The sequence below is a fragment of the Capsicum annuum genome, chromosome 5, assembly GCF_002878395.1.
Source record: "Capsicum annuum cultivar UCD-10X-F1 chromosome 5, UCD10Xv1.1, whole genome shotgun sequence".
In the NCBI taxonomy this organism is placed as follows: Eukaryota; Viridiplantae; Streptophyta; class Magnoliopsida; order Solanales; family Solanaceae; genus Capsicum; species Capsicum annuum.
The window spans coordinates 27,471,346-27,543,434 of NC_061115.1; the positions used below are offsets into that span (position 1 = coordinate 27,471,346).

At 36.0% G+C, this 72,089-nt stretch overlaps 1 pseudogene; it reads left to right on the forward strand.

Moving 5' to 3' along the window:
• Window positions 1-4,394: 4,394 nt before the first annotated feature.
• Window positions 4,395-10,333, forward strand: LOC107871717 (annotated as a pseudogene).
• Window positions 10,334-72,089: the final 61,756 nt, after the last annotated feature.

A 72,089-nucleotide genomic window follows, 5' to 3' on the forward strand; every position in this document is an offset into this window, starting at 1 on the left:
AAAATAAAATCAATTTATAACCCGACCCGACCCACCTAAATAATTAACTTTCCCAATTGATATACACAAAAACAAATGGAAAACAGCATACACACAAACACTTAACCCGCATACACATACAAACACATACTGACACTTGAAATCAGTAGAAGAAGTGGGTTTTCGTAGCAAATCTTGATTTCTCCAACTCAAGTAAGTAAGAATGTGAGATTTGTTGACCTTGTTTTGAGTTAACTTCACTTTATTTTGAATTTTGAAACCTAGTTCTTATGTAGTATGGATAGTGTATGTTATGTAGACTGAAATGAGTAATATCTTGCATAAAGTAGATGAGCATTTTGGAGAAAATTGCACTAGTCTATTTTTTAATTTGCTAAGCTCATCATTTTCTATATTGCAACTTCCTATGAGAGAATCTATAAGCAGATTGATGCTGCCATTTTGAAATATCAAGAAATTAAGGAAAATATCAAAGGTATGTTGACATAGTGAAGCCTTGTGGGGCCTTGTCCGATTCACTATTGTTGTTATATCTTCCTTTCACTGTTCATATTGAAGTCTAGTGAAGCCGTGTGTGGCCTTGTGCGATTCACTAACATTGTTCTTGACATCTTGTTGGTCTTGTTGACATTTTATTTTGAATGTGATTTTATTTTGATACTTGGTTGAAAATGGTTAAGTTTAGGGACTTTAAAGGGAATTTTTTTTGTTTTGAATGTGGTTTGGTAGGTGACTTAGTTGGTTGAAAATGGTTAAGTCTAGGGACTTTGAAGGGAATTTTGTGTTTTGAATGTGGTTTTGTTTTGATACTTAGTTGGTTGAAAATGGTTAAGTGTAGGGACTTTAAAGAGGATTTTTTGTTTTGAATGTGGTCTAGTAAGTAACTTAGTTGGTTGAAAATAGTTAAGTTTAGGGACTTTAAAGGGTATATTTTTGTTTTGAATGTGGTTTGGTAGGTGACTTAGTCATTTGAATATAGTTAAGTTTAAGAACTTTAAAGGGGATTTTTTTGTTTTGAATGTGATTTTGTTTTGATACTTTGTTGATTGAATATGGTTAAGTGCAAAGACTTTAAAGGAGATTTTTTTGTTTTGAATGTGGTTTGGTAGGTGACTTAGTTGGTTGAAAATAGTTAAGTTTAGGGACTTTAAAGGTGATTTTTTTGTTTTGAATTTGGTTTGGTAGGTGACTTAATCACTTGAATATGATTAAGTTTAGGGACTTCAAAGGAGATTTTTTTGTTTTGAATGTGGTTTGGTAGATGACTTAGTTGCTTGAAAATGGTTAAGTTTAGGAACTTTAAAGGGTATTTTTTTGTTTTGAATGTGGTTTGGAAGGTGACTTAGTTGGTTGAAAATGGTTAAGTCTAGGGACTTTGAAGGGGATTTTGTGTTTTGAATGTGGTTTGGTAGGTGACTTAGTTGCTTGAAAATGGTTAAGTTTAGGGACTTTAAAGAGGATTTTTTTGTTTTGAATGTGGTTTGGTAGGTGACTTAGTTGGTTGAAAATGGTTAAGTTTTGGGACTTTAAAGGAGATTTTTTTTTGTTTTGAATGTGGTTTGGAAGGTGACTTAGTCGGTTGAAAATGGTTAAGTCTAGAGACTTTGAAGGAGATTTTGTGTTTTGAATGTGGTTTTGTTTTGATACTTAGTTGGTTGAAAATTGTTAAGAGTAGGGACTTTAAAGGGGATTTTTTTTGTTTTAAATGTGGTTTTGTTTTGATACTTGGTTGAAATGGTTAAGTGTAGGGACTTAAAAGAGGATTTTTTTGTTTTGAATGTGGTTTGGTAAGTGACTTAGTTGCTTGAAAATGGTTAAGTTTAGGGACTTTAAAGGGGATTTTTTTGTTTGGAATGCGGTTTGGTAGGTGACTTAATCACTTGAATATGGTTAAGTTTAGGGACTTCAAAGGGGATTTTTTTTGTTTTGAATGTTGTTTGGTCGGTGACTTAGTTGCTTGAAAATGGTTAAGTTTAGGAACTTTAAAGGGAATTTTTTTGTTTTGAATGTGGTTTGGAAGGTGACTTAGTTGGTTAAAAATGGTTAAGTCTAGGAACTTTGAATGGGATTTTGTGTTTTGAATGTGGTTTTATTTTGATAGTTAGTTGGTTGAAAATGGTTAAGTGTAGGAACTTTAAAGAGGATTGTTTTGAATGTGGTTTTGTTTTGTACTTAGCTGGTTGAAAATGGTTAAGTTTAGGGACTTTAAAGGAAATTTTTTTATTTTGAATGTGGTTTGGTAGGTGACTTAGTTGGTTGAAAATGGTTAAGTTTAGGGACTTTAAAGGGGATTTTGTGTTTTAAACGTGGTTTTGTTTTGATACTTAGTTGGTTGAAAATGGTTAAGTGTAGAGACTTTAAAGAGGATGTTTTTGTTTTGAATGTGGTTTTGTTTTGATACTTAGTTGGTTGAAAATGGTTAAGTGTAGGGACTTAAAAGGAAATTTTTTTGTTTTGAATGTGGTTTGGTTGGTGACTTAGTTGCTTGAAAATGGTTAAGTGTAGGGACTTTAAAGGAGATTTTTTTTATTTTGAATGTGGTTTGGTAGGTGACTTAGTCACTTGAATAAGGTTAAGTCTAGGAACTTTAAACGGGATTTTTTTGTTTTGTATGTGGTTTGTTAGGTGACTTAGTTGCTTAAAAATGGTTAAATTTTTATGACTTGATCTAATTAGTTGAATTTGATTGATTGCGTAGATGGAACCTGATTATTGCTGGATATATCAATGAAACAAGGGTAATAAAATGGGTATTAGGGAGAAATTTGTTGAAGGTGTCAAAAGATTTGTTGAACATGCTAAGACACTTGATATGTGGACACGTTTTCAGGTTATTCGTTGTCCTTGTGTTAGATGTGATGGTCTAAATCTTGTAAGTGAAGAAGATGTAAAGGAACATCTTTATAGAAAGGGGTTTCACGACAACTCTTTCAGATTGCATAATATTCATGGGGATGTTGCGCAAAATAACTTTGTTGTTGGAGAAAGTAGTAGGCCTATAGGACATAATGAATATTAAGATACTAGGATAACAGAAATGGTGCACGATGCTTTTGGGATTCAACACGGGGTTGACTTTAGGGAAAATATTAAAGATGTTCGTAATAGTGAAGTGGACATTTTCTACAAAGAATTGCATGCTGCTAGTCATCATTTGTTTGACGGGTGTTCCACTCTCGTTTGTCTATTGCTGTCATATTATTAAGTATTAAATCTGATCGGAATATTGCTGAAGGAGGAATGGACTCAATGATAAACCTTATTAAAGAGTTAGTTGACCCCATCTTGGAGGTTCATGATTCTTTCTATAAGGCAAAAAGCTTGGTGTCAAAGTTAGGTCTCTCATCGATTAGTATTGATTGTCGTGAAAATGGCTGCATGTTATACTTTAAGGAAGATGCTAAGCTAGAGTTTTGTAAGTTTTGTCAGCACTCTTGATATAAGTGTGGTTCTACTGGACATTAAATTGCTGTTAAGGCGATGCATTATTTACCTCTTATACCAAGGTTGAAGAGGTTGTATGCTTCAAATAGCTCAGCTACTCATATGAGATAGCACAGTGAAAATAGAAGGCGCACTGGTATTATGTGTCATCCATCTGAGGGAGAGGTTTGGAAGCATTTTGATGTGACTTATCCAGATTTTGCAGCTGAGCCACAAAATATTCGATTGGGATTATGCGTGGATGGGTCCTCTTCTTTTTCAGTTGGTGGTGCACCATATTCATGTTGGCCTGTATTTATCACTCCTTATAATCTTTCTCCTGAACTGTTGATGACTAATCCCTGTATATTTCTGAATTGTGTTATTCCTGGCCCGCATAATCCAAAAAGCGAAATAGATGTCTACTTGCACCCTTTGATTAATGAACTTTAAATTTTATGACATGAGGGGGTTGAAACTTGGGACATCTCTCTTAAATAGAATTTCAATCTGCATGCATATCTAATGTGGACTGTTAATGATTTTCCTGCTTATGGAATGTTGTCTGGGTGGATGACAGCTGGAAAGCTGGCTTGTCCATACTGCATGAAAAAAACAAAATCTTTCACGTTGAGACATGGCAGGAAAACTTCATGGTTTGATTGTCATCGTTGTTTCTTGCCACCTGATCATGAATTTAGGAGACTTAAGAATGCATTCAGAAGGAATAGAAGGAACATGATGGTCCACCTCTAAGGCTGTCTGGTCATGAAGTTTGGGAAATAGTTCAGGATTTGCCTAAAGCCAGTGAGGAACGATTGTATAGGCTTGATAGATATGACGTTTCGCATAACTGGACTAAGCCAAATATATTTTGGGAGTTAGAATATTGACCAGACAATTTACTGCCAACTAATATTGATGTCATGCATACTGAGAAGAACTATTTTGACAACTTGTTCAATGCAGTTATGAATGTTACCGGCAAAACAAAGGATAATTCTAAGGACAGACTTGACTTACGAGAATATTGGAACCACAGAGAATTACACTTACAGCAGGGGCCCAACAGTAATGTTCTTAAGCCCAAGGTTAGTTTTACATTCAAGTTGGACCAAAAATGTCAAATATGTAAGTGGGTTCAAAGTTTGTAGATGCCCGATGGATATGCCTCAAATTTAGGAAAGAGGGTTGATATGACACAAGGAATCTTGCATGGAATGAAAAGCCATGATTGTCATGTTTTTATGGAATAATTACTTCTAATTGCTTTTATTGGTTTACCTGAAAACATATGAAAACCAATTGCAGAGATCAGTTTGTTCTTCAAAGACTTATGTGCCACCACATTAAATGAAGAAAATCTGGCGCGAATGGAAAGTAATATTGTTGTTATCACCAACAAGCTGGAGAAGATTTTCCCGCCAGCGTTCTTCGATGTGATAGAACATCTTCCCATTCACTTTTTGCACAAAGCTCGGCTAGGCAGTCCAGTTCAAACTAGGTGGATATATCTATTCAAACGGTAAGCATTTGTAACATATTTAAATTCATACATATCTCTTTTAAATATAGTAAACATCTAACCTTAAGATTGTACAGGGAAATTGGAAAATTGAAAAGGGGTCCCAAAAGCAAACATAGGGTTGAAGGCTCTATAGTTGAGTCATATCTTGTGTGAGAGACTTCTCAATTTTATTCATACTACTTTCATGATGAAGTTTCTTGTTCAAAAAACCGACCGAATCGTCACCAAGACGATGTGAATGAGCCTCATTTGCAACCGATATCAATTTTCAATCAATCTGGTTATAAGGCTAAAAATACCATACCTTGTCAGTTCACTCCCACGGAGCGCAAATCAGCAACTTTGTATGTCATGCTGAATTGCCCGGAAATTAAGCCCTTTCTGAAGTAAGGAGATTAAAATTTTTACATATCTTATTTGTTTACTCATTTCCTTAAAGAAACTAATTGTGTTTACATGTCTTATTTGTTTACTCATTACCCGAAAATTGAGCCCTTTCTGAAGTAAGGAGATCAACATTTTTACATATCTTATTTGTTTTCTCCTGAAAGTCAGGATGACCCAATACCACAGCATGTACAGGAGGAGTTATGGACAAAAGCTGCGGGTCCTGCAAATAGAGGCCATTTCTACGGATACCACACAAAATTTTTTGGGGATAATATTAGGTGTTCGTTCGGTGCTGCATACTCTAGCTCTTCAGTTGATAGAAAAATCATTGAAAGACTATAAAATACGATTTCTCAGCTCTCTGAAGAGCTTGCTGAACAAAGAGAAAGGTTTGCTGAACAGAGAGAGAGAGGCAAAAGAAGACGAAGAAGGCAACAACATCACAATCAAGATGCTGCAGCAACAGTTCAGCTCTTTCATTTAGATTGTATGTGTTATTCATCCGTGTCCTGGTGATGCAGTTCGGGCTAGGCCCCCTGGATGATTTCAGCACGGATGGTGATATGAAAGACGAGGATGAATTCTATGATGATGACTTTTAGTTTTTTTTTTTTTAATTTTTGTATGTGTTCTACTTTGAATTTAGACATTTTATTGTTTGAAACTATTGTTCTAGTTTTTTTATACTAACTTTTGTTGGACATTTTGTATGTGCTGTACATTTTTGAAAGTATTTACATTTGGTTTATGGAAAAGTATTTACTTTACCGACCACACATTTTGATCGGTTTTGTGGTCGAAAGTTGTGAAAAACCGACCACATGTGGTCGATTTTTCTTTTTTTTAGTAGAGAATTATCCCCAAAAATAATGGAAACTATTTGCAATTTTTATTTTTCTATAAAAAGGAGCAAATAGATGATCATTGTAATGATGAAAAATAACTGCTGACTTTTTTAAAAAAAGTAATTCAAAATACAAATAACTCAACATTTATTAAAATTTTAAATTAATAAAAATAATAGTAACTAATAACTAGTTTTAATTAATTTGTCCTAAAATTAACAAATGACATTGTTACAGGCTGACATTTGGCAACTTTTAAAGCAAGACTTTCTTGCTATTTAGTATATATAGATATAGATATATAGATATGGTTAAGAGATTTGTTAGATTAATTTAATTTAGATCTTTGAATTTTAAATATTATAAGTGTCACTCATATGCAATTGAGCAAATGGGGAAAAGGTATAGTCTCAAAATTTGTGGAAGATGAGATTTTTCTTATCAAAATCATTGAATGTTTTTTGCCTAATTTATTCTTTAACTATGATTAAGATGCTTGTTAAATTAATTTATCCTAGACCCTTAAATCTAACTAGTATCACTCATTTAGATATGCACTTAAAGAAAATGAAAGAGAAGATTTAACCGAGAGGAGACAACTCCTTTTTAGTATAAATTTACCTCCTCAACTTCATGTGATTCTTGCCACATAAAAACATACACACAATAACACACTAGTAGAAGTAGTACTAAGTAGTACTACATTTAATTTATTTTCTCGATTTCCACTTTCAATGGAGAAAATACTCCGTTTACTATGTGTTATATGTGTTATTATTACTAGTATATTGTTATTGGATAGTCACTCAATCAATGTGGAAGGAAGACATCACATTTCCAAGAAAACAAATAGCAAAATAGTTAGTTATGCTCCTATAACTATCGAAGGTTGTGTTAACGAACCATTACCATCACCATTACTATCACTAGCTGCTTCTCCTAGTAATGTTGCCCCATCGGAGAACCCCGATTTGAGTCCTGATTATATTTTTGATGTGATGGAGTATGGAGCCGTTGGGGATGGTTCCACAGACGATATGGATGCATTCATAGAGACTTGGAAAGACGCGTGTAAAGTCGAATCCGCTGTGCTCTTGGTTCCTGCAGACCGTACTTTTGTGATAACTACAACTATTTTCTCCGGTCCTTGCAAACCTGGACTCAAATTTTAAGTAAGAACATATTATTACAGTATTTTCTTTGTTTCAATTTATGCGACAGACCAAACTGGAGGAAAATATTTTGTTCTACATTATGTTTAATTTTAATATTAATATTATTATTATTTATTTATTTATTTATTTATTTATTTTCTTACAAATAGGTAGATGGGGTGCTGATGCCACCAAAAGGACCAGAAAGTTGGTCTAGAGAAGATGATAAAAAGTAGTAGATTTATTTTTACAGACTTGATTTTACTGGGACTGGGACTATAGAAGGGTGGGAATTCCCCTGCAAATCTCATAGCGTAATTTTTTTTAGGACATTTTTTGATTTGTTTTAAACTTAAACAAGAAATATAATATACTACTACTCAGTTTAAAAAAGGACTTGCTTTTCTTTTTAGTCCTTTTAAAACAGAATGACCTTTTCCTTTTCTAGTAACAATTTAATTTCAACTTTTTTCATGACATGTTTAAGATCACATTTAACAAAACTGTAGTAGTAGTATATTTTTAAGTATAGATTGTAGAGTATATGATTCTCGTAAATGTATGTTTGCGTTGTTATCAGTACAATTCTAATTTGTCAAATTTCTGGGACCTAGTGGCTCTACTTTATCAGGACCATGTGACAGCCCTACTGTAAGTCAGCTACACTTCCTCTCTTTCCAAAAGTATTTCCGAGTTCGATAAAATGCAGCACCTTTAATTCGATATTTATATATGTATTAAAAAATTTAGATAATATGTATAGATAATTTATTGACTCATTAACTATCTTTTTAAAAAGAGGAATTCATCGGCGGGCTCTTAAAGATGACACCAACTTTCACTTAGACATCTTAAATGAGTTGAAAGTTAAAATGACCCATAAGGACCCCACATGAGTTATGTTGTTTAAAATTAACAAAGGCCTAGTTGAAGTGTCTAAATGAGAGTTTGTGTCAACTTTAAGGGCCTTCGATGAATTCCGCCTTTTTAATATCTACAATTCGTGAATTCAAAATTCTTGATTATTAATTTCTATTTTCCTGACTTAACTTTTTTTTTGTTTGAATATATTCTTTTGCAGATGATAGGGTTTATCCAGAGTTCGAATTTAGTTGTAAAAGTTTTAAGAGTACAAAACAGTCCAATGTTCCACATGATATTTGATGAATGTGAAGGAGTATTGATAGATCAACTGTCAATTTCTTCACCAAAGCTTAGCCCTAACACTGATGGAATTCACATTGAGAACACCAAATCTGTGGGAATCTACAACTCAGTCATAGCCACTGGTAAGTAACTTGATTTTGATGCCGTTATTTAATTTGTTTACACATGTATTTACTTTATTATAATTTCATATGTATGGTGTCTGGAAATTAATTTTGATAAATTCTAACGCCTGAAATTTCATATGGCAAAAGATTCGGCACATTATGCTAAAAATTATGTCATTTTTGTCGGAATTTAGTTGTTTTCGTCTGAATTTTATGCACATGTGATCGAAGTTCTAACAAAATTGATTGAAGTTAAGTAATGATTGAATTTTGTTTATATATGGCTGAACTTCAGTTAAAAATAATTGTAGTACAACCAATTTTACTTGAACTTCAGCTGAATTATATGAACTTAACTTATATTTAATGTAAGACGTATCTGAAGATGGTTACAAGTTAACCTAACTTCAGATATCCTGAAGATGGGTACAAAAATTTTTACCTAAGAAAATGTAATGTATGTTTCATCAGGGGATGATTGCATATCAATTGGACCTGGTAGTTCAAACATTAATATTGAAGGAGTCATATGTGGGCCTAGTCACGAGATCAGGTACATTTTTGTTTTTATTTTTACTTTAGTGATGTTTAGAGTCTTTAAGAATATCAATGTATGCTCGGATTCTCTAAGTGTATTTTTAATAATTTGATGTAGGTGCGATAATATTTTGAAGAATCCAAGCTACTTAGTTCATTATTGATCTCACATACAATTTTATATGTAATAAACTTATATAGCAAATACATAAAACAACGAAAAGCTGAATCCTTATTTTCCTAATTAGTGTATTAAGGACAAGATCTGTCTTTTTGTCTTTTAGTAATCCTCTTAATTAATCATGTATTCCCCAATATTTTGCGTATATTCCACATATGTTGCAAATGAACTTTTAAGTAAAAGATTATGTTGAAATAAAATAATTTATGATTACTTTTACAAAGTGAAAAAAGGTAGATTTTCTATGATTTTTACAAATAACTTTTGAGGCCAAATTAGTCATTTTAACTGATAAATTTATCGACATTTTTTTAGTAAACACAACGACGCTTATTATCAATTTCAATACTTCTATTACTCAAACAGCTAACTACTTCTATTTTTAAAATTGTATTTTCCAATGCTAGTTAATATCAAATACCGATATACACTTGCCCTATTTTTCTGCAGCATTGGGATCCTAGGGATGCACCATAGCTAGGCATGTGTGTCAAACATAATGGTCCATAACACCATTATTCGAGACTTAGACAATGGAGTTCAAATCAAGACATGGCGAGGAGGGTTAGGATCAGTAACAGGATTGTCATTTGATACAATTCAAATGGAAAATGTGCTCAATTGCATCATCATAGATCAATACTACTACTATAAAAAGGCTGTCAGAACGAGACGTTCACCATTTCTTTACGTGACATCTCTTATCGAAACATCAAGGGCACCTACGACATTAGGAGAATGCTCATACACTTTACCTCTAGTGACACCATTGCCTGCATAAATATTACTTTGTCTAAAGTTGAACTTCTACCACATGAAGGCGATCTCGTGGCTGATCCTTTCTGCTGGAACACGTATGGAATTCAACAAACGATAATGGTACCTCCAATTGATTGCCTCTACAAGATGGAATGCCACAAGAAACTGGAAACACTATTGATCATTCCTGCAGTATGATCGATCGATCAATTGATGAGTTCACTTTTTTACTAGCAAAGTGAAATGTCTACCAATAAAAGGATTTCATTGAAGAGCTTTTCTATTCATTATTTCCATTACAATTACCAAAAATTAACAATTAAAAACAATGTAGCGCGTAGTGCGGACACATCTTTTATATTTTTCCAATAATAAAGGTAAATAAGTTTAAGTGTAAGCTTATTTACCTTAATTCAAGTCATTGTGAAGATTAAACATTCACACCAATAACATAAATTTTGAACTACAGAAGCCACTCTCAATATAAAAAAAAAAGATAAAATGTAAGAAAACTAACAAATGTGCTTGCATAAACAGTCAGAGAGATAGTTAAGCTTTATCGTAAAGATCGAGATATGTGCCATTATCCCTAAAGATTGTTACAAACTCAAGATCACCATTGTTTTATATGGACAAACCCTACAGAGTGAACATGAAAATGAAGAGAGAAAATGGAAAGTCAATTGCTTCTAGAGAGTTCATCTATTACAACTTTCTCTCATATTAACTACTATGTAAAAATATTTGAGGTATTATATATTTTATTTATTGAAGCCAGGTAAATAATTGTGGGCCACTCTCTACGCTGGGCTAGTGTCTTTATTGGGCCTAACACCCCCCACCAGGCTTGAGGGTGAGTAAACACCAAGCTTGGAAAAGAAATGCTTACAAAGATGAATAGTGAGGGGCTTCGTCATAATGTTTGTAAGCTTCTGCGAGCTAGGAATGTAATGAAGGGAGACAAGGCCAGTAACTAGGCAATCACGAACATAATGGAAGTCAACATCAATGTGTTTGGTGCATTCGTGGAACATTAGGTTCTTAGCAATGTGAAGAGCAACCTAGCTGTCACAATGAAGAGGAACCGAGTTAGAAACATGTAAGATAAGATCACCAAGTAGGCAAATCAACCATGCATTATCAACCACTACTTTGTAGAGGGCACAAAATTCGGCCTCAAAGGACAAAGAAATTGTAGGCTGTTTTTTCCTCTTCTAGTAAATAGGACACCACCAAGATTTTCTGGAAGAAGAAAACAAAACCCAATCAGAATCAAAGTAAGTTGTAACGCCCCAGAGTACACCCTAGACACCACATGGTGCTTACGGTACCATGAGACCACAAAATAATCCATGAGCTAGTACCTGCTGTGAGTACTAAATAAAACTGATAAACAACATATGTAGATTTTCAACTAAAATGCCATAAGGTTTTAATAACTAAAAACAATAATGAAATATGGTTTAAAACATCTGTAAACATACTGATAAAGCAACTAAAAACTGAGTAGACTGTCTGTACTAGTCTGAAAGCCTCTAAACTGTCTAATTGTGGAGTTGATGGGACAAGCCCCCAACTAACTCCTACCGACTAAATAATTGAACTACTGACATAACTGAATAGAAGGTAACTTATCCTCGAAGGAAGGGGACTCACAACGGTTGCTGCTGCTGATGCACTGGAAAGTCTAAGTACGATCGGCGATTTGAGTGTCTGAACCTATGATATATGACATTATAGCGCAAGAAAATGAGTATGCACTCAGTAGTTTTGAATGTACTGGTATGCTAAATGAGGTTAGGCTGATATGCACAGGTTCATGTTCATGAGTAATATCTGACTAAATGTATAGCATGAGGTACTAAGTAATGATGCATGAAAACTGTAAAGACTAAGAATGAATGACCATACATACAACAAGTACTGAAGTAAGCTGTAAACAGAGATACTGAAATCTGATAGTTAAATAACTGTTAAACTATATGCTATGGTCAAGCAAGACTGAACTAAATTCTGAACTGAGTACTAAAAATGAAATTACGGGAGCTTTCATCTAACCGACATGCCCCAATATATACTGATTGGGGTCCAAACCGTGACCCTAATTTGAAGGGTGTTAGTACCGTGCCACGGTTTACTAACAAAGGATGGGTCAACCCTAATCTGGCAGGAAGACTCATGATATATATATATGTTAACCCTAAACTAGGATGAAACATAACAACCTATGCTGGCTAACTTAGGGACTGCTACTAAGGGTCACACCTAAGCTGGCAGGAATACCCCCATCCCTGGGTTCACTCGGTGCTGAATCATGCTTACACCTAATATATACTGATTGGGGTCCAACCCGTGACCCTAATTTGAAGGGTATTAGTACCGTGCCACGATTTACTAACAAAGGTTGGGTCAACCCTAATCTGGCAGGAAGACTCATGATATATATATATATATGTTAACCCTAAACTAGGATAAAATATAACAACCTATGCTGGCTAACTTAGGGACTGCTACTAAGGGTCACACCTAAGCTGGCAGGAATGTCCCCATCCCTGGGTTCGCTCGGTGCTGCATCATGCTCCTAATTAAAATGACACTGATCACTAGATTGGGCTAAGCTTGACTGAACTCTCATTGACCATGTTAACTAACTAAGTGTTGCTGCTCATGATACAACTAGGACATTTTTATAACTACTAAAAACTATTTAAATAGCTAAATTTGGCATATTATAACACCCAGGACTCGATATCATTGGCAATAGAACCATACCATAAATTTAAAGGCATAGCAAATAGTCACAATTCAACTCTCACTCATCTGGACATTTTATCAAACACTTGAAAGGCATAACCTTGTACATAGGAATGAACAACATGCTAACATATCATGACTTCAACATTCAATTCAGAATTTAGGGGATTCAACATGATACTTACATCAAACAACATACGTATTAGTTTATTTCACATGAAATGCATATATTCATAACTTGACACTCAAATTAGAACACATACATGAACATATTACAATCTAAATCATGCAAACTCATAACTTAAGCTTTGAAAAGGATTCTTGGACTCCAAGGGTTGGAAGGGACCCTTGGATAAACACTTAACATACCCCAATTGATGAATTCTTGAAAGTTATTGAGGGATTTCTTGAGAATTGCATTTGAAGCTTAAAGGACTAGGGTTTGTGTTTTTAAGAGAGAATGTTTTTGATTTGAGTGAAATATGAATTTAGGGCCAAAAATGCTATTTTAGGACTCAAATCCCGTGTTAAGGTGAAGGAAAAAGACTGAAATACCCTCCTGGGCTCAAAATTTAAAAGTTTGAAAATGAGCCCAGTGACGCGATGTCCAATGCATCGCTTCACCCACCGATATGATGGCAATCGCACTACGTTGCTGAGGTCAATATGGTACCCAATGTGATGCGACCTAATCGCGTTGGGTCACTAGTTTGGCCATCCAAACTTGCTTCAAACGTCGTTCGAAAAATCCAAAACTTACCCAAAATGAACTATAGAAAACCCTAATCATGAATTAACTTAAAAACCAACTTTTTGAGGCCAGGAACATTGATAGAAAAATCATTAAAGTTTAGAGGCTAAAAGAAGATAAAAAATGAGACTATGTCTTCAACACTTAGCTAAATTTTGAGGTCCTAGTCCTCTTATGTACACTTTATGAGCTAACTTAGACTAAGAAGCATACAGGGTATTACATAAGCACATAATAAAAAATCACGCTCCTTTCATTTAGAAGATATTTAAGCACATGAATACTAACAAGCATATGAGGAGTTCGAGAAAGTTGTAGGAACTGACTTAAATACTGCACTGCAAAGGCTATATCAGGATGAGTGTGTTGTAAGAACTTGATCTTACCAATGAGCCTCCGATAACTACTTGGATCTGGTAAGAGTCACCCATGTCAAGGGTGAGCTTAATAGAAACATCCAAGGGAGTAACAACGGGAGAAAAATGATCAACATAAATTTATTTAAGAGATTAGAAGTGAACTTATGTTGGTTCACAATGTAGCCTTGCATATGATAAGAGACCTCAAGACCAAGGAAATAGTGAATGAAACCCCAATCTTGGTTCTTAAACTGACAGTACAAATAAGATTTAAGGGACTACATTTTAGCAACATGATCACCAACAAATAAGATATCATCCACATAGACCACAAGGATAATAAGAGAACCAGCTAAAGATTTGGTAAAAAGAGAGTAGTCATTTTTACTAAAAATGTAGCCTTTGTATTGCCTAGAAGCCTGCCTAATGTTATAGAGGGACTTTCTCAAATGGCAAACCAGAGGGGTTGAAGAATAACTGGAAGAAGAGCTGACATCAAGTCCAAGAAGGACATTCATACAAACTTCCTCATGTAAATCACCTTGGAGGAAATCATTATTCATATCCAATTAAAACACTATCCAACTTTTTTAACAGTAAGAGTCAAAAGACATTTCAAAGTTATGAGCTTGACAACTGGAGAAAAGGTTTCAGTGAAGTCAATACCCTCTTTTTGAGTGTCACTTCTAATGACCAACCAAGACTTATACCTCTCCACAGGACCATCAGCTTTGTATGGTCTTATAGACCCATTGTTATGTGATGGATTTTTTGTTGGAAGGAAGAGGGACATGTCCCAAGTGTGGTTAGAAGTAAGAGCATTAAATTTTTTTGCATGGCCTTCTACCAAGAAGGATGGGAAACTACTTGCTGGTAATGAAGAGGCTCATGCAACTGATGCACAATAGTAGGTACCTTAAAAGAGTGGACTAAATAGAACACATAATCCAAAAGATAAGCGGGGGTAAAGGTGGTTCTAGAAGATTTCTTAGGTGCCACTAGTAGATTAGAAGGAACTGAATAAGAATAAGAGAAAGGCAAAAAAATACTAGGATACTAGAGGGAGAAGAAGGTAAATATACAAAGAGACAAGTAGGGGTAGGAAAAAGATCGGGAGTAGAGAAGGCATAGGGAAATACATGTTCATGAAAGACAACATCCCTGGAAAAGAAAATAGTAAAAAGTAGAAAGAGAAAGAAGTTTGTAACCTTTTTTCCCATAAGGGTAACCAAGGAAAACACAAGAAATTGATCTGGACTGGAATTTTTCCCTGCCAACCTTAAGAGAAGTAGCAAAACAAAGACACCCAAAAGATTTAAGATAATCATAAGAAGGTATGATGCCATGTAACTTCTCATAAGGGGAAATATTTGACAAAATAGTAGAAGGTACCTGATTAATATATATGGCAGTAAGAATACAATCACCCCAATATTTTAAAAGGGAGATGTGATTGGAAAAAAAGGGCTCTAGCAACCTCTAATAGGTATTTGTGTTTTCTATCCACTACTCTATTTTGTTAAGGAGTATGAGGAATGATTGTTTGATGAAGAATGCCATGCTCATTAAAGAAGGAAAAAGATGCAACACTACCTAGTTCAAAGGCATTATCAGACCTAAAGGTTTGAACAATGGTGTGAAAATGTGTCTTGACCATTGTCGTAAAGGCCTTGAGTATAGGTAGGGCATTGTTCTTGCATAAAATAAGATGTGTCTACGTTACCCTTGTAAAATCATCTACAAGGGTTAAAAAGTACCTGAACCCATTATAGGTTTGGGTATTATATAGAAGCAAATGTCAATATGGACTAATTATAAAGGTACTGTAGAGTGAATAACAGAAGTAGGGAATGAAGATTTTATTGTCTTGCCATAGGGCATGTAGAAGAAATAAAGGATTGTTTAGTAGAGATTTTATCAGAAAGAAAATGAATTAAATACAACTTCTGAAAAGGCATGTGGCCCAACATTTGGTGCCAAACAAATCTATCTTATTAACAACATCAGACTTAGTACATGTAGGAATTGAAAGGAAAGTATCATTTGAAGAAATAAGAGAAGTGTTAAAAGGTAAAGTGGAATTAAGAACTAAAAAATAGTGTGTTATTGGATCCAATTGGGGTCTTGAAGAAGAGATCAATATTTGGATGAAAATGCCTCTTCAGTGAAGGGCCTTGTAGGTAACAATGAGTTTTATTAAACAATGCATGACAACCCAATTGAGAAATTAATTAATCAATAGAAATGAGTTTAAAATGAAATGATGGTGCTGAAAGGACACGAGAAAGAAAAATATCAGATCTCAAAGTTAAAGAGCCAATGGAAAACACTTTTATTTTGTATCCAATTGGTAGAGTCGCATAAAAAAGTTTAGAAAGAGGAGAAATATTATGTAATAGGTGTTTGTGAGGATTCATATGATTAGTGGCTTCTAAATCCAATATCCAAGATTGAATACCTACATGTGTATGATCAGAAATATGATGACTCAATGAATTTGTAGCATAAGTGGTAAACAAACCTGCAAAGTGTGCAAATCCAGCAAAATTTGAAGTATAGAAATCAGCTAAGTAAACAGTAAGTGTAGATGTTGATATTGTTCCTTACTAAACCCATAAGTGTACACATCAGTAGGATGAGCAGGGGATAGAGAAATAGATGTAGGATTTTCAGAACAAAAAGTGTTAGCCTGGACACAATTAGCAGGGTTTTTGTTTTTGGTGAACTTGAAGTCTAAAAGAAACCATGCAACCTGTAACATTTTTCCACAACATGCCCAGGTCTTCTGCAATAGGTGCAAAAGAGAGAAGGTTGGGGTTTCTTTGAATTAGGATCAATGTTAACTCTTTAAGAATAACCCCTGCTAATCTAGGAATGACCACCACTCCTATTGGTTTAGGAGAAACCCCTGTTAATGCTGGAGTTATACTGAGTTGAACTCTTATGATTAGTAGGTGAAGCTGAGAAGTTAGCTGAATCACCAGAGAAATTAATGGTAAAGGAGTGGTTTTCCCTTTGGCTTTCTTCTTGTATCAATAGTGAATAGACTTTATTGACTGATGAAAGAGGGGACATCATTAATAGAGTACTTTTTATCATAGAAAATAAGTCATTGAACGAGTTGTTGGTCTTCTATGAACTTAGGAAACACACCATATATACAAGTGAGACCAATATAAGCACAATGTAATTCATCCCAAAGACTCTTAAATTTGGTATCGTAGGTGGCAATACTAGAGGAACCCTAAATAGTAGAGTTGATTTTCCTTTGAATCCGAATATATTTATATCTATTTGACTGACCAAACCTAATATTTAGATCTTCCCAAATTTCTTTAGCAGTTTTGAGGCACATGATACTAATAGCAATATCACGAGACACAAAATTGAGAATCCATGCCTTAACCATATCATTACACCTTTCCTCATAAGGAAAATAGGGTGAACCAAAGTTAGGAGCTGGGGTTCTGCCATCTAAGATACTCAGTTTGTTCTTACCTGAGAGTGAAATCAACATACTGCTTCTACAGATGTAAAACCACTACCAGAAAATGGTATAGCCATAATTTGACTTCCATGGCTATCAGAAGGGTAGACATAAAAGGGATTAGAGAAATTTACTTAAAAGAGGGTAAACCCTCTGATGATTTTAAAGTCATTAACACAACTTTAATCTAGATTTAGAAATTCTACAATAATTGAAAAAATACCAGAACAAATAGAAATGCTACACCACAGATCAAAACACAAAATTGATAGCACATACAAAATTAGGATTATGAGCTCTAGATTCACAAATTAGGTCGATCTATTGCAACCAATAAATACAATCTTTTTGGCCTCCTTATAGAGCCTGAAGGAGTAAAGGCCTTGAAATGAAAAATAAAAAACTGAGCTGTAAACAAAGATGAAGGAATCACAACCACTTTTATGAAATCAACTGGATAACTCCATGGATGGGGGGTACCACCGGAAGGAAGTTGAGAAGCTAAGGTTTCAATTGCACTGCTCTGATACCATGTTAACATACATAAACTCGAGATCGCTATTATTTTCTATGGACAAACCCTAGAGAGTGAACATGAAAGTGAAGAGAGAAAATGAAAAGTTAATTGCTTCTAGAGATTTCATCTGTTACAGCTGTCTCTCCTATTAACTGCTATGTAAAAAACATCCGACTTAGTATATATAGTACATATTAGAGCCATGTATATAATAGTGGGCCACTCTCTATGCTGGGATAGTGTCCTTATTAGGCCTAACAAAGCCATGTCAAAACTCCTCATCATATGCTAATAAAATAAATTATTTAATTATAATAACATAAAACACAAAAAAAGAAAAATATAGGAATATTGTTAATATGATTATATGATACTAAGTACTATGTGTGATATTTATAGTATTTCTATGTCAATCATACTAAATAAAAACTAATTGTATCGAAAAGAGGAGAGAAATCTAAACTATTTAATACATCTGCAAATTGTTTGTTTAGTTGTACTGACAATCAAAATCATTATCTCTTTAAATATAACAAATATTATAATCAATCGTTACTATCAGTCATAAACTGACTTTCATAAAGGTCAATCACACACATATGACACTTTAATTTTAAAATGACATCACCATCAAAATTACCTCAATATTCATTGTCGTGAAGACTTTCTTGATCATTCTTGCTAGAGAATGATAGTTGAGACAAAGAAATAATGCTAAAATTAAGAAAACGTGACCAAATACATAACAATGTAAAGAAAACTTGAGAAAAAAATAGCTTGTCTTTATATACTTGTTTCTTGTTATTTGCTAGTTAATTCACAAGTCAAAATAATAGAAAATAGAAACGATAACTTTGAATGAGAGTCACTCAAAGATATCTTCAAGATTAATATTGAATTAAAGTCTTTTCTTTATAGTCAAGTGGCACTAAAGGACCCCTTGAGAGATAAGAAAAATATTTACTTCAGGTTGAAAAGCACCATTCATGACATTCTTGCTTTGGTTACAATCAAAGGTGACCTTATTTCAATTTAACATGCTGAACAAAATTTCTTTCACAACAAAGGGAAGGGAGGCAAGAATTTTTTTCTATTCGGCCTCCTCCAACTCCAGTTATCCCTTCTCTTAGAAATTCTAACTTTGTATGAAAGCTCAAGAAAATGATTTATATTATGATTTTTGGCAAGCTAAAGTTGGAACAAGGCTTGATTTAAAAGGTGGAAACAACATGTATAAGCCAAATTAAGAGTAGAATGATTCAAAATATAAATTTACGTAGGTAAAATACAATACTATACAATATCACAAACTTTCAAATTAGAATTAGGCGTATTGAACATCAGTTATAACTATTATTAAGAGTAGAAATTAAAGATGCGTGAGTTAAAATAGAAACTAAAGAGGCTTGAATTATGGGTAATTTCTCTTTTTAAATACATTAAATAAAGTCGAGGAAAATACTTGAATATTAGATAATATTATCATTTTATAACTAAAAGTGTCGAAGGTCAAAAAGGGAGAAAAATAAATTTATTAAATTTGGGTTTATATAGGCAAGATAAGAGGTATACCACAAGATATCACAAACTTACAAATTAAAGTTTGAAGGTTATGGAAATAAAAATCATGGGGGTTATGAATATTATAAAGAATAGAAATTAAAGAAGCGAGTTATGAATACATTAAATTAAAAAAAGAGGAAAGTACTTAAAATATTAAGAGATACCATCATTTAATAATTAGAAGAAAAGAAAAAAAAATATAATTTTCTTAATCATAAGAAGCATAATAATAGTGGTGAAAATGGGACCACTAGTCCAAATGTTAAAGAGTAAAAGAAGTTTATCATCAATTTAGGATAGTTAGATTTGTAGGTAGGTCAAAAGCACGCATTACAACTTAACTTCGAGTTATTAGCGAAGGTTTGCATGATAACAATGATACAATGTAAATAATGTAATCTACAAACAAAGTAAAGCATAAACAAATCTAGAATGGTAGTGTGGAGCGAGGCTTTATATACATGAGCCAGCCTTGATCAGAATCGATATGAACTTAACACGAGCACTATGAACAAAGAAAATAAATAAAACTTAAGAACAAATCTAATGAAATTTTATTGCACATGGATAGAAATGAGTAAAATTCAATGATCATACAATGGGGAGGGGTACTTACTTATAGTGTCTAACATCTATTTAAATAAATTGAAAGTGCCACTTAAACACTACAGTACCTCAAGCTTCAATTGTCGACTAACCATTGGGGATTCTAGACAAATATCATATGTCTGAGGTGGACCTGCTGAGGTTCGCCAGTACACCTGAGGGCTCTGACACATTGGTTTCCTATTTCTCCTTTCATGCATGGTTACAATTATTAGTAGTCTCGTGCCATTTTTCTCTTGCTTGAGATGATGTTCTTTTATCTCAATTTTGTTTTGAGATGAGGCCATTATGGTACTATTCTTACTTTACCCAATCCAAAATAATCCACTCTTGCTAAATTATTTTCCCTATACAGAGTCCCTTCACTTTTCAAGCAAAACACCAAGTATCATCGAGAAGTAGAATAATCTAGACCTAATTATCTCAAAAGCACCGCAGGGATTCTTTCATAAGCTTTATCAAATATTTTATCCTTACGAGATACGTGTTATTCCTTTAAGTCATGCGATAACTCTCTATCTTTTATAAATCCTACCCCTCAATACTCATTCCAATTTTCTTCACCTGACTCTCTCTTGTCTCTCATATCCTTCTCTGCAAATACTTTAGTTCATGGATCCCTCATCTTGGTGATGTCGGCCCCCAACTTTTCTGTTATAAAAGTAAATGCCATTGTATCCCTTATCGAGAAGACTAGTGCTAATATCAATGTTGCAGTTTTCACTCAGGAAACTGTTAGGAAAGTCGCCATTCCCCCATGGTCACATTCAAAGTTCCTTATATGAACATCATTAACCTTCTTTTTTTTCTATTGACATGAACTTCTTTAGTCAGTTAACGAGTTCCATAGATGAGACCAAGTCCCTAGTAGATTCTACCCTAAATCATAGTTTTAAGAATGTTTGCAAACACTATTAATTTGAGCATTATTTAGCCACATCACGAAAGTACTTTATTTTTATTTCATGTCTTTGATGGATAGGATCTTTCAAAAAGTTAAGGATGACTGCGGTTTGTCAAATAGCATCAAGGTTCTTTCTCCTTTTCTTTTGAAAAATATTTCCAGCTTCAATCCTGGTTACCTAGGTTCTACACCTACCCTTTCTCTATGGGCCTTGATGGTGGCCCCATTATTCAATTTGTCCTTTTTTTTGTAAGATTTATGGTATTTTCCTAGGTCGGGTTTCCCCTACGATTTGGAGGGTCATTGCTTGTGTCTATGTTATCACCCGCATCCTAGGATTAGACTTTACCCCAGACATTTTTTCACTTTGTACACTCTTCGAGTAATCAGTGAAAAGATGCTTACCATTCAATGTCGAGTTAACAAGGACATCATTTTAGATCTGGATAATTCAACATGTCATTGACAACACAAGTATATGTTTTTTTATTCCAATTTTATTTTTGGTGAGCCCAACCTTTTGAAGGAATGAAACTATCATCATAAGCTCCCTTACCCCCTTATATATGATTTTATGTCATCATTTTCTTTCTTTTAACTTTTGTTTTTTATAAACAAAACTTAGGTCTTGTCCTTGTAGATATTTGCCCTTGGGTCTGGATGATCCAAGAATTTGTGCATTCAGATGAATCTATTTGGGAGCATATATCAACCAAGATCATTGATCTGTAATGATCATGGTACAATCATTCCATCACTTTTCATACCCATGGTATCTCTATTGATACTTATACTGCTTTTCCTTCTTAGAGATCAAATATGGTGTTGCCTTAATCCACTAGCATAACTTTTTTCTAACACCGAGGGTTTCAAACTTATTCTTGTTCAACAACTTAAAGAATATAAAATGTCTTCAGAGCTAGTCCCTTAGTTGAAAGTATAAAGAAAAATAGCAGGGGCTTTTTCAGCTTTGGGTAAAAGACCAGGGACAAGTGGACCTACCTCTCCGACTGAGGGGCATTGGTTTATGCTTTTGAAACTGAGGCCAATTCCCTAGAGATCCAGTCCTTTGGGGTTGATCAAACTTTTTCTCTAGTAGATACCCTTGCAATAGATTTGCAGCCTATAGGAAAAAATACTGACAACGTTTCTAGAAGTCCTTCCCGTGAGCTACTAACCTGTCTATGTTCCAACTTGAAGGCTCATGCTCTTTCATCCATCAAATACTGGCAAAACATATACCCTCACATTATCAAATAAATCCCTATGAAATATGTGGTGAGTTTGACATAACAGAATAATGAAGATCTTCTTAGGGGTACTTTTTGGGCCTTATCGAGGGAAAGTCAATCCAGGTTACCATAAGCTCTGCTCTTCTTCTTTATTTTCCTTTATTAAGGCTAAATTATTTTTTATTATTCCAAGGATACCTCTACATATGTGAGGGCCTTTTTTTGAGAGAAGAGCGAGCCAAAAAAAGATAACCCTAAGAAAAGGTTGTCATTTTGGAGGAGGAAATATGCAATTTAAAGGATCATTTTGTCATCGACAAGGAATCCTTAAGATGATATAAGGAAACCCAGTCCCAGTTAAGGTCTCAAGGATGTGAGACTTTTGGTAGGATTAATAGATACGAGGTCTGATCAGGACCATCAAGAGTTTTCATATTTGAAAACCCTTTTAAAAAAGAGAGCTGGTGAAGCTGCAATCGCTTGAGCTGGAGTAGAACATATTTCAGTGCATGCTTGCTCTCTTAGGTCCCTTAATAATGTTTTTTATGAGAAACAAGAATAAGTTAGAGCTTTTTGGTAGGTACTAAAGATATATAGATTTGGATGTTCAAAAGTCCTTATATTCTTATTTGAGTGTGCAACTTGCTGATGTTTCATAAAATCACGATAGTTGAGACGCTTATAATGGTGAATATTTGCAAGTACAAAGGTATATCTTTGTGGATATAATGGTTTTTGAGTGTTTGTAGGTCAAACATGTCTTAAAGAGTGGAGTGCTGAATTTTGGATTAAAAAGGGCATCAGACGATCATTATCATTATCGTGGGATCTGATCATAGTCTTGCTTGGGCCTCGTAGAAAGAATTAGAGAAGTGTAATACCCCAAAAATCCAAACCAATGTTAGATCCATATTTCAATCTCTTGAGAAATGAATTATAGTTATTTGGTAGCTTTATGAGTAAGATTGATGTATATTAAGGCCTCAAGTGACTCCCAACTATTAGATGAATCAAAATATCTATTACCGATTGAGTTTTTGAGAGGAATGTTGCTATAATCAACTTCAAACAAGATTATTTTTTTCTACTAAGAATTTTCCAACTCAATATCCACCAATTGTAGGAAATTGAATCATCTTTTCCAACGGTCCCAATTTCACCCAAATCCGATACTCGGGTGAGAGGTTATGACACTTTTAGAGAAAGATAGTAGCCCAACGCAATAAGGCCGCATCGCGGTGATGGCCAAAATCACGTTCTTATTTTTTTAGTGGAGCACCGCGATAACTCCACATCATTCCAAGGGTTAAATTCACATTCAGTGGGGCACCGCGATGGCACCGCATCGTGCCAAGGTGCCAAATCAAGGTTGTCCACTTCCACTGACGCAATGCGATAGCACCGCATCGTGCCATTGAAAAAATGGGGATTGTCATTTTCTAGTGGTGCAACATGATAGCACCGCATCGCGTCGTAGCCAAAAATTGGGATTTTCAGTTCCAGTTCTGAGTTTTAATTCCTAAGGATAGTTTGGTCTTTTTCTATAGCCCCCAAATCGTGTAAACAAAGGATTTAACCTATCCTACGCTTATTATGTTGACTTTTCATCAAATTTCTCTCCAAGAAAACCCCAGGGTTCAATATTCAACTCCAAGAAAATCCAAAATTCTCCATTCCTTTTCCAAGATAATTCAAATTCAAGGTTCTCAATCTAAGAAATTTCAAGAATTCTTCAATTGAGTCATGTTAAATGTTCATACATGGGTCCCTTTCAACCATGGAGCCCAAGAATCTAATTTTTTAAATTCAAAGTTATGATCTTTTACAAGTTATTATGATTTTTAACCATGAATACCCATGAATCTTGATTCTATACCATGTTTACATGAAATTATTGTTGTTATTAAACCCCAAATGTTCAAATAGTATTATTCATTGATTTAACAATAATTTAATGATATTAATGGTGAAAAAATTCCATTACTACAAGTTTTAAACCATTTCCATGCTTATCTTACACTATGCATATCGAGTCCTGGGGGTTGTGAATACTTGGAAACTTAGCTATATTCTTAGTCTCAGTATCTTCAGAATAGTTTCAGACAGGTTATGAGTAGTACTAGTTTAGTCAGTTATCATGATTAATTAAACTTAGAACGGTTCAATATTTTATGTTAATTAAGTTATGAGTAGGATTTAGCACCGAGCGAGTGCAGGGATGGCGGTCTCCCTGTCAGTTGGGTGGAGTCGTTAGTAGCAGTCCCTGTACTCCAAAACTATGTAGCCAACGTTAGATTTGAGGGAGTCACACATCATTTCAGGCATTACTACCTCCTCGGGGTCACTTGTTAGTTTAGGCTTGACATCCTTAGTCCTTTAGAACAACATTTTAGTGGATCCACATGGCCAGTGTTAGTACCCGTGGCATGGTAATGACACCCTTCCAACTGGGGTCACAGGTTGTACCCCAATTTAATCACTGGGGCATGTCGGTTAGGTGATAGCTCCCACAGTCTCAGTTTAGTAATCAGTTCAGTAATTCAATTTTAGTTTTCCTTGACCATAGCATATAGATATAAGTCATTCATTTGAATGTATTTAGTATTTTAGTTTACAGATTATATTCAAAACATGTTTTATGCTTAGTCATGCATTCTTTGTATTTACAAATTTCATGCATTCTATTTAGTACTTCATGTTATTCATTCAGTCAGTTATTACTCTTGGACATAAAATCATGCATATTAGCTTACCTATTTAGTATATTAGTACATTCAAAGTACTAATTGCATACTTATTTCTTGCACTTTGATGTTTAATATCATAGGTTCGGACGCTTAGTTCCCAGATCGCGTATAAACATATCAAATTATTAGCTGTAGTAGTGGTGAGTCCTTAGATTTTGAGGACTTGGTTTATTTACCTCAGATTACTTTATCAGTTTTGTATTTTTTCCATTTAATCGAAATTACTTAAGGGTTTGTCCCATCAGCTCCACAGTCTGTTAGTAGAGGCTTTTCAGACTAGTACAGACAGTTAGTTAATCCTCAGTTTTCAGTTATCATTGTCAGATATTTTATTCAGTATTATCAGTATTGTTTTACAGACATTATCAAAACTATGATTTAGAACCTTATGGCATTCCTCAGTTAAATTCCCCAGTTGATCTTTTGTTATTAGTTTTTCTCAGTGCTTACAGCAGGCACCATCTCATGGATTAGCTTGTGGTCTCTCAGGACTGTAAGCACCGTGTGGGGACCAAGGTGTACTCTCGGGGTGTTATAAACTTGGTATCAGAGCCTAAGGTTTTAAAGTGTCCTAGGAAGTTTGAAAGCTGCATCAAGTAGAGTATTGTCCATGGATGTGAAGCCCACCATACTTATGGACAAGAGGCGACGAGATATTTTAAGAAAATTTTCCCTTCTTTCAGTGTTCATGTCATGCGATCAAACATGAGCTCTATTTAAACTCTCTTCCTAATTAATCCATCCTTCCATGTATAGAAAATACCTTCCAGAAAGAACAATAGAAGAAAAAATAGGAATCATCCTGCACTTCCGCCTGTTCAGGAAGATTCTCTGAATGAGCCTATCTCTCATGCTGAATTTAGAGCTGCTTTTACTTCCTTAGCTTATTCAGTAGTTGCTCTAAATAATCTGCAAGCTGTTGTTCCTTTTAGACTTTTGATTTATGCTCAGCTGAGTGAGAGAGGGGAACATAGGAAGAAAAGGAGAAAGAATAAGAGGGCCAGAACAAGTAGTTTTAAGCCTAGGTCAAGGGATAGTAATCGCTCCCAATTCCATAAAAAATTCTCAGCCCCAGATCTACCTTCAACCAGTATTCCAGTGTCTGAGGTTAAGAATGATAGTCGAGGTAAAGCACCAGGCTCTAAGTCACAAGGTAGTGGGAAGGGTGTTCGTACTAGTCTGCTTTGCGAAGAATATGGTAAGAATTATAAGGGCGACAGGCAACAGAGTTAGAGATTTTCAAAAAAGTGGTCAGCAGGGCCGGTCGAACCGTCCTCCAATTTTATCCGGTCAGCCAACTGAACAGAGTGCTGCTTGCAGTGCAACCAGTGGCCAGTGTCAGAATAGGATTTATGCACTTCAATCTAGATAGGATTAGGAAATTATCCAGTTATAGTATCCCAGTAAATCACTTCAGTTGATTTCAGAAATAGAGTAGTTTAGCTTTAGCTTCTCGATGAACCAGCTAGTAAAGGAAGAGGTAGTACCTCAGTGCTTAGGAGTCAAACTTGTTTTTAGATTCCTTCTCAGAATCCTATGATAGCATATGATCTAGAATTAGAAGCATGAAACCAGCAGTTTAGCAGCAGTAGTAGAATTGGGATAGTGTTTTCTAAATTTGAGAAGATTATGTATCCATAGGGCTAGTTGTATGAAAGGTGAATTAGTAGGCTTGAAATAGTATATACACAGATTTAAGCTAAGTATGACAGTGTGGCTGTACGTATATAGCATCCTTGAGTGCTAAGTTTGAAGGGAGCTTGTAATAAAGTAATTGATGCTCTTACCAGCTAAGTTATGGGCTATAGCATATTGACGTCGAATGTTCATGTGTAATAGTAGTTTTTATGGTTTAGGGAGAAATTTAAGTTTAGAGATGTGATATTGTAGGCTATGATAAAAGTATCATGGTTATTAAAGATTTGGGGACATCAATTTTATGTGTTAGAATCTAAGTTTGAATCTTTAAAGGATTGAGCTAATAGAAAGAGGAGTTGAAAATTCTAAGCTAGTCAATTTTAAGTTGTTACATTATTATTGTTAGGTCTATAGAGGGATAAGAGTTGTATCTCAAAATAAAATACTATCAATAAGTTTTACATTATCAAGCATAGTCATTCTGGGTGAGTTTACCAATTATACGTATTATATGCCCCAGGTTCTAGAGTAAAGTGGTGGCAGTTCAGTTTAAAGATATTGTTTAAGTGTCCCCCAGATTTAGAATGATGGCTTTAAGCTAAGGGGAAGCTAATTGAACAAGTAACCAAGTCAGCCTCTCAGATTCTAGTAGTGATGTTAGTGTAATATAGAACATTAGTTGGGGAGAAACTCTATGACCATAGCTCATATTCGTGCACTTTATAAAAAAATCAGGTACTCTCCCAGTCCCTAGTATGAGGAGTTCCAGTTCACTCAGCAGTATGAATCATGTTCCATGAATTAAGAAACTCTAAACTCAGGTCATGCAGTTCATGACTTATGTATTTATGCTTTACAGTATGCTCAGTTTTAATGACTCATGCTACACTCTTAATAATCAACAAAAATTAAGATTTATGTCATGTATGTCCTCAGTTCATATCTCTTGATGAATCTATGATATTGATATTCTATTCCTCAGGCCTCAGTTAAGTGTCAAGTTATGTATAACATTCCTTCATGCTTCAGGACCTTATGTGTTAACCTTTCAATGACCCCTCTTTATGAAATGGTAGCAATGATGAACAATTACTTGGATGGGAGAGAGTAAACATTTCTTATTGAGAAAAGATTATTGTATGCTAATTTTAGCTAAGGCTGTAAGTGTGAAATAAAAGAGAGGATAAGTTTTTGATATGTGTCATGGTTAGCAGAAAACTTTGTATGTATTGTCTTGGGGGCGGTGCCTGAGAGTTTTATGAATAGAGGTATTAGAGATTATAAGAAAGATGCTTTGATGGGTGGTTGTTTATAAGTTCATATATAGTTATGAAGATAGGCTTGAATGTCATGGTGGTGTGTAACTGGATAAATGCATTGTCCATAGTGGATGGATGGGAAAAAGTTGAATGTAGTTGTTGAAGAGGTAATAATAATTATTCATAAGATGAGAAGTTGTGAAAATGCAGGGTTTATTGAATACATGACTCATACTAGTATTACAATAATTGTATGTTAGTTTTGTAGATTCGAGTAGGCTTGAACATAGTGGGAGAATTCAGTCCAGCTCATACTTCAGTAGGTAGAGTTATTAGTTCCCATGTGGATTTTAGTACACTCAAGTGAAACATAATGTTGAATTAGAAGGTATTATTGAGGGAGTATTTGAGAAGTGTGGCTAATCTTGGAAGTTAGTAGTTGTAGTGCATAAGGCTCAATAACTCTATCCTAGCTGATGTTTTGTAGGCCTGTGTTCCATATACAGAATTTTATCCATGTTGTGATTTCTTATTCAGATATCTTATTTAGACTATGCCCAAGAGTATTTACTCCCTAAAGCCATTAAAACTTCATAGAAAGAGTATCAAAGAAATACTCCAATTAAGTATAAGCTTTCAGTATGAGTTAGTTTGTATAGACAACAATTCAGTTTAGCAGTCAGGCAGACAAGCTCCTATGGTTTTCATCTCTCCTATTCATGAGGAAATTTCTTCACGACCATACAAGTCATAAACTCAGTTCAGATCAAGCATTAGTTTCAGATTCCAGATATTCAGTTATGATTAAGTTTGTAAGTGCCCTGTCCATCATCTCAGTCTTTCCTCAATATTTTAGCCAAGTCAGTATCTATCGGGGGACATGATATCCTAAGAGGGGAGATGTTCTATAGTCTCCTGAGCTTTCATGTTCTAAATATTTCATATTTTCTTCACGTAGCAAGATCCATCCAGAAGTAATGTGTACTTGTAAGTTGACTCTCTCGTTCCAATCTCAGCCTTATAACCATTCTCATGTATTCAAGAAAATTAGTTTAGCTCATGATATTCAGTTTATTTATCATGTTTAAGACCAGGTTATTTACTCATGTTCCCATTCATGCATGTTCAACATATGATCTCAGATTCTTCAGTATACTCAGCTTAACTAGCCTCATTCGAGGATGAATGTTCCCAAGATGGAGATATTGTAATACCCCAAAAATCGAAACCAATGTTTGAGCCATGTTTCAAGCTCTTAAGAAATGAATTATAGTTCTTTGGTAGCTTTATGAGTTAGGTTGATTTATATTAAGGCCTCAAATAACTCTCAGCTATTAGATGAATCAAAATATCTCTTACCCATTGAGTTTTAGAGAGAAATATTACTATAGTCGAATTCAAATGAGATTACTTATTTCTCTACTGAGAATTTTCCAGATCAATGCCCATCAAATTGTAGGAAATTGAATTAGCTTTCCAACGATATTGATTTTGCCGAAATACGATACTCGGGTGAGAAGTTATGACACTTTTAGTAAAAGACAATAGCCTAGCACGATAAGGCCGCATTGCGGTGATGGCCAAAATCACATTTGTCCTTTTCCAGTAGATCCCGCGATAATGCCGCATCGTACCAAGGGTCAAATTAACATTTAATGGGGCACCGCAATGGCGTCGCATCGTGCCAATGTGCTAAATTGAGATTGTCCATTTCTAGCTTTCCACCTTCTGAAAGGCTTTTCAAAAGTAAGAGGTAATCTAAGTACCTCTATTTGAGATTATAGATAATGGAACACCGTGCAACCTGACCAACTCTCTGAGATAGATCTTGGCATAGTCCTCGACTGAATAAGTTGGATGGACTTGCAAGAAATGGACTGATTTGGTCATCCTATCTACAATGACCCAAATCGAATCATGCTGCCGATGAGTACGAGGCAAACGTATCACAAAATCTATGTTCACTTCCTCCCACTTCCAAGTAGAAATATTGAACTCCTGCATAGACCCACTTAGCTTCTGATGCTCAATCTTAACCTACTGAGAAGTGGAGAACTTAGCTACAAACTCTGTGATTTCCTTTTTCATCCCACTCCACCAATAGATTTCCCACAGATCGTGGTACATCTTTGTGGCCCTTGGATGAATAGAGTAATGCGCACCATGAACTTATGTTAGAATTCGTAGTCTTAACTCATCAACACATGACACACATAGTCTACCTTGGCAATGAAACACACTATCTCCCCTTTGGGATAAAACCTCTACTTTCTGATCTCTACTGACTCCTTTAGCTTCACTAGACTAGGATCCCTACCCTACTTTTCTTTTACTTAGGTAACCAAAGAAGATTCCAAACCATTCTAAACCTAAACGATACCCTCAGCTAAATCAACCAGACGAACACCTAATCTGGCAAGCTGATGAACTTCCTGAACTAACTTCTTCTTATCATCCTCAACATAAGCTACATTACCCATAGACAATCTACTCAGGGCATCCGCCAATACATTGTCCTTGCTTGGGTGATAAAAAAACACTCATATCATAATCTTTCAATAATTATAACCATCTTCTCTGTCCATATTCAAATTCTTCTGGAAAAACATATATTGCAAACTTTTGTGATCTATGAACACATCAATATGCACCTTATACAAATAATGCCTCCAACTATTTAAGGCAAACACAACAGCTGCTAACTCAAGATCATGGGTAGGGTAATTGTTTACATGGGACTTAAGCTATCTAGAGCCATAGGCCAGAACCTTACCCATCTGCATCAAAACATATCCCAACCTAATTCTAGAAGAATCACAGTACACAACAAACCCATCTGAACCATCTGGGAATGTCAAAACTGGGGCTGTAGTGAGTTGAGTCTTCAACTCCTGAAAACTCTTCTCACAATAATTGGACCACTAAAACTTAACTTTCTTCTGAGTGAATCTAGATATAGGGGATGCAATAGATGAAAATACTTCAACAAACTGTTGGTAATAGCCAGACAAACCTAAGAAACTCCTAATATCTGACAGAGAGATGGGTCTGGTCCAGTTTCTCACCGCCTCGGTCTTTTAAGAATAAACTTTAATGCCATCACCGGAAATAATATGGCCTAGGAAATATACTGATCTTAGCCAAAATTCAAACTTACTAAATTTAGCGAACAACTAATAGGCTCTAAGAGTCTACAATACAATTCTGAGGTGGTCTGCTAATTATTTTCACTACGAGAGTAGAAAAGGATGTCATCAATGAAGACTATGACAAACATATTCAAGTATTGCTTGAACACTTGGTTTATCAAGTCCATGAAGGTTGTTGGGGCATTCGTGAGACCAAAGGACATGACTTGAAACTCGAAGTGACCATACCAAGTTCTGAAGGCTATTTTCAGAATATCACATTCTCTAATTCTGAGATAATGGTAGTCGGATCTGAGGTCTATCTTAGAAAAGTAACTAGCACCCTAAAGTTGGTCGAACAAGTCATCAATTCTAGAAAGTGGATATTTGTTTTTGATTGTGACTTTGTTCAACTGATGGTCGTCAATACATATCCTGAGAGAATCATCTTTCTTAAGCACAAATAGGACTGGTGCGCCTCATGGGGAAATGCTGGGCCTTATAATCCCTTATATAAGAGATCTTTCAACATCACTACCGTTTCTACAAACATCACCTTAAACAAACATCACTACCGGCTCTACAAACACCCTGATGGTTTCTACCATATTTATGACAAAGCGGATCCATATAAGTACTGTTAACACTACCTTGGGACTTAGAGACTAGATCCTTATCTCGATTGTTATTTATCAATTTGGGCATAAGAGCACTGGTTGAAGATAGAGTTGGGACTTTAGATTTCTGACAGAACTGAGGATGGTTACCACCTTCTGACCTTGGCTGATTGAAATTAAAGCTACCCATTCTAGCCCTCTTGTTCTCTCTCTCTCTCTCCTAAGTATTGTGCTCCTCAATCTATTGAGCATGGACCATAATCCTAGACAAGTTCAACTCCTTAATCAACAATGCAGTCCTACACTTCTTGACCATACTGTCAGATACACCAAACACGAACTTACTCATCTTAGACCTGCTATCAGCTACCATATGAGAAGCATACCTAGCTAACCAAGTAAAGAAATTATCTAAGAGGGCAGTAACAAACTCTTTCTATTTTATAGGCCCTACATCTATGCCTCTATCTACCTTCCACTAGTTAAACCATGTATGAGCCACATCCTGCAACTGATAAGCGGCTAATTCAGCAGTCTCACTAGAAGATACTCCCATAATGTCTGTTATCTTCTTCACTATGTCTAAGAATTCTTGTAGATCCTCTTCAGATTTGGAGTGGTTAAGGAGTGTAGGATTGTGATGTTGATTAAGGAAATAAACATATCTAGACTTATGGTCCATTCTCAACAGATTGAAGAGAAGAAACTTAAGAAGAAGGAGAGGGAGAATAAGAGAGCCAGAATAGGTAGTTATAGTTTTTCTCAGCATAGCCAGAAGTATTTAGTTCCAACTCCTTCCTCAGCTAGTGCTTCCGTTTCTAAGTTCAAAAGTGGTAGCAAAGATAGGGCACCAGGCTCCAAATCTTAGAATAGTGTAAGCATTATTTGCACTCTTCTATTTTGCAAAGAAGGTGGTAAGTATCACAAGGGTGTGATTAGCTGGTAGTAATGTGTGTTTCAGATGTAGTGAGTTGGGTCACAAGGTCTGTCCTAAAATCGGTCCACAAAGTCAGCACGGTCATCCTTGAACTCAATTTGGTTGTCTGAATCAGCAGGGTTCCATTTCCAGTGCTGCCAGTGGACAACGCCCAAACTTACTCTATGCAATTCTGTCTTGAAAAGATGAGGAAAGTCCTTCTAAAGTAGCCACTAGTATGTTACAGATCCCTCATTTACATGTTCATGCTTCTTCAGATTCAGGGAGTTCTTTTTTCTTTTGTAACTCTTTACATACCAGTCCACTTTAAGGTCAGATTAGATATTAACAGGATCTTCTCACTCTCTACCCTAGTGGGTAAAATGATCATAGCCTGATGGGTATATGGGAACTGTCCGGTTATGATATCTCAGAAAGACAGGCCTTCAGGTTCTAGTAGTAATACCAGTATATGTAGGAAATTAGTAAGGAAAGATGATTCCCGTCCTATTCCTGTCTCAATATAAAGTTTTATACTTCAACTATCATGATACTTGCGCATGCTTCACATCATAATTCCATGCACCCAGCTTATATTCATGCACTTTTCATAAAATAGTGTCTATTTTAAGTTCCTAGTATGAGGAGTTTCAGCTTACTCAGTGTTATAAATCATGTTCCATGAGTACAGAAACATCAGACTCAGGTGATGCAGCTTATGACTTATGCACTCATGTGTTGTCTTATAGTATGTCCAACCCATATGACTCATGCTCCACTCCTAGTGATTAGCCAAACTCAGATTATGTCATGTATACTCTTAGTTTAGATACCTTGGTTAATCCGCGATGTTGACGTTCCATTCCTAAGTCCTCAATTACAGCGTCATTCGGTAGTCAGTATCTAGTAAAAGACTCAGATAGTCCTACTGAACCATGGGTTTCATCTATCAGTTACTTAACCATCAGAATTCAGTACATTCAGATCAGTCTAAACCTCAGTTATTAGAAAACTAGAATTTAGTCCCAGTTACAGTCATAGTTATAGTTATAGTCTCAATTATCATCTTAGCTACAATCTCAGACCCAGTCCTAATCCAGCCAGATCAGAAACTCAGTTCACTTTCAGGATTACCCAACCATAGCATATGGCCATCAGTTACTCAGTTATTAATATTTTAGTACCTCAGTTACAAAATGTTTCTGAATAATGTCATATACTTGGTATTGCAATTTTAAGTAATACAATTTTCATAAATCCATGCCCAGTCACCTCATGTCACTCAGTCAGTCCTTACCTCCTATGCATAATACTCTACAACCTCAGGCTAGTTATTCAGACTAGGTATAGTTCAGTCTTATATGCCCAACGCTCATCTATCAGTTATTCATTTAATCAAATCAGTTAGTATATTTATACATTCGTGCTCAACACCATGTGAACCTTTTCAGTAGTCTCAGTTGTAGTGCATAAGGTTTAATCACTTTATCTTAGATGATGTTTCATAGTCCTTTCCTCCTAATATAAAAATCCCATCCATGTAGCGATCTACTATTCAGATGCTTTACTCAGTCCAGGAAAAGATTCGCTTTATCCCTACGGTCATTAGAACTCTATAGAAAGAGTGTCATAGAAACACTCCTGTCGAGTATAAGTTTTCAACATGAGTTGGTTTGCAGAGCCAGTAGTTCAGTTTAGTAGTCAGGTGAATAAGTTTATACAAAGTGGTTTCCATCTTTCCATCTAGTCGTACTATCTGAAGTCTCATAAATGTGATCATTCTAAGATGGACTAACCAGGTAGTTATTTTTTCATCCCAGTTCATGCATCATGTCTTAGTTTTAGATCTATGATATTTAGTCATGATTTTGTTCGTAGGTGCCTTGTACATCACCTCAATTTTCCTCATAGCTCAATAAAGTCAGCCCAATATTTTTCAAGGGGGAATAGTGTCCCAAGGGGGAGCTATACTATAATTCCCCAAAACTTTCATGACATAAACATGCCTCTCTCTTCTTGTAATGAATCTAATTTGGGGTAAGGGGTGCTCATGAGTTGGCCCTCAGACTCCGATCTTAGTCATAAGCCACGTATTCAAGGTACTCAGTTAAGATCATGATATTTAGCTCATGAATCACATTCCAAACTCAGTTACATTCTCATGGTTTCGTTCATGCATATTTAGTAATTAATCTCAGGCTCATTAGCATTTTCAGTTTAAGGAAATAGTCTTTCCTAAACTTATTCAGTTTCATGCTCAGATTTCCATCAGAAACTTAGTATCAGGAATTTCCATTACAAACCTGGTATCAATTACCATTGCATATTCAGTCATGCAGTCATGTGTCAGTTCAGTCATGTATTCATGCATCATATATGCATGTTTAGTATAATACATTCCGTTTATCAGTCATGTCAGTCATGTACTCATGTCTCAGTGTCTCATGTTCAGTATGTACTATAGCTTATCATTTCTCCTATTTTAGTAAGTCTCATTCGAGGAAGAATGTTCCCAAGGGGGATATATTGTAATACGCCGCACATCTACCTAGCTTAAAATCATCACAAAAATGTTAAAAATTTGATTTAAAAGATGAATCCACTTTTATACATGTGGAATTTTAAAGATTTTGACTTTTTGTTATATGGAAAATTGAATAAGCTTTCCATCAATACCAAATTTGCCCAATTTTGACACTCGAGCGAAGAGTTAGAGCTATTTTAGTAAGGCAGTGTGCCACCTGAGCTATCAACGCATCACGGAGCAAGCCAAAATGGCAATCGTCAAAATCTAGTGAGCCTCTGCGATTATGGTGCATTGTGTCAAGGCTTAAATTCAGAATTGTCCCTTTGTAGTGTCTCAGCATGATACCACCATGTCGAGGTGAGATTCCAGGTCCTATCCAGTATTGCAACCTGATTTTACCGCGTCACGCCGTTAACCTAGTTCCCAGTTGGCTATTTCTAGTAGCACGACATGATAGCACCGTGTCACGCCATGTGCCCAAATCAAATTTTAAGTGACGAAAATAAAAATCCTCTAAGGGAAATTGGGTCTTTTTCCATGACCCAGATCAGCCTTTAACCACAAAATTATGCCCTACAAACCCTATTATATCACTTTTCCTCGCTTTCTCTAAAGAACAAAAATCATTCTCTCTCAAGAGGCAAAAACCGTTGCTCAAGAAATCAAGGCAAATTCAAAGAATCTTTCCAAGAACTTCAAGAATTTAGATTTCCAGGTATGTTAAGTGTTGATTCATAGGTCCCTTTCACTAATGAAGCTCAAGAATCCCTTTTCAATTCAAAAATTGTATATTTAAGAATGTTTATGATTTATTTGAATTAGAATTCATGATCATGTTATTGTTGGGTTTTGATCCATATTATAGACTATTAATTTCAAGAATTGATCTTAGTGTGTGATGATTTACGTGGTATTCTTGATAAACCCTTCAATTTGCAAGTTGAATTATGTATCCATGATAATTTGATTTATTGATTATTGTATAACCAAAGCATGCTCCCCATGTGTTTGATAAAATGCCTATGTGAAGAAAATAGTGCCGTCATAGCATGTTATTACGAAATCTCCATTCATGTACAAGTTAGTGCATGTAAAGTGTTTGATGAAATATCTTAGTCAATGAATTATAGATATATATAGCCATTTTTGTGCTTTCAAGCTTGTGCCATGATTTAATTTTATGCTATCGAGTCCTGGGGGTATTAAATACCCGACAATTTAGCTGTGCGCTTAGAGCCAGTGTTATGTTTTCATGATACTCTCAGTCAAGCTATGATCAGTAGAATTTAGTAATTCATGTGACTCAGTAAAACTCAGTAAACTCAGTATCAGTCCAGTCCCATTTAGTAATCTCAGAAATCTCAGTGATCTCAATCAGTCATCATGTCTCAGTAGTATTCAGTTTAGACCTTAGTAAACTCAGTCAGCTAGCAGAACTCAGTAGCATTCTATCAGTTAACAGAATTTAGTAGCTTTTCGTCAGTCAACGAAAATCAACTGAACTCAGTTCAATCTAGTTAATCTATAAAATCATTAATATATCAGTCCAACCTAGTATAAACTAGGAAATTAGTTCTGTATCTATTTAGTTGGGAGTAGGATTCAGCCTCGAGTAAACCCATGGATGAAGACACACACTGTCAACTAGTAGAGGGTGTGATCCTTAGTAGCAATCCCTACGTTCCAGAACAACGTAGCTAGCATAGGTTGAGATGTAACCCTATGAGTCTTGGGACTACACATCTTATTTGAGTTTTCCTTACAGGAGGGGTTGATGGAAGAGCTCCCTGTAAGAGAGGGTTTACTCACAACTTTACTTTACCAGTGGCACGGTATTGACACCCTTTCAGCTAGGGTAACAGGTTGGACCCCACCAGTTTAGATTTGGGGCATGTCGGTTAGATAATTACCTCCCATAATTTCAGTTTCAGATTCAGTCTTTAGAATAGAACTCAGTCTAGTTCTATAGGAATCAGGACTGTCAGACACAATCACTTAGCTCAGTATAGAACTCAGCTAGTTCCATCAGAATTTAGGACTATCAGATATAGTTACCCACTTTAGTAAAGAACTTGGATAGTTATACATATTTTAGGACTATCATATACAGTCCTCCAGCTCCGTATAACACTTAGATGAGTTATTTATAATTAGGACTATCAGAAATAGTCTTTCAGTTATCAGTTACTAGTAAACTCAGATATCAGTAAATTCATGTTATCAGTAGACTCGGTAGTCATAACTCAGTATTCAGTCCTATCATTACCTCAGTTACAGTTATATATTCATGCATGTATTCTCACGTTCATGTTATACAGTCAGTTATTATTATTTATGCATATGAACCCTTTGCATTCAGGCTACCTCACTTGCATACTAGTACATTCAACGTACTGACGTATTTATGCTATGGTGTTTTATACCATAGGTTCAGAAGCACGAGCTCTAGATCTTCCTAGCAGTTCAGACGTTCAATAGGTATACTAGGAGTTAGTCCTCATCATTCGAGGATTGCATTATTATTTCATTACCTTATTTTTCTTTTTCAGTAATTCGGAGTTATTTAGGGACATGTCCCATCAACTCTACAGTTTTCAAATAGTTTAGAGGCTTTCAGACTATAGTTTGTTCAGACATATTATTTTAGTTTTGGGTATTTCTCTACCTTATCTAGATATTGTTTTATCAGTTGTGTTATAGTTTTAAACCTTACGGCCTTACAACTTATATTCCACATATTTTCAGTATACTATTCAATGCTCAGTTACAGATATCACTCATGGGTTAGTTTGTGGTCCTTCGGGGTCATAGCACCGTGTAGCATTTTGGGTGCCAGATTTGGGGTTACACCATGAAATAGAGTTATAGTGTTTAGGTCAGAGTCACTTTTGATAGCCTGAGTTTGGGTTAATGGTGCAACAAGTAATTGAAACATGCCAACAATTTGAAGCAAGTTGAATTTGACAAGTGCAAAAATAATTTCCTTATAAGCTTAATCCATAAACTATCCATCATGATCTTAAACTCACAATTTTTTTTTGTATGAAATAGGAACATATGTTACCTTCAAATATTCCGCTTCAAACCTAAATATCAAAAGGTGCAATTTCTCACTCCCGCAAATGCAAGAGACAATATTTCTACACATGTTTGGTATCAAAATCATGGTAAAAACTCATCATTTTATATATCTAGGAAACACACTTCCTAGTTTGAAATTTTCAAACTTCATTCATAGGAGACACACTTTCTAGTTTCAAGCTTTACTCTTAGAAGATGCACCTTCTAGTTGAGTCCTTACATTTGAACCCTAGGAGACACACTTTCTAGTCTAGGTCTTTTAAGTTTCATTCATAGGAAATGCACTTCCTAGTTTGAACCTTTAATCCTAGAAGACACACTTTCTAATCGAGTCTTTCCATTTAAACTTAAGGAGACACACTTTCTTATATGGTATTTCAGGATTTATTTGTTAGGTGGCACACTTCCAATTTAAACCTTTGCTCATAAAAGTCGTACATTCTAGTTGAGTCCAATTATTTAACCTCTAGGATACACACTTCCTAATTTGAACCTTTGCTCCTAGAAATCACACTTTCTAGTTGAGTCCTTTCCTTTAACCCCTTGGCGGCACACTTCCTTGTCTAGCTATTTCAAGTTTCATTTGTTAGGTGACGTAATTCCTAATTTGAACCTTTGCTTCTAAAAGTTGGACTTTCTAGTTGATTCCTTCCATTTAACCCCTAGGAGACACACTTTCTTGTCTAGATATTACAAGTTTCATTTGTTAGGAGACCCACTTCCTATTTGAACCTTTATTCCTAGAAGACATACATTCTAGTCAGAGTCCATCACTTAAATCTTAGGATACACACTTCCTAGTCTTGGTCATTTAATTTTACTCTCAAAAGATACATTTTATGTCAGAGTCTTAAATCACCTTTGCATTGTGCATTGTGCAAATAGTTATGGTTTGAGTGATACTCACAAATTTTTTCCCAATAATAAATTGGGGCAAAATTTTTATTCAAATTATTTGAGACTTCACTTTTTTTTTCTGAACCCTTCTGAAAAATGGGACTTTAAACCTTTCTAGAATATAGGACTTTACTTTTTGTTCAGTATTCTCATGGAAAAGAGGACTTTAATTTTCTAATCAGGATCCTCTTAGAGAAAGGAATTATCAGAATTCTCCTAGAGAATGAAACTTTACTTTCTGTCTAGGACCTCCTATAAAATAAGATTTTACTTTTTAGTTCGGGACAATCTTGGAAAATATGACTTTAATTTTCTGTTCAGGACCTTCCTAGAGAATAAGACTTTATTTTTATTCAGGACACTCCTAGGAAATAAGATATTTCTTTATTCTAACCCTTTAGAGATAACTTTTGTTCTAGTTCACTATTAATTTTGATTTTGGGAACTCATCTGAATAATAAGGTGAAGACTTTTAGTTTGAAGCCCAGGAATCTATTTGAGGAACATGGATCATTTTCATTTCAAGCTTAGGATCCTGCTAAAAACATAGGGCCACTTATCAATTTCAAAGGTATAAGTAGTAGTATCCCTCCTAAAGATTGGGATCAATTTTGAAGTTTATCTCCAATACCAATAGTCTACATGGAGAAAAAGTTTACTTTGAAGTTCAACCTAAAGAAAAGTAGATATATTATCATTTGAGAAAGCATGAAAGATGCAAGTCAAGATTCAAGAGAAGATGCATAGATAGGATTATGTAATTTTATTTTCCTTTGGAACTTTTTGTTTTCAGTTTGATGCAATGATAGGAGCCACGAACCGAAAAGTCAACAAGATCTCACTCGACTTTCCATCGCGGTATGGTCCCTCTTATTTGTTACTCTATTAGACTACATGTGACCTTATTCTCTTATAATTCAGGATATGTAGGATGCCTAAAACTAGGGCTCAATTGTACTCTATTTCCCTTTCCTCCCTTTTAATAATGATCGTGTCAAAATTGTATTGTTATCTATTTTTTTGTCTGGGGACACTTTGTGTTTACTGTCAAATAGGGGCATGACGTAGACACATAATTTTTGACCTCCAAGGCTTCATACTTCATTTTTTTATTTAGTTTTAGTCAGCTTTCTCCTTATATGAAAACCAAAAATCCAAAATAGTGAAAAATTAGATATCACCATCTGGAGAAATTTTATTGGTTAAGAGTACTATTTTATGTTTTGATTTATTTTTATTCTTGTATTACTCACCAAGATTTGGTATGTTGTAGTACTCGCACACACACCCTAATCAAATTACACTTACATCACATGATTCTTTTTCCAAGACAAAGAATTGAATAAACTAATCTTATCCTCTAACTAACTATACCAACATAGACTTATCCACACTTGATAAGTAAATCCCACCTAATATTCCATCAACAACCAAGTTGATCCCACCTAATATCCTCACTCCCCTTTTCATGACTAATTCACATATTTCCTCTTCACCAGTAAGACAATGATGAACAACAACACCAATAAACACAATCCCACCCCACAGGCACACCCTTCCCAGATCAACTCACGTTTTTTCTATCTAATTTTCCACTAACAAGGAGGGAGGAGCAACAACTATATACAACTTAATAACACACAATATCTAGACTAGAAAAAAATCAAGAGGAAGAAGGAGTAGAAGAAAAACAATGACTACACCGTCATTAACCACCATTTGAGCTCCATTTAGAGAAAAACAACAATTCAAATACACTAGCATAATAATGGGTAACAAAAACAACAATAATGAACAACACACAGAAAATGAAGACACTACCAGTAAAATACACACAGTTGTAAAGATAGAGAGAAGGAAGATGGGGAAAAAACACCATGAACGACTTCACTGTGAACCCACATCATCACCATCTTCTCCTCTCTTGGATTAAAGCTAACCACCCCCTCCACTGCCCAAATACCACCCCCTTCAGTGCACTACCTCACAAAAAACTTGAATCACCCCTTCTCCCCATAAAAGCCAGTGAAACTCCGCTATAGCCTTTGACATTAACTTGGTAAATTACCCTATCCAATCGTGATAACATCCTCATCTCTCCTATTTGACTAGAATAAACAGAGAAACAAAACCAAAAGAAGAGGGGTTTGAAAGAGAGAGTTAGTTTTTATTGAGGAATTTGAATCCAAGTTTGGTTTTGTGATTTGGTCAAGGTTTTTGATTGTCCAGGAAACTCATCTCCCCAAAAAAATCAATTTCCAATTGAAATCATCAAGTTGAGGTTTAATTCTACATTTTATTCTCCTAATTATATCATGTATGGGTGTTTATGTGTGTTTTATGCTATGAATTTAGAGTTGGAATACATGTTGATATGGATTTGTTGATTTATTTTGATTGTTTCATTCTTTATCCACAATTCATGTCATCATTCTGAATCGTTAAAGCATATTAAAATTTGTTTAATTAAGTGGATTGGGATGGTATTTGAAATCAATTAAAAATATAAATGAGTTTGTTTAATTTGTTATTTTTATTGATTTGGATTTACTCACCCGATAGTACCATGTTTAGGCCAAAAATTGGATATAAAAACTTAGAATTTGATAGTGGATTATATTTGGATCTGCTAATTAGCGTGCTTATTTTATCATTTTAACTCAATTGTATCAATTTTCTTGAGAATGCCCCAAGAAACTATTTATTTGAAGACTATTCATGATCAAAACCTATGCCACCGGGTAAAGCATATTCTTAGGATAGGATAGACAGTTATAGGTTTAATGTTCTATACTTTTTCTTTCCTATTAGATAGTATAATTGGACTGGACTTTGTTTTTATTTTGAACTCTTTGTTTTTTTGTTTCATTATGTGTTTCTGTGGGTTGATTCATGTATAGTGTAAATTTAGCCAATACGATTCAACAAAGAGATCATGCTCAAACCATAGGATCAAGGTGTGCCTTGCATCTTTCCCTCGGTCAATAGAATTCCTTAACTGAAATCTTTGTCCACTAATCAGTATTTTAAGAGTCAAACATTTTAAAAAGGAATATCTTAAAAGGTGACTTGGCACACAAAATCAATGTCAGTAGAGACTCTGAGATTTAAATGGAAATTCTTCTTAGAAAAACTTCTTTTAGACACTTTCAATAATTGAAAATTATTTAAACTTTGATTAAATTTTCTAGTAAACAAGGGTGTGACTCCATCTACTTTGTATGGACCTTTATATTCGAGACCTAGTTTCCCTTCAGGTTTTGAGTGATCAAAGTGGCTTATTAGCACTAAATCTCTAATATTAAAATAACGGAGTTTAGCACTACAGTGGTAGTATCTCTCTATCCTTTGCTTTTATGCCATAATGCATATAAGGGTAATCTCTAGCTCTCTTCCAACATAACCAATCTCCTTATTAACGCTTTGTTGTTTTCCTCTTTCTTGATTTTCAAGTAGAGACTGACAGGTTTTCCTACCTCGATTGGTATTCATGCCTCCAATTCATGTTCTAATATGAACTTTATAGCCGTGCAATGTGCCCATAACACTCCTGGCAACTCCTCAACCCTAAAAACTTTAACTTTTATTGTATTGTTTGTGGGATTGGCCTGGTTATTTATGCTCGATGATAAGAAAATAAGGTGGTTCACTTTATTTTTAGCTTCACCAAGAACTCTATCATCTTCGATCCAACAAACTGGGGGCCGTTGTGGCATGAAATTTCTTTTGGCATCCTGAACCTGCAAATTATGTGGCTCCATATGAAGTCTATCACTTCCAACTTTCAAGCATAATTTTATGCGTCTGCCTCTACCCACTTGGTGAAGTAGGTCGTTAACATCTATAACAACTTTACCTGGTGTTAAGTTGGTGGCAAAGGTCCTACCATGTCTATTCCTCACACCATAAAAGGCTAAGAATGGCTACTACATGCATTACTTCCACTGGCTGATGGAGCATATGGGTGAATCACTGATATTTATCGTATATCTCAACAAATTTGTTGGCATCATTTTCCATGGCAGTCCAGTAATACAATGTTTGTACAACCTTGTATACCAGTGAACTCACTCCAAAATGGTCTCCATATATTTCTTTGAGGATTTTCCATATTACATACTCAGTGTCACCGACTTAGAAATTTTACTAGTAGCCCTAATAAATCCTTCTTCATAGGCCTTTATCAACTAGGCAATCTCTAGTTGCATTAATTTGGAGCGTCCAAGATACCTTCATGTCCACAGGTCGTCTGTCTTCCTTCAGATACTTGATATACTACTTTCTCTAGTCCCATAAATATTAGTGTTGTTTACTTCCTCTTATTTAAAGGATTTCAATGCTAAACACAAATATTGAACATGGATCTCTTTAAAATATCATCATCCTTGGTGGTCAATCCCAAGAAAGCCAATATGTCCACCTTATTATTTTTTCTTCATGAATTCTGCTTAAAGCTCTATTTCTAAAAATAAGATAAATGGTCTTGCACCTTGTCGATATATCTCATCATTAGTTCATATTTTGTATCAATCGACCCTTTGATTTTCTTCACCACTAGTTAAGAGTTATAGTATACATTAATTAACTGTCGTCCATGCTTTATGCCATAACTAAACCTGTAAGTAGGGCCTCATACCCAACCTCAAAATTAGTAAGTGGAACAAAATTGATTGCATGTCTCAATATTTCCCTCTTGGGGTCACTAAGACTATGTTGAGATGCTCTTCTTCTCATTTTAGTTTGGTGTTTGGAGGATTAAAGAGCCTCCTTATCAACCTGGGGGCTCATCAATAGACTAAAATCACCAATAAAATCTGCCAACAACTGGGACTAATAAAAGTCCTAGGATGGTACTTAATTTTAAACTTACTAAGTTTGATCTCTTATTTGTTATTTGGCCATTTGACCTAATAGCTGAGGCTTGTGTGGAATGTTCTGCATAAGGTGTGATACGCCATAATCTCATGGCACTTTTGATGCTTAAAACTATGAAAATATGCAAGAACTTAGGTTATTTTATTAAATATGATTGGTCTTTGTGTTTATGTTGCAAAATATAGGATTGGAAGTGATTATAATAAGATAACAAGGAAACATCCAAAAAGTGATGTCATTGCCTTGACTACGAGTCATTGGGTCATTATGACTTATTGCTCAAGTCGTCACAAGAACAGTGAGAAGTTCTAAAAAGATGAACAAAGTGGGTGTTGGCTATGACTCATAGAATCTGAAAATGAGTCGTATGGAGGATCATTCTGTGAAAAAATTATCCAAATTCCTGAAGATATATAATTTAGTGCCTGTGGAGACGAGATTGATGACGAGTTGTAGTGTTAGGGTATGACTCATAGTGCTGACCATTTTGGGCATGATAAGAAAAGATCTGAAGGATGAAATTTTGCTGGTGAGATGATGAGTCCAGCCAATAACTATTAGAGAGACATGACAACTCATTACCACTAAGCATAGGAGACCTGAAACAGAGCTGAAAATGAGTCGTTATCAGTCTAGATGGCTCGTTGCCTAAGGCGTCGAAACTGCCGACCTTATTTTCCTAGTATGTTTTGGTTAGGTTTTCTATATTATTTTATGAAACTATAAATACCTCTTTGATGATTTTGTATCATTTTACACACTCGTTACATTCACAACCTTATATTGATTCTAAGCTTCAACTTTTGATCTTGGAATCCATTGTTCTTGGTTTTATGGTTGATTATTAATTTGAGATTCTGGGTTTTGTTCTTAAGTTATTTTAATATTATTCATATGCTTTCTTTACTAAATTTAATGGATATTCTTTCAAACTTGATCAATATCATTGCATGTATTGCAATCTTCTTCAATTTGATTTCTTTCTTAAGGATTACAGATGTTAAGAACTTTTCTGTTTTTGATACTTGCTTCAAAAGAGGGGTAGAGATTAAGTTTTTTTATACTTGCTTCAAAAGAGGGGTAGATATTATGAAAAGAATATCATAATAGTAATTTGAGGCTACCAACACTTATCTAATTAGCTTTACACTCAAAAGATAGTAGTTAATCTGGGATCTATGATATGGGTTAGTAAGGCAGAACTCTAAGACTCACAACGTAATGAATAAAATTCACCAAAGGCATTTACAAGATGGTTGGTGATACATATCTTATGAGATTCTGCATGAAAGGTATTGAAATAGTTCAGCGAAGTACAACAAGTCTACGGAGTTAGGAAGTCAGGAGGAATACAGTCCTAGTATTCATATCATATTGATTTGAACCAAAAACGACCAAGATATGTTATTTTTGAAATTTTTTTCACAAAATCCCCCTATTTACTTTTCTGTATTTTTTTGCTACTTCATCAAGTTCGTGATATGTATTCCACCTATTCCCTATGGGTTCAACTCCAACCTTTGTTAAGTTATATATTTGACAATGACCACAGTATATTTCTTAGAGGTATAATTTAGGTAACATCAAGTTTTGGTGCTGTTGCTAGGGAACATGGTAACAGATTGATTGATTGAAGTTGTTGAGGTTTTAGGTTTCTAGTTTTCTGCTATTTTTGGGGTGTATGTTGTATGCGTAGTACTCAGAGTCAAGGCAATCCCTTGATCCTACTTGACACAGAGCTTGAAAGAAACCTATGATAGAAATGTAGGATATCAAAACACGACCATGAAGCTTTTCAAGAGAGGCTTCAAGATGATCCTCATGCCTTGAATTTGGCACCGCTGCTTGGTGTTCAAGAGACAACCGCATAAACCACTATGCCGTTACTAGCTGAAGAAAATAGAAGGAGGAATGCGGTTGACCATCGTGCAGTTGAATAGGATAAACTGAGAGAGCAATAGTTTTGTAACGCCCAGAAATACACCCTAGATGTCACACAGTGCTCAAGACTATAAGTAGTCCCAAGCTTACCCTTTAAGCCTTCTAACAACTTTAGAACTCATAATAAAGATAAACTGGACTTGTAAAATCTCAAGATACTGAATTATTATATTAACTGAAACTGAATTAATATCTTACTAAAAATCTTATACTTGAAAATCTTAAAAACAAACACTTTTATGTCTAAATAGAAAAAAGTCGGACAAGCCTCTACTTCTAACTAGAGAGCCTCTGGGACAAGCCCAGTTGACTCGAACTAAACAAAAAACCAAATGACTAAAATACTTCATCAATAATAATTTATGATAAAATGGGTCCTTGAACTATATGGACTCACCAAGCATCAGAATGTAGGTGGAGATGCCCGTAATCAATCACACTGCAGGAACTGAGCACCATAACCTACATTATGAAACAATGTAGAAAATAGACGTATATGCGTATAAGTACTTCTGTAATGTACTGAGTATATTGGGGTGAATGCACAAGTAAAACCATAACTCAATGTGTACTTTGATTTTCAAACAATGCATGCTAAGTGTCAATAACTCACCTTGGGCTTGAATAAAACAAAAGCTGTAAAATCATAAACATGAATACTATTGCATAATGACAAACTTTGTGAGCTATAACACTTATTTCAGTATGGTTTAATGCATGCTATCTGTAAGTGACTCATCTTGAGCTTGAAGAAAACAAAAATCTAAAAAATCATAAAACTTGAATAATAAAGCATACTGAATAAATTTTGTGAGCCACACACTTAGGTTTTGAAAGATTTACTTTTAATCTTTCTTACGGAGGTTCTTCCAACCGATATAAACCATGTGAGCTACCATAGAGTCCAACGTCTTACCCATATTGGGGAGAGCTATCCTACCCTTGCCATCAAAATAGGACCTTAAACTGAGTGATCACTATCTATAACTTCATCCATATTGGGAATAAGCTTAACCTACATTGTCTTGTAGTTCTGTGGCATATGACCTTGGACACATACCCAAATCGGTGCTAATTACTACTCCTATATTACTTAATGCTCATACTTTAGGAAATTCACCTTAAAATAGCATAAGGGTTTATAATGAAAACCAGTTATGCTTCTATTTGCTTTAAATTGTAATCAAAATGAAAAAAATATGGATTTCATGTCTTAGTTGAGGATCAAAAGATCAATTCTTGCTTTAAATCTTGATATAGTTTTTTCATAGAATGCTAAAAAGCATAATCTTCTTCAAATCTCAACACTTAAACTTAGGGCTTACAATTCATGCTTTTAACTCATGGTAATTCATACCAAAACTTCATGCTTTAAACTCATGGTAATTTATACCAAAACTTTATGCTCAATATAATTCTTAAGTAACCATAACAAGTCAATATAGAGAAATCTCATTCATAATATAAATTTTGTAAGTTAAAAACATAAAAATAAGCATTTCTTGACATACTTTAAGCTTTAAATCTCATGATAATCACAGGCTTCAAGAATATATAAACTTGGGTATAAAATCTACTTCAAAACAAGTAAATAGAATCTTAAAATCATGCAATTTGGGAACAAGGGTTAAAGGATACCCTAGTTCATAACCCCACATACCTTAATAGGCTTAAATTTGATAGATGAAAGCTCGACTTTTTAAGCCTCGGAGATGATCTTGAAAGATCTTTTGAACTTCTTGAATTAGAAACTTAAATTCTTGTTTATCTTGAAGAGAAAGTAATGGAGTTTTGGTGTTCTTGAGAGCAGATTAGGGTTTCTTGGAGAGAAAATTGATAGAGAATGGGAAAATAATGCCTTAATGACGTTTAATCTATTATTTTTATGAATTGAGTTGGTGGAAAATGACCTAATTGCCCCTTAGAAGATTAAACTCATAACTAGAATGCCGTTTAGAGGCCTAGTGTAGCGCAATGACATGCTCATCGATATATAGGGCATGACACAATGCAATCGCGATGAGCTACTGGAATTGAAATCCAAACATGACCCAATCCTCATTCAAAAAATTTGAAACTTCCCCGAGACATGCTCCTTACACCCCTAAACATGAATTAACTTAAAAAAGATCATCTCAGAGTCCAGAAGGTCAACTTAAAAATCCTTTAAGTTAAGGGGTTAAAATAAGGCTAAGTCTTCAACACTTCGTTAAATTTTTAGGCTTTACGCCTCTTATGCAAGCACTAGGAGATAAACTAAGATAATTTTAATATGAGGTATTACAAGTTTGCAGAGCTCAACAACCCCCAACCTTTAAGTACTTACCAGTGTATGATGATCTGATAGAAGACTTAGGGTGTGTTGAGCCTATAGAGATAGGAGCTAACATTCCTCCTAAGTTACCCCAAGGGGTGATGTTTTATATTACGAGTGTTATGATCTAACTATTCAATCTAAAAGCTGTGTTTTCTAGTTTTCCCATTAATTAAAAAAACAAGCATATCATGAATTTCGTTGGGATCTATACCTCGAATAATTTACCTGGTGTGAGTCAGGAAGTTTTAAGACTCAGGTTGTTCCCATTCCCTCTTACTAGTAATGCTGTATTATAGTTAGGGGAACTACCTCATGGATACATCACTAATTGAAATGAGTTCCGAAAATAGTTCTTGGATCGATTCTGGCCACCTTCTAGTATTCTACAGTTAAAAGATGAGATATATAATTTTAGGCAATTACATTAGAACCATTAGATGACACATGGGCAATTTAAGAAAAAGTTGATGATGGTGCCCAATCACAAAATTTCATGGTGATATTTTCTTAATATATTCTATAGAGCCCTGAATGCCAATACAAAAGCTAGTACCGACACTATTACTGGTTGGGCTATCATGAGCCTTCATTAATAGTTAGCTGTAATACCAACTGAGGGTGGCTCACTCAAAAGGCAGAAAGAGGAGCCAACACTTATGCTATCTGGGTTACTTACAAATTAGTTTGCAACTATGAATTTTGAAAAGATGAATGCATTGGGAGTGTAAGGTAAATCTACTAAGTTCTATGATTCTGATATTGAGAAAGAAGCAAAGTATTTGGATAAAGAGATAGTAGGTTTTTGAGCTAAGGGCCTAGGGTCTAATCAGGACACTTTGAACTCGAGGCAAGAGAATTAAGGTCAGAACTATTATAGGGATCAGAGAAGAGAGAGAGAGAGAAAGATAGTGACTGGAGATAGAAGTATGCTTATAAGGAGAAAAATGGTGCATATATTTCTCTAGAGAATCGTTATTTTGATTTAAGAATAGAGACATTGCTTGTGAAGCTGGTTAACGGTTCAGAAAATCAAGAGAGTTGCCTTAAGGAGATTAAGGCAGATATTTTAGGTTTGTTATAGAAAGTGGAATCTCAAGCAACTGCGATTAAGTAGCTAGAGCATTAGTTTGGTAAGATGTAGTCCATTTTGAATCAGCTCCAATCGGGTACTCTTTTGAGCAACACTATTCAGAATCCTAAGAATGATAGTCACTGTATAGCCATTACTACTCGGAGTGGTAAGGATACTATTGATCCTCCTATGTCGGTAGTCTATGAGGCAAGGAGTAATGTTGATGATATTAATGATACACCCAAAGTGAATGCTAAATAGTTGGTGACTAGAAGTAAGTGATGAGTGGTAATCCTACCACTCATTCATACAAATTATACACACACACTACCAAATTTTGTATTAGAAAATGAGGCATTATCTAAATTTAAGTGCACTAACACCCATATTTTGCAGATATGAAGTGAAAAAGGTGAGCATTTGTGGAATGGAACTAAAAAAATAAGAAAATGGAAGCAAAAAGAGTGCATCTGGAAACCTAAAGCAGTCAGCCTTGGTTATTGGGGTCACGGTCCTTAAACGGCAGTTACCGTTGGTCTAGGTGGTCAACAAAGAGCGGTTACAAAAGCTAAACGCGGTTGCAGTCAAACACACGCGATCACAGAGCAGCGAGAACTAGTCCAAGGGTAGAATTGTAAGATGTTATGGACGAATCCCAAATCATATATAAGAAAAAACCCTTTCTTCTTTGGGTATTGCTTATCTAATAAGATAGTTTTGAATTCTAAGGTTGAAAACCTAATTGGTCAAGTGTGTAATCAACTTTGTAGGCTTAAATTCCTTAGTTTTTATTGAAGAATGAATGCTTTAGTTTACCAAATATGGTATGCCTCTCTTTACTTTGTTTATGAGTAGCAAAATAATTTAGTCTTGGGATTATGTTGAACTAGAGTATGATTGTGTGTGGGTATTATTGTGTTTTCATGGATTTTAGTTGTTGAGTATGGATTACACCATTGCTTGAGCTTTTGTCTTGGAATTTGATGGGTGAAAACTCCAACTATCCAAATGGGTTTGATGGGTGAAAGATCTAAGCTCTAGAAACCCTTTTTCATCCTTAACAGAGGTATTTTGGTGAATATTACATAGCCCATAACATCCTTGAAAGAGGGTAATCGGGGGACAAAGCAATGGTGAACAACTAAGCCTATGATTTACTACCCAATGAGTTGAACTATGTTCAACTATGTTCAACGAATCTCTGTACCTTAGTCTCAACTTATTTGAAACAAGTGTTTAGGGAGTGTAAATCATGTCAAGAGTATCATCCTAGAAATAGGGATGCTTGCTTGAGGTTTTGGATGGCTACATAAACTCCACCCTTGTTAGGTTCTCGAAAGGGCCAATGGGTGAAATCATTGGGTTTTTTTCAAAAGATTGACCCCAATGATCTTTAACCTAGCCTATCCATTAATTAATAACTAAATCCATTGATAAACACATATTGTCCCACATGATTCACCTCTAAGGAGACATAATCCCAAGATTTCTCTAAAACTTAAATCAAAACCAAAGATAGCACTCATCGTGCACTTGTTTAAGTTGTGTGAAGAATTTTTCAAACAAATAAAAACCCCCATTTACTTATACATTTTGTTTCCATTAGTGTTCCAGGTAACCTTTTAGTAACTTGAGTACCCATAGGTTGGAAGTATATAGCATTCACTCCTTGAGATTCGACCCTAATTTACATTGGGTTACTTGACAATGACTGCCTCACCACAAAATCATAGGAGAGAGTTGAGCGTTATCAGTGAGCCATCATAAAAATCGATGGGTGTTGTTAAACGAGATGAGAAGGATATAGATAAGGGAAAATAAGTTGATCCTGCCTTGAAAACCATTCCATGCCCTCTCTCTCCTTTTTTTTAAAGGTTGAAGAAAAAGAAAGAAGAAAGAAATTATCAAAAGTTCATGTCAATGTTGAAAGAAATGTTTGTTAGTATCCCTCTTGTTAAAGTGTTGGAAAAAATGCCCAGTTATGCCAAGTTCATGTAGAACTTAGTGATGAAGAAGTGGGTGATGACTTTTGAGCTTGCTGATAACATGCACCATTGTAGTGTTATTGCTTCTAGGTCTTTGGTTGAGAAGAAAAAGGACCCCAAAGCTTTCACTATTCTATCCACTATTGGTTCCTTGAATTTTTCACGAGCATTGTGTAATTTGGGAGCTAGTCTGATGCCGCTTGTTGTGTACAAGAAGTTGATGTTTAGGTCACCTATGTTGACATCAATGAGATTATTGATGGTTGATCGGACTGTGAAGAAATCGATTGGTATTCTGTGTGAAGTCTTAGTGAAGGTATCTTCCTTCATATTCCTAGCTAATTTTGTGATTCTTGATTGTGAGGTGGATTTTGATATTCTTATTATGCTATGAAGGCCCCTATTAGGTACAGGTAGGCACTAGTTGACATGGAAAAAGGACATATGAAATTCAAGCTAAATAATAAATATGTTACTTTTAATATGGGTTGGTCAATGCGATAGCCTAAAGATATAAGAGTGGTGTCTATGATAGACACTGTCTAGAATGATAAGTGTTTGCCCATTGAGGAGAGATTTGGCGTTAGGCTTTAGAGGAGGTAATCATGAACTTTAACATAATGGCATTGATGAATATTACGAGATGGTGAGCGCACTCTATGGCAGAGGTTCTTCTTTTTATGCACCAAAGAATCTAGATCTTGACTTAATTAATAGAGAAACTCTCCCGGATCGACATTTATTGAGGAGCAACCTATCTTGAAATTGAAGGCCCTTCTTTCTCACTTGTGATATACATTTTTGAGCCGACAATACCTTGCCTGTTATTATTGCTGCTGATTTGTTGGATACACAGGTCGAGGTGTTGAATTTAATTTTGCATAGATTTAAAAAGGCTATCGGATAGACTATTACATATATTATAGGGATTCCAACCAGGATAAGTACTCAAAAAATTCAGCTTAAACTAAATTATGTATCCAACATCAAACACCTGCATCATTTGAATCCACCCATGGAAGAGGTGGGGATGAAGGAGATCATAAAGTAGTTAGATGTGGGTCTGGTTTATTCTATTATAGATAGCAAATGCATGAGCTCGATTTAATGTATTCCTAGAAAGGATGGAATCACTGTGGTCCCAAATGAGAAAATTAGTTAGCGCTTGTGAGACCAATTACTGGATGTAGAGTAAGCATGGATTATCGAAAGTTGAACACTTGGACACATAAGGACCATTTTTCTATGCCGTTCATGGATCAGACGCAAGAAAGACTTCTGGGCAGAGGTTTGTATCTTGTTGGTTATTCGGGGTATTATCAAGTTTCTATAGCCTCCAAAAATCAAGAGAAGACTACTTTCACTTGCCTATATGGTTCTTTTGCATTCAAGAAAATGTTGTTCAAACTTTTCAATGCTTCTGCCACCTTTTAATATTGTAAGATGTTGATATTTTCTAATATGGCGGAGGGCACTATAGAGGTCTTCATGAATGATTTTTTAGTTGTAGGAGATTCTTTTATTGATTGTTTGGCCCATTTGGCCAACAACATAATGAGGAGTGCAACTTGGAGTTAAATTGGGAAAAATGTAACTTTATGGTGAAAGAAGGCATAGTCTTTTGGCATGGGATTTCAAAGAAGGGAACAGAGGTTGACAGAGCTAAAATTGAGGTGTTTGAAAACTTGCCTCCTGCTATTTCAGTCAAAGGTATTTAGAGTTTCTTGGGTCATGCAGGGTTTTAAAGGTGGTGTATCAAGGACTTCCCTAAAATTGCAAACCCATTGTGCAAGTTGTTGGAGAAAAAGGTGAATTTTGTATTTGATGATGCATGTCTTAAGGCCTTTGAGTGGCTAAAAGAGAACTTGATTTCTACTCCCATCATTATGGCTCCAGACCGGTCTCTCCCATTTGAGGTGATGTAAGATGCTAGTGGTATGACTTTTAAAGCTATCCTAGGCTAATGACGTGAGAAGATCCTTCACCCAATTTACTATTCCAGCAAAGCATTAAACCCTATAGAAAAATTATACAGTTACTGAGCAGGAGTTACTCGTAGTGGATTTTACTTTTGAGAAATTTTTGTCCTATTTGATATGGACCAAAGTCATTGTTCACACTGATCATGAAGCATTGAGGTATCTTATGTCTAAAAAAATTGCTAAGCCAAGGTTGATTCGTTAGGTACTCTTTTGCATGAATTTGACTTTGAGGCGAAAGATAAAAAAGGCACTAAAAAACATTTTGCAGATCACCTATTTAGCCTTGAAGAGGAGGTAATGCTGAAATTAAGGTATGGGCGTGAAATTGATGATATTTTTCCAGATGAGTGGGTCTTGATAGCATCATAAGATTTTATCCTTTGGTTTTCTAATTTTAGCAACTTTTTGGCAAGTGATCTTATCCCAGAAGACTTATCATTTCAGTGGCACAAGCAGTTCATGCATGAGGTGAGGAAGTTTTTCTGGGATGAGCCTTATCTTTCTTAGGTTTGTGCAGATGGAGTTATTCAGTTGTGTATTCTTGAGGTGAAAATGGTCAGCATCCTTAAGGATTGTCATTTATCACCAGTTGGGGGTCATAATGGTGGTACCCATACAAATCATAAAATTCTACAATATTGGTACTGTTAGTCGACTATCTTCAAAGATTCCCATGATTATGCTTGGGCTTGTGACTAGTGTCTACTGCAAGGAAATATTTTGCGAAAGTGTGATCTCCCCACGATATCTTAAAGTTAGAGCTGTTTGATGTATGGGTAATTGACTTTATAGGTCCATTTGTGAGTTTTTATGGGATAAAGTATATACTGGTGGCAGTCAACTATATTTCAAAATAAGGTGGTGGCAATTGCGGTTTTACATAATGAGGGTCGAAGTGTCACCGCATTCTTAAAGAAGAATATCTTTTTACGGTTTGGAACTCTACATTCTATTATTAGTGATGGTGGGTCCCACTTCTGTAATCATATATTTAAGGCCCGGCTCAACAAATATGGTGTAAAGAATAATATGACAACACCTTACCATCTGCAGAAGAGTGGGCAAGTTGAGGTCTTCAATTGTGAGATCAAGACTATATTGGCAAAGAATATGAATGCCAATCGGATTGTCTGGTTAAGAAAGTTAGAAGATGCACTTTGGGCATACTGAACAAAGTTTAAAACCCCCATAGGTGAATCTCCATATCTTCTTGTGTATGGAAAAACATGCCACTTGTCGGATGAACTTCAAGACAAGGCACTATAAGCATTGAAAAAGATAAATTTGAGTGGAGCGATGCAGAAAATTTGAGGTTGTAAGGTAAGTGAGTTTGATGAATTCTGGCTATGAGATTATGAGAGTTTATCCTTTTAAAAATAGAAAGTAAAGTTGTATCATGATAAGAAGACTGAGAAAAGGGTGTTCGAGCTTGGGGATATGGTCCTGTTGTATAATTCAAGACTTTGCCTGTTTCCTGGCAAGTTGAAGCCTAAGTGGTATAGGCCATTCATTGTGGTTATAGTGTTTCCACATGGTTCTATTGAATTGAACTGAGATGGAGAATCCCCATTCAAGGTGAACGGACAGGGTGTGAAGCACTATATGGGAAATATTGATAAAGTGAAAGTTTGTGTTGATATGAGCCTTGGTGAAGTCTGAGTAGCCAAGGCAACTGCATCATGCTGAGATGTTAAATTAAGAATTGCATGGGAGGAACTCCTAGGCTATTTAGTGAACTGAGTATCCAATGTAGCCATGTCGTACCGCAATGCTAAATCAAACGCCGCATGGGAGACAACCCATGTTTTGTACTTATTACATTATAGGATAACTTGTGTGTTCAGTGTACGGGGAAGAAAATAACAGGAAAAGTGAGAAAATATTTTGGTGCTCAAGTTACTACGAGTCGTAGGGATACCCTACGGATCATCACTATACCCATCAGGTGGAGCCTAAGTGACATCTCTCAAGCAAGTAGTCTTTGGAGTCATGATGACTCTCAAAATGAGTCATTGTCAGTAACAATGACTCTTTGTCTTAAGTTGTCACAACTAGAGACCTAGGTATGTCTACAGTTCTAAATGGAGGGATTACATGACTCATAGCCAGTGGGTACAAGTCATTGTCAGGAGTTGTCATCAGGACTGACATTGTGGACCCCATGGGCTGACCCTACCTGAATCACGCTAAATAAAAAGGATTTAAACTCCCAATTTATTTCCCTTCCTATTTTAAACATGCGCGACTCCCTCTATTTACAAAACCGCTATAAAATACCCTAAATACAATCCTAAACCCCCTCCAACATTACAGAGTCAAGGATTAATCACTCCCAAGAAATACAAAACTCACATTCTCAATAATAAGGCTACGAATTTCTAAGGAAATCAAGCAAATCTCTCTCTACTTTTGAAGTAAGTGTTAGTTCTCATGTTGTTAATTTGAAGTTTATTTTTTAATTCGTCATGATAAATGCTTTGAGTCTTAGTATGAAATATGTCTTAGAGAGAGATCATTATAGGGTTCTTGATAATGTTTAAATTATTGTAATAGAGTAATAACTTGGTATGGGGGATGAATTTGGAATAAAATATGGGTAAAATAAAAAGGTGAAAGTTTGAGTACCCCTTGGAAAAAGGGAATGCAAAACCAACTACACCATGCTTGTTGCAGTTACTACAAGCATTATAATGACCCGTAGGTTAACCTAATGAGTTGTTGAGTGGCTCGTAGCCAATGAAAACAAGTATGGGTAAGGTTGAAAGTTCACTGGTCATACTACGACTCACAGTGCGAGTCATGGTCTCACCTTATGACTCGTAGTGACTTGACATTAAGGATAACTAAGAAATATTATTCTGGTCAGACTACGTGTCACTTGATGAGTAATCGAGCGACCCAATAACTCATTGGGTAGACTAGTAGGTTTGACCTATGTTGATCCTTCACATAGAATTTCACCTTACGAAAGCCAGGATGACTCGCAGCCTCTGGAAATGAATCGTAGCTTGACCCGTAGGGTACCCAACCACTATTTAAACTTTTGGGTTTTACTTGTTTTTCTTTTCTTTTCTTAAGGGTAACTAATATATGTTCTTCCTCTGGTACAAATGGCACCAAAACTGACTCCACCAAGAAAATACCTAAGAAGTAGGCTCGTCCTACCACTTGAAATCTTAGGGACGATCCCACTGATAATGAGTCTAGCAGTTCTATAGAGCAATATCCAATGGTGGAACTGGTGGAACCAACGAGTAGCCTACCTCAGGGTACCAAGGTTTTGTATCCAGGCCAATCGCCTTAATTGACTAGGCCCCAGATAAAAACCCCCAGTCAATCAACCCCACACTCACCTCCCAGTCTGAAGAGGAGGAGTAGTCTGGATTATACCTCAAGGATAAAGATAAGGAAAATGATGTTGCCTCTGGCACTTAATCTATTTCAGTGTCAATTTAGAGAATGAAGGGTAGGATGAAGAAGGAGAATCAAGTGAGAGTACACCCGTGGAAATAACTCCTCATCCACCAGATTAATTCCTACAAATTGAGACTTCCCTAGTGCCCATCGTTAATCGGTAGGGGTACCCAGGATGCAGGACCTATATGAGCAGGACAGTACCATCGTCCCCACAACTCAGAGACCAAAGTGAAGGTTCTATCTTGAGCCTAAATTAAGAACGATTGGCATACCTGAGATACCCAAGTTCGAGGCTCAATTCAAATAATATCATTTTTAGTAAATGACATAGGCCCCAGGTAGATACAACCCGATACCAGTCTAGGAGTTTTATGCCGTATACCAGATGGAGCTGAAGAAGGTTTATCTGTAAGGAGTGTTATAGAAGGGAGGTGATCCCTTATATTTGGTACTTGTTTGAGGCGTTCATGTGAACATCTCGACTCAAACCATATCTTAATTTCTTTATGGGAAAAACTTCTAACTCCCAGTAGACACTTTTGAGATCGATCACCGCATGGAGGATATGTGAAAGGTAAAGACTAAGTAGATCAGATCGGATGATAATCTGGTATATTTCTATTTTATATTCGAGATTATTGATGTGGAGTAGAAGGAAATGCCTTGGGTTGTTGGACCCACTACTCTGATTACTTAGGTCACCTTGAGTTTAGAGGTTAAGGCAGGATGGACCTTAGTGCGGCATTAATTGAGTCCTACTATGGGGGATAATAATTTGAGTTCTAATAGAGCAGCATTGGTCACCGCTATCATGGAATGATACGAGATTGATGTAGCTAGGATTTTAGAAAGGGAGATTTGAGATCGAGCTATGTGTATGGACACCAATCTAGCTTCCCTTGCATATTGATGAAGATTTATTTAGCTGAGGCAATGCCAAAGTTTTTGAGTGTTGATCAGTTCTTTACCGTCCACAAAACCAAAAATTTGGACCTGATTTGGGATTTTTATAATCCAATCTCGAAGGCCAAGGTTGGTGCCTTACTTTTTCAGATAGCTTTTCAAGCCTGTGGGCAAATAGGCATTGCCACTTTGAGTTTTGCCGACCTTGGAGATACCCTTGTAGTGATTGGTCAATTTGGTCCACATGCCTCTACTGATGCTACAGGGTCCTCACAGGCCCTAACTCTACCTCCGAATGCAAGACTATTCACATCTAGACCACTTCCAAGTGGTAATGCTTTAGTCTTGTAAGAGTTCCTAATTAATTTGCTAAAAAGACTGGGCACCCTCAAGAAATAAGTGGTAAACATTGAGAAGGGCGTGTAACCTTGGGTAAAGAATGAGATTAGGAGTGAGACACGGGGTATGCAGAACCAATTTGATGGATTTGAGTGAGGAATTAGCAAAAAATTAGCAGGGTTCAGGCTCCAAATATGGCGGGAGTTCATGAGGTATTGGTCGCACTCTGGATTGCTATTAAGGAAATGCATGCGAGGCCATTCCCTATATTTTTTATCATTGAGATATCCCAATTGATGACGTGCTAGATAGTTATAGTATAAAAGTAAAATAAGATTGCTGGAGAAGAAAGTGGAAAGTGAGTGAAGAAGAAAAGAAAGAGAAGAATAGATAAGGATGATATACAGGTAGCTAAGGTGGCAACCTTCAGACTTCATAGGACCAACTGACTAGGGTCATAGAGATGGGAGTGGCTGATAGCTTCTAAGTGAATTAGAGGGTAGTTGCAGTTGAAACAGATATGAGTGAGAGCACCATTATACCTCCCAAAAGCCAGACCCTTTAGAGCGCACAGACCATTTTTGGAGCCATTATGGATGAGAGTGCGCTAGTCACCGCTGGAACTATGGTTGATGAGAGTGGAGCCCTGCCTATTGAGGCATGATGATCCAATGTGTAGTTCGCCTAAGTATGGCTTCATCCCTTGTTTATACTTTATATGTATGTGCTGGGGTTAGTGCATAGTCTCTAGTTGGGGTTGGGGGTGTACCATAACTGAGGGTCTCTCTTGCCATGATTTTATTTCGTCAGTTGTGCTATCATGTTAGAATTGGCATGTTTAGGTTGTATTATGGTTTGTTTTATTTTGTGTTGTGTTATTCATGTTTAATTAGGATAAAAATAACTAACCTAAGGGTAGTTCACTTATTTTGTTTGTTTCTTAGTGTTTTGAGAAAAATGATACCTCTCAAAAAAGTTTTATAAAATGTGCGATGTAAATATCTGTGTGACTATTGTGAATCTTGTTATGGTATTAAGATTTGGGAAATAATAATCATAGCTTAGTATTTGAATGAATTGGATATGTAGTAGTTGGTAACACAACCCTGTACGATGTGTGTGTGGGATACTTACATAGTTTTCTTTGTGCATCTAATCCAGATCTTGGTCTGTTAGTCTTGCCTAGGTTATAAGATAGCTGGTTAGGACATGATCCTAGGTTGTTCTTGTTTTAATCCACTCTTAGCCTAAATGACCATCCAAATGTGAATAAGTATCCTTTGATCCCTAATTTGAGCTGGCATTGACCTATTTTCTTGTTTTCACCTTCGCAGTTTAGTTACATGAACCTGTTTTAGACCTGGTCCCTCCTTGGACATTATGCACCTCAACCCAGGAAAATCCCCTATGTTGATAATGGTTATCATAGGGGTGTATAGTTAAAAATTGGGTATGAAGAAGTGTTTGAAAAAGAGAAAAAAAGGTAGGTTTGGATGTGATAAAAATAAAACAAAGGAAAAAGTGAAAAGTAAAAAGAAAGAAAATTAAAAAAGAAAAAGAAAAAAAGAATAAAAGAAACTGCACCCAACTTGAATAAGAAATAATGGTAGAACTAAAGGAGAAATGAAATAAGAATTTTGGTTGAGAAGTGGACCCCAAATGTAATTGTAGTGTCAAGGAGGTTAGTCATTAATTTACAAATGTACCATACCGGACCAAGCCTACATTACAATCCTAATAAAGTCCTACAGTGATCCTAGTCCGACTATCCAAAAAATTGAGGTAAAGAATAAAATGAAAAGCTTATGATATTCTATGCACATTGATTGAAACTTCTATGTGACTGTAGTGTGTAACACCCCGAATCTGTTACCCGAAATGCTACACGGTGCTCACGACCCCAAATGACTACAAGCTAACCCATGACTGATATCTGTAACTAGGCACTACATAATATACTGTATAAATGCGAAAAAAGGTTGAAAGACCATAATGTTCAAATATCTGATAAAATATAACATATGGAAATACGATATATCAATACCAAAACAAAACTGAAATAACTGTCTAAACATGATATAGTCAGAACATCCTAGTCTGAAAGCCTCTAAACTGTCTAAAAACTATGGAGTTGATGGGACATGTCTCCAACTAACTCCGGACTATTGAAATAATAAAGTAATAAAATAATTATGCTAACGTCGAAAGATGAGGACTCACTGCTAGTCTGGCTGCTGAACGTCTAACCTAATAAGGATGCTCTAGAGCTCGTGCTTCTGAACCTATGGTATAAAACACCATAGCACAAATGCATCAGTACGTTTGAATGTACTGGTATGCAAGTGAGATAGGCTGAATCCAAGGGGTTTATATGCATAAACAATACTAACTGACTAAATAACATAAGCATGAGAATACATGCATGAATACATGAACTGTAACTGAGATCATGACATCACTGAATCTAAATATTGATAACATAAGTTTTTGTATAACTGATATACTATTATCTGAATGACTATGCCTGATAGTCCTATTTCTAATAGAACTAGCTGAGTTCCGTATTGAGATGGGTGACTATATCTGACTATCCTGAATTCTATAGAACTATCTGAGTTCTATTATTGAGACTGAGATTGAGACTGTAACTATGGGAAGTAGTCATCTAACCGACATGCCCCTAATAAGCTATTATAGCCGAGTTGGGGTCCAATTTATAACCCCAATTGGAAGGGTGTCAATACCGCACCACTGGTAAGGACAAGCTATGAGTGATCCCTTATCTAATAGGTACTTTAAAAAGATGGTGGGACCCTCATATAATAGGTTAAGCCACCTTATCTACACAAAACTAGCAGGTTTGATGTCTCAACCTATGCTGGCTACATAGTTCTGGAGCACAAGGATTGCTACTAAGAATCACACCCTCTAATAATAGGTGAGTTCCCATCCTTGGGGTCACTCGGTGCTGAATCCTACTCCCATTTAAATAGAAACTGAACATGATTAACTAACTAAATTGGACTGCATTTATTGAGTTTCGTTGATTGACGGAACACTACTGAGATTACTGAATTACTGAGATTTCAAAGATTACTGAGTTTTCCTGAGTCACATGAGTGACTGAGTTCTATGAATCATGGCTTGACTGAGAGTATTTGGAAAACATAACACTAGATCTAGTTCCATAGTTAAATTATCAGGTACAAGTACCCCCTTGACTCGATAGCATGAAACTGACAAGACATGACACTTCTTGACACATGACCATAGTCAACAATTCATAGTACAATCATTGGTGATTTTCATGAAGTATTCGCATACTATAAGCTTTCATATGAATAGGAATGCATGTAAACATATCTGTAACTAGGCACTGCATGTAAATCATCGCTTCTGGACAGTTTCGATAGTTCTCTATAAGATGTACACAACTTTTTACTCTGATACCATATTTGGACGAAATTGGTATCGTTGGAAAGCTAATTCAATTTCCAACATGATAAAAAATAAAAATTAGGGAAATTCTGTTTGATTTAGAAATGAATCATTTAGGAAGTCATTAATAACTCTTTTGGAGACTAGATTTGACTTTAAGAAAGTTTGGGGTATTATAGTGTCTCGACAACATCTCCACATAGACATTCATGATCATATTATGTAACGCCCCTATTTTCTGAACTGGAACGCTACATGGTGATTATGACCCTGAGGGACCACAAGCTAACCCATGACTGATATCTGTACCTGTATACTGCAATTCATGACATAATAATGTGGAAAACATACACAATAGGCCATAAGGTTCATCTAAAATAATATAACATCCATATGGGTGAAAAATACCCAAAACAACTGAAAACCAAATCTGGAAGCTAAATCTAAGCGTAAATTCGAAAACCTCTAAGTACTGTCTGAAATAAGGAGTTGAAGGAACATGTCTCCCACTAACTCCATAAACTGATAATTGGCTAAAATAATAATGAATGAATCCAATCATATTGTCCTCAAATGAAGAGGACTCACTGAATCTCTGCGACTTGAAAACCTACGCTACTGCCGATCTGGAGCTCATGTCTCTGAACCTATGGTGTAACATGAAAAAAAGTACCACAGTGCAAATGCATTAGTACGAGGGGATTCACTGAGTATACGAGCGAGGTAGGCTAAATATAAATAGGGTTTGCATGCATGAACAATGCTAACTGACTGACTGATATGAATATAAGAGTGCAAACATACATACATAGTAACTAAGATCGTGAGTACGTAATGGCTAAATCTGTACGCTAATACATGGCTGGAACCGTAGTTCTGATAACATGGATTATTGTAACTGATAACCCCGAATCTTGTTGAACTCTATAAGTTCTGTGCTATAACTGAATTTGACTATATCTAACAGTCTTAGTATGTTGACATCTAAAGAATTATCTGAGTTCTTTACTGAGACTGATACTGAAACTGTGGGAGGTAGTTGTTTAACTGACATGCCCAATGTATGCCATTATGGCTAAGTTAGGGTCCAATCTTTGTCCCAACTGGAGGGGTGTTAATACCGCGCCACTGGTAAGGATAGTTGTAAGTGACCCTTATTTGGCAGGTACTCAAGGTAAGAACGGTGGGACCCTAAACTGATAGGTTAAACCACCTCATCAACCCTAATCTAACAGGCTAAGATGTCTCAACCTACGCTGTCTACGTTGTTCGGGAACACAAGGATGACTGCTAAGAATCATCCCATAAAACTGGTAGGTGAGTCCCCATCCTTGTGTTCACTCAGTGCTGACTTCTACTCCCATATGAAGAGACTAAACATGATTCAACTGACTGTACATGGACAGATTAACTAACTTCTGTTAACTGATGGAGTAGTACTATTATCTGAGAGTTAGCTGAGATCATGATATTTCTGAGGTTTACCTGAGTCATATCACTGACTGAGTTCTATAGATTATAGCTTGACTGATTTTATCATGACAACATGACATGGCTCTGGGAACACAACTATATTTTTTGGGTACGAATACCCCCAGGACTCGATAGAAGGAAACTGACACATATGACATGACTTGATCACAAGATTTGAGTCCATAATTCATAATATCATATTTCATATAGTTATTCAATATCTTAAACATTATAGGGAATGCATGGATATATTTTGTGTACATATTGTATATCTCCAATATCTTACATGTTTCATACCATCACAATAGCTACACATAAAAAGCATGGGATTCATATTGATGTATATAGCTAACATGGACTTGTCATTTAGACATTATAGAACCCTACAAACATGAATTTCTAGCATCCTAAGCATTTTATCAAACACGTTGTATGCATTCTTTAAGGCATAGGTAAGTTTCATACTTGCACCATATTAAACCACCTAAAGTTCATGGTTTTCAATAAACAAACATATATATTCCATGCAAACACCTTAAGACATCACACTGAAACTTAATCAACAATCGCCAACATGTACATACTCATATCACCACAAAAAGTTGACAAAATAATATTTAAAACATGGTTCTTGAGCTCTATGAACGGATTGGATCCGTAGATGAACACTACACATACCTTAGTGATTGAATCTTAAAAGAGATCTAATATTTCTGAAGGTTCTTGAAGAATTCCTTAGGCTTGATCTTGATTTTTCTTGACTAGGGTTTAACCCCTTTGGGAAAGAATGCTCTTGTTCCTGAGGAGATGATCTTGAGAGGAAATCCTAATCTTATGGTTCAAAGTGTATGTGAGAGCTTTTTGAGATGTTTTAACTAAAGAGAATGAAAGATAATACGTTCCTTGAGGGTTATAAGTCGTGGGAAGTGAAGGGAAAAGACAAAAATACCCTTATGAGTGTGGTAAGCTACCATAAATTTCGTTACTTAGGAGCTGATTTCTGCCTAAGGCTGACGACCTTCGTTGTAGGGCATCACAAGTGTGGTAAGCTACCACGAATGTCGTCACTTAGGAGCTAGTTTCTGCCTATGGCTAATAACCTTCTTTGTAGGGCATCACAAATGTGGTAAGCTACCACGAATGTCATCACACTATTTCCAGCTTGAGATGCTGGAGTAAAATAGGAATAACTCTTTGCTACGATATCAGATTTAGGCGAAATTGGTATAGTTGGAAAGCTAATTCAATTATATATATTTTTATAGGTCATGAGCTCAAAAATTCAAAGTATAATGAGAGATATTCTCATTTGAAGTTGACTATACCAATATCCTTCTCAAGAATTCAATCGGTAAGAAATATTTTGATTCGTCTAATAGCTGGGATTTATTTGAAGCCTTAATATACATCTAACCTACTCATAAAACTATAAAAGAACCATGATGTACTATGCATGAGCTTGGTACATGGATCTAACATTGGTTTGGATTTTTCAGGGTATTACAGAATCTCCCCCTTTGAAATATTCATCCTTGAATGATGACTGCTTGAGAGGGGAGAAAAGATAAAACGACGCATACACTGATCATGCTCAACTGGCACATGATTTTAGGATTGAATTGAATTCTAAACTAAATATAGCCCAACTAAACATGTATATCTGATGCATTACTGATAAGCTGAACTCATGAATGCATGATAAGCTTTGCACTGATACTTGATGCCAATTTTCTACTGGAATTTTGAACATGTAACTGAATAAGCTTAAGGAAAATGGTTACCTCAAGCTAAGTATGTATTAGCATAGAAAATATGAGGGTACTTGGTTCGCATGCCTGCTTCTGCTTCCCAAGTAGCTCCCTCCATGGACTGATTCCGCCAAAGAACCTTGATTAGAGGGACTTCTTTGTTCCTCAGCCTACGAGTCTAATAGTCAAGGATTTTGACTGGAATCTCCTCATAAGAGAGGCTATTCTGAATTTCAACGCTCTGAATAGGGACTACAACTGCTGGGTTACCTATTCACTTCTTGAGCAAAGATACATGGAAGACTAGATGAACTGAGGCTAGATCTGAAGGCAATTCGAGCTCATAGGCTACCTTGCCGAAGTGACTGAGAATCCTGAAGGAACCGACATATCGGGGGTTGAGCTTTCCCTTCTTGCCGAATCTATTCACTCTTTTCATGGAAGAGATCTTGAGATAGACATAGTCATCGACCTCGAATTCGAGATCCTTTCTACAAACATCCGCATAAGACTTCTGTTGGCTTTTAGCAGCCCAGAGTCTTTCTCTGATCAACTGAACTTTCTCTAAGGCATCCAATACTAAGTCAGGCCCTATGACTGTGGTCTCACTAACTTTGAACCAACCGATCGAAGACCTATATCTCCTACTATAGAGAGCTTCGAATGGAGCCATTTGAATACTGGAGTAATAGCTATTGTTGTATGCAAATTCAATCAAAGGCAAGTGGTCATCCCAACTTCCCTTGAAATCAATTGCACATGCCCTTAGCATATCTTCTAGAGTCTAAATGGTCCTTTGTGCTTGACTATCTTTCTGAGGATGAAATGCTGTACTGAGATGAACTTGGGTACCAAGACCCTTTTGGAATATTTTCCAGAAGTGAGAGATGAACTGGGTACCTCTATCTAAGATGGTAGATAGTGGAACACCGTGTAATCTGACCAACTCCCTGATGTAGAGTTTGGTATAATCCTTGACTGAGTAAGAGGTACGAACTTGAAGAAAATGAGCTGACTTGGTCATTTTGTCTACAATGATCCAAACTGAATCATGCTGATAATGTGTTCTAGGCAAACCCGTCACGAAGTCCATGTTCACTTTTTTCCACTTCCAAGTAGGAATAGTGAACTTCTGCATTGAACTACTAGGTTTCTGATGCTCTATCTTAACCTGTTGACATATAGAGCACTTACCCACAAACTCTGCAATGTCTATCTTCATCCCACTCCACCAATAGATCTCCTACAAGTCATGGTACATCTTAGTGGCCCCTGGATGAATAGAGTATCACGCATCATGCGTTCTTCAAGAATTCACTACCTCAAGTCATCTACACCGGGAACACATAGACGACCCTGACAATGAAGAACACCATCTCCCCCTTGGAAGAAAACCTCTACTTCCTGACTCTGAATTGACTCTTTTAGCTTGACAAGGCTAGGATCCCTGTCTTGCTTCTCTTTTACCTCAGACACTAGAGATTACTTTGAACTACCCTGAACACATACACCACCCTCTGAAAAGTCAACTAAGCGAATGCCTAGTCTGGAAAGCTGATGAATCTCCTGAGCTAATTTTTTATTACCATCCTCAACATGGGAAACACTACCCATGGATAGTATACTGAGTGCGTCGGCCACTACATTGGCCTTGCCAGGATGATAAAGGAGACTCATGTCATAATCCTTCGAGAGCTCTAACCACTTTCTCTGACGAAGATTAAGATCTTTCTGAAAAAAGACATAATGAAGGCTCTTATGATCTGTGAAGACATCTATATGAACACCGTATATATAATGCCTCCAAATCTTTAATGCAAAGACAATTGCTGCTAACTCAACGTTATGAGTAGGATAATTTTTCTTATAGGACTTTAACTGTCTGGAGGCGTTGGCTATGACTCTACCATGCTATATCAGGACACAACCCAAACCTACTCTGGATGCATCACAATGTACTACGAATCCATTAGAATAGTTGGGAAGTGCTAAAACTGGAGCTGAGGTGAGTCGAGTCTTCAACTCCTAAAAAATCTTCTCGTAAGGTTCTGACCACTGAAACTTGACCTTCTTCTGAGTCAATCTGGACATACGAGATGCAATAAAAGAAAATACCTTGACAAACCATCGGTAATAGCTAGCCAAACCCAAGAAGTACTACCCTTCCACTCTAGGATTGGCTCATTTGGGAACTGAAACTAAACTATCCTGTTTCCGCAGTCAACTATGGCATAGAAGGAATGAAGCCAATCCTTACCGAGAATGATATCAAAATCAGTCATCTCTAACTCGACTAAATTTGCTAACATGGATTTCTGAAATATCATAACCGGGTAGTTCCTGTATACCCGCCGAGCTATGATGGTTTTACCCACTGGGATAGAGAATGAAAAGGGCTTTCTAAAATTTTAGGACTGATTCTGAAATTGCCTGCTATGTATGGAGTGACAAAAGACAAGGATGCACCTAGGTCTAGTAAAGCATAAACATGAACATAGAAAATCTATAACGTACCAGTAACGACATCAGGAGAATTTTCCTGATCCCTTTGGGTCTAAAGAGCGTAGAGTCTATTTGGGCGTTGCCCATTAGTAGCATTGGAAGTGGCACCCTACTAGTTTAGGCGATCGGACTGGGCTGTGGAATGATTCTGCTGACCCTGAAGGCCTGGATGAGGACACTCCCTAATCTTGTGGCCTGACTTACCATAACCAAAATAGACATCACTACCAGCTTTGCAATTACCCTTGTGGTTCTTACCATAAGTCTGACAAAGGAGGTTTGTTCGGGCACTGCTAACACTGCCCTGAGATTTAGAGCCTGATGCTCTATCTATGTTGCCGTCCCTAAATTTCGACACTAGGGCACTAGCGGGGGAAAGGGGTAGAACTACTGACTTAGGACAAAACTATGAATGATTTCCTCCCTCTGATTTGGGCTGAGCAAAATTGAAGCTGCGTACTCTTGCTTTCTTGTTCAGCCTCTCCCTAGTCTTAACCTTCTGCTCCTCTATCTATTGAGCGTAGGTCATGAGCCTGGCTAAAGTCATATTTCTATTCAGCATCACAGACCTACACTCATTTACCATGCTATCATTCACCCTTGACACGAACTTGCTCATCTTAGCCTTGTTGTCTGCAGCTACATGAGGGGAATATCTGGCTAGCTGATTAAATCTAAGAGAATAATCTCTAACTATCATATTTCCCTGCTTGAGACTGATGAACTCAAGAACTATGGACTCTCTCAGTTCTTGGGGAAAAAAATCTATCTAAGAAGGCCGTGACAAATTCTTCCCACTCAACAGGACCTGCATCCCCTAACCTTTCTGCTAACCACTGCTTGTACCAAGTGTGAGCGACATCCTGCAATTGGCATGCAGCTAACTCAACACTCTGAGAAGAAGTGACTCCCATGATATCAATGACCTTCTGGACTCAGTCAATGAATTCCTGAGGATCCTCGTCTGGCTTAGACCCAAAGAAGGAAGGAGGGTTCATTTGTGTGAAGTCCCAAATCCTAGCTGCTGCTGAATTGGCCACTGGGTTGGCTGGAATGACTGCTGGTAATTCATTCTAGGAAGCTACAAACTGAGCAAGAGCAGTAAATGCGGTCCTAAATTCCGTATGAGAAACATGTTCGTCCAAAGGATCTTCGGGCTAAGGAGCTGGCTGATTTCTTCTCTTTGGAGGCATGTTTCTGAAATAGGAGAAGAGCGAATTAGACTGAGAGACTGACTTGAAATTATGCTTACTAGCACAACATGAATTCTGAAGAAAGGGAACTGTTCCTAAAACATCTCATAGCCTCTTGTACATAAATGTGGCGTGCAACACACCCATGTACAAGACTCTACTAGATGCAGATTTCAGACTTCCTAGGACTCTATTAAACCTTAGGCTCTGATACCAAGTTTGTAACGCCCCAATTTTTCTGGATCAGAATGCTACACGGTGCTTATGACCCCAAGGGACCACAAGCTAACCCATGACTGATATCTGTATCTGTATACTGCAATTTATGACATAATAATACGAAAAACATACACAATAGGCCATAAGGTTCAACTAAAATAATATAACATCCATATGAGAAAAAATACCTAAAACAACTAAAAACTGAATCTAAAAGCAAAATCTAAGAGTAAATCCAAAAGCCTCTAAGTATTGTCTAAAATAAGGAGTTGAAGAAACATGTCTCCAACTAACTCCGTAAACTAAGAACTGGCTAAAATAATAATGAATAAATCCAATCATATTATCCTCGAATGAAGAGGACTCACTGAATCTCTGCAACTAAAAATGCTATGGCTACTGTCGATCTGGAGCTCGTGTCTCTGAACCTATGGTGTAACATAAAAAAAAAGCACCATAGCACAAAAGCATCAGTACGAGGGGATGTACTGAGTATACGAGTGGGGTAGGCTAAATATAAATAGGGTTTGCACGCATGAACAATGCTAACTGACTGACTGATATAAAAGTAAGAGTGCAAATAGACATACATAGTAACTAAGATCCTGAGTACATAATGGCTAAATCTGTATGCTAATACACAGCTGAAACCGTAGTTTTGATAATATGGATGACTGTATCTAACAGCCCTGAGTCTAGTTGAACTTTCTGAGTTCAATGCTATAACTAAATTTGACCGTATTTAACAGTCCTACTTTACTGACATCTGAACAATTGTCTGAGTTCTTTACGGAGACTGATACTAAAACTGTGGGAGGTAATTGTTTAACCGACATTCCCCATGTATGCCATTATGGCTAAGCTGGGGTCCAATCTTTGTCCTGACTGGAGGGGTATTAATACCGTGCCACTGGTAAGAACAGTTGTGAGTGAACCTTATCTACCAAGTACTCAAGGTAAGAATGGTGGGACCCTAAACTGACATGTTAAGCCACCTCATCAACCCTAATCTGACAGGCTAAGATGTCTCAACCTACATTGGCTACGTAGTTCTGGAACACAAGGATGACTGCTAAGAATCACACCCTAAAACTGGTAGGTGAGTCCCCATCCTTGGTTTCACTCGGTGCTAACTTTAACTCCCATCTGAAGAGACAACATGATTTAACTCACTGTACATGGACAGATTAACTAAATTCTGTTGATTGACAGAGTAGTACTATTATCTGAGAGTTAACTGAGATCATGAGATTTTTGAGGTTTTCATGAGTCACATGACTGACTGAGTTCTATAGATTATATCTTTACTGATATTATCATGACAACATGAAATGGGTCTGGGCACACAACTATGTTTTTTGGGTACGAATACCCCAGGACTCGATAGAAGGAAACTGACACACATGACATGACTTGATCACAATATTTGAGTCCACAATTCATAATATCATAAGCAGGGTATATCATATTTCATATAGGTATTCAATATCTTAAACATTATAGGGAATGCATGGATATATTTTATGTACATATCGTATATCTCTATTTTCTTACAGGCTTCATACCACCACAATAACAACATATGAAAAAGATGGGATTTATATTAAAGTATATAGCTAGCATGGACTTGTCATTTAGACATCATAGAACCATACAAACATGAATTTCTAGCATCCTAAGCATTTTGTCAAACACCTTGCATGCATTCTTTAAGGCATAGGTGAGTTTCATACTTGCACCATATTAAACTACCTAAAGTTCATGGTTTTCAATTAACAAACATATATATTCCATGAAAACACCTTTAGATATCACATTGAAACTTAAAAAATAATTGCCAATATGTACATACTCATATCACCACAAAAAGTTGACAAAATAATATTTAAAACATGGTTCTTGAGCTCTATGAACGGATTGGATCCATAGATGAACACTACGCATACCTTAGTGATTGAATCTTAAAAGAGATCTAATGTTTCTAAAGGTTCTTGATGAATTCCTTAGGCTTGATCTTGATTTTTCTTGACTAGGGTTTAACCCTTTTGGGAAAGAATGCTCTTGTTCCTGAGGAGATGATCTTGAGAGGAAACCCTATTCTTATGGTTGAAAGTGTATAAGAGATCTTTTTGAGATGTTTTAACTAAAGAAAATGGAAGATAATACGTTCCTTGAGGGTTATAAGTCATGGGAAGTGAAGGGAAAAGACCAAAATACCCTTATGAATTAAATTCCTAGTTGCTGAAAATAATAGCTGACGATATTTGTGACAAGGCATCAAAAATATGGTAAGCCGTCAAAAATGTCGTCACACAGAAGCTGGACTATACCTAAGGCTGACGATATTTGTGACATGGAGTCAAAATTATGGTAATCCATGAAAAATGTCGTCACAGAGAAGTTGGATACTACCTAGGGCTGACGATATTGTGACATGGCGTTGAAAATATGGTAAGCCATAAAAAATATCGTCACACCAAAGCTGGATACTGATGACATTCATGATAGGGCATCAAAAATATGGTAAGCTACCATGAATATCATCACTTAGGAGCTGGTTTCTGCCTAAGGCTGACGACCTTAGTGGTAGGGCGTCACAAGTGTGGTAAGGTACCATGAATGTCGTCACTTAGGAGCTGGTTTCTGCCTAAGGCTGACGACCTTCGTGGTAGGGCATCACAAGTGTGGTAAGCTACCATGAATGTCGTCACTTAGGATCTGGATTCTGCCTAAGGCTGATGACCCTTATGGTAGGGCATCAGAAATGTGGTAAGCTACCACGAATGTGTCAAACTGTTTCCAGCCTGACATGCTGGAGTAAAATAGGAATAACTCTTTGCTCCGATATCGGATTTAGGCAAAATTGGTATCTTTGGAAAGCAAATTCAATTATATATTTTTTGATAGGTTATGAGCTCAAATTACAAGTATAATGAGAGATATGCTTGTTTAAAGTTGACTACACCAATATCCTTCTCAAGAATTCAATCGGTAAGGAATATTTTGATTCGTCTGATAGTTGAGAGTTATTTGAAGCCTTAATATACATATAACCTACTCATAAAACTGTAAAATAACCATGATATACTATGCATGAGCTTGGTACATGGCTCTAATATTGGTTTGGATTTTTTGGGGTATTACATATTGTGACAGTGAGACTTCTTTGTTGTGATTGTACATGTGTTGTGTTGATAGTGGCTTATTAATTTGGGTAATGTATACTACATATTTTCTTGGTTGTTTGTTTCTAATGTAATTCCATAACTTGATTCCCTAGTGTCGCATTGTTGTGATACATAGATCCACATAGTTGGTTTTGAAAAAGTTAAAAATAGGAGGGGGTAAATGTTGTTGAGCTGAAATTGAGTACATTTTCGTAGGTGCCTTAGTTTAATCTTGGTTAATAATCCTCGTATTGTTTTGTTATGTTTTTATTGCTTGAGGATAAGCAAACGTTCTAAGTGGAGGATGTTTATGTGCCATGGTTTCATGGCACTTTCAATGCTCAAAACTACAAAAGTATGCAAGAACTTAGGTCATTTTGTTAGATATGATGGGTGTTTGTAGTTATGTTGCAAGAAAATAGATTTGGAAGTGATTAGAACAAG